Source organism: Camellia sinensis, chromosome 9, assembly GCF_055761805.1.
Source record: "Camellia sinensis isolate YWXY chromosome 9, ASM5576180v1, whole genome shotgun sequence".
In the NCBI taxonomy this organism is placed as follows: Eukaryota; Viridiplantae; Streptophyta; class Magnoliopsida; order Ericales; family Theaceae; genus Camellia; species Camellia sinensis.
The window spans coordinates 80,714,572-80,786,660 of record NC_138969.1 but is presented as its reverse complement, the minus strand read 5'-3'; the positions used below and the strand labels follow the sequence as shown (position 1 = coordinate 80,786,660).

The 72,089-nt window shown below is 34.4% G+C and overlaps 1 protein-coding gene across 5 annotated transcripts; it reads left to right on the top strand.

Moving 5' to 3' along the window:
* Positions 1-37,734: 37,734 nt before the first annotated feature.
* Positions 37,735-42,814, top strand: LOC114270792 (uncharacterized). Of its 5 annotated transcripts, none has more exons than XR_014340016.1 (6): positions 37,735-41,014; positions 41,155-41,313; positions 41,529-41,636; positions 41,735-41,847; positions 41,929-41,980; positions 42,464-42,814. XR_014340016.1 is itself a non-coding variant. In XM_082887174.1 (5 exons), exons 1-4 carry the CDS (start codon positions 40,705-40,707, stop codon positions 41,827-41,829), a joined length of 672 nt encoding a protein of 223 aa, XP_082743300.1. In that variant the 5' UTR covers positions 37,735-40,704; the 3' UTR covers positions 41,830-41,847; positions 42,464-42,814. The 5 variants fall into 5 exon arrangements, 2 of the variants coding, with proteins under 2 accessions (XP_082743300.1, XP_082743299.1); XR_014340015.1 differs by having other exon boundaries at positions 41,929-42,054; XR_014340017.1 differs by having other exon boundaries at positions 37,767-41,014; positions 41,533-41,636; positions 41,929-42,054.
* The last annotated feature ends 29,275 nt before the right edge of the window (positions 42,815-72,089 follow it).

Below are 72,089 nucleotides of genomic sequence, written 5' to 3'. Positions count from 1 at the left end.
GAGAAGATGAATACTTTGCTTAATTCTTCTTCTACACCGGATTTTCTTCTGTGGAAAGCCCAGTTTGAGTCCCTTTCTCCTCTGTTTAGAGAGCCTGCCATACCATCCTTAGTCACACCACCTACACTTGAGTTGAAACCACACCCGACCACACTTAAGTATGTATTTTTAGGGCCTCAAGATACTTTACCTGTCATCATAGCATCAGACTTAACTGCAGAGCAGGAAAGTCAATTAATGAGTGTTCTTGTGACACATCGGAGTGCTATAGGGTGGTCGATGGCTGATTTGAGAGGGATAGATCCCTTCGTGTGCATGCATTATATACATTTAGAGGAGGACACCAAACCTTCTCGTAAAATGCAATGGAGGCTTAATCCCAATATGAAAGAGGTGGTGAAAAATGAGGTGTTAAAATTGTTGGATGCGGGTATTATATACTCCATCTCGGATAACAAGTGGGTGAGTCCCACACAAGTGGTGCCCAAGAAATTAGGCATCACTATTATTGAGAATGAGATAGGAGAGTTAGTCCCCACACGAACCATTACTGGGTGGCGAGTGTGCATTGATTATCGGAGGCTGAATTCCATGACTATGAAGAATCATTTTCCTTTACCTTTTATTGATCAAATCCTAGAACGGTTAGCGGGGCAGGGTTTTTATTGTTTTCTTGATGGCTATTCGAGGTATAATCAAGTCCTAGTGTACTCTCGCTGACCAGGAAAAGACCACATTCACTTGCCCTTTTGGCACTTTTGCTTACAGGCGCATGCCCTTTGGGTTATGTAATACACTGGTGACTTTTCGACGGTGTATGATGACCATTTTCTCCGATATGGTGGAGAAATTCTTAGAGGTTTTCATGGATGATTTTTCGTTGTTTGGACCGTCTTTTGAGAAATGCCTTAGGAATTTGACTAGTGAGTTGAAAAGATGTACTGAGGTAAACTTTATTGTAAGTTGGGAGAATAACCATTTTATGGTTCGTGAGAGTATAGTGCTGGGACACATTATGTCCCCTCGAGGTATAGAGGTAGACAAAGCTAAAGTTGACCTCATTGCAAGCCTTCCTCCACCCACTTTTGTGCGTCAAGTACGTTCTTTCTTAGGGCATGCAGGTTTTTACCATAGGTTCATTAAAGACTTTAGTAAAATATCACGTCCTTTGTGTAGTTTACTTGCTAAGGACGCACTTTTTATCTTTGATGAGCCATGTTTGAAAGCCTTTGAAACACTAAGAGTGGCCCTTACTACCACCCCAATCATGAAATCGCTAGATTGATCGCTTCCCTTTAAAATCATTGTGATGCCTCAACTTATGCTGTCGAGGCTGTGTTGGGCCAAAGGGTAATAGGGCACCATATGCTATATACTTTGCTAGTCACACTCTCTCGGATGCACAATTGAATTACACTACCACCGAGAAAGAGTTGCTAGCTATGGTCTGTGCCTTAGATAAATTCTAGCCCTATCTCCTAGGTTCCAAGGTCATAGTCTTCACTGATCATGCCGCTTTGCGGTATTTACTTTCAAAGAAAGAGACCAAACCTAAGTTAATTAGATGGATTTTGTTGCTTCAGGAATTTGACCTAGAGATCCGAGATAAGAAATGGTCTGAGAATGTGGTGGCGGATCACCTCTCTCGAGTCCTTGTTGAGTATACTAGTGACCTTCTAACTTTACATGATTTGTTTCCAGACGAACAACTTCTTGTGGTGTCACGAGCGAGCCCCCCGTGGTTTGCACATATTGTGAATTACTTGGCCGTTGGGCAAATTCCTCAAAATTCGTCTAAGCAAGACAAAGACCGAATCTTTTCGCAGGTCAGGTATTATTTTTGGGAGGATCCGAAGTTATTTAAATATTGCTCCGACCAAGTGATCGGCGGTGTGTACTAGAGAGTGAGGTGCATAGCATTCTTACATTTTGTCATTTTTCTGCATGTGGTGGTCATTTTAGTGGGCATAAAATAACCGCCAAGGTTTTCCAAAGGGGGTTTTATTGGCCCATTATTTTTAAAGATGCTTATCAATTTTGTAAAACTTGTTTGCGCTGTTAGCAAATGGGTTCGATATCTCGGCATAACATGATGCCAATGTCCTCTATTCTTGTGGTAGAGATCTTTGATGTTTGAGGGATTGATTTTATGGGACCTTTCCCGTCGTCATTTGAATTTGAGTATATTCTCTTGGCAATGGATTATGTGTCTAAGTGGGTAGAGGCGATAGCTACCCAAACAAACGATCATAAAGTAGTAATCAAATTTTTGCATGAAAACATCTTTAGTTGTTTTGGGTTTCCTAGAGCCATAATAAGTGATCAGGGTACGCATTTTTGTAACCGGTTCTTTGAGTTGGTAGTTAAGAAATACTACATCACTCATAAAGTTGGCACTCCATACCACCCTCAAACTAGTGGCCAAGTGGAAGTCTCAAATAGGGAGGTGAAACACATAATAGAGAAAACGGTGAGGCCAGATATGAAATATTGGTCAAAACGTTTGATTGATGCATTATGGGCCTACCGCACTGCTTATAAGACACCCATTGGAATGTTACCATATAGGGCAGTGTTTGGTAGAGCTTGCCATCTCCCGATTGAACTTAAGCACCGAGCGTTGTGGGTCATAAAGAAGTTTAACTTTGATATGGCCGCAGTTGGGTTCAACCAAAAATTGTAACTCAATGAGTTGGAGGAAATTCAGAATGATTCATATGAGAGTTTGAGAATTTTTAAAGCTCGAACTAAGGAATTCCATGACAAGCACATGAATAGAAAATCCTTTGAACCCGGCCAAAAAGTGTGGATTTTTAACTCCAAATTAAGACTCTTTCCGAGTAAGCTTAGATCAAGATGAGATGGTCCCTTTGTGGTTGTAGAGGCATTTATTCATGGAGCCGCTGAGGTGCAAGATCCAAAGAATGGCCACAGTTTCCAGCTGAATGGCCAAAGACTGAAGCCATGTATAAAGGGGATTGGGAATGGGGATATGATTGAGTCCATTGCTTTGATGGACCCTTTTTACTATGATTGAGAGATTAATATCTTGTTCTTTTTTCCTTTCCTTTCTATTCTATTCTATTTTTCTTTATTCTTGTTGTGCCTTATTTGTGTCTAGGAGACTTTAAATCCTCTAAAGGTGTAATTCTTTTGGTGTTTGTCGTGCTCGAACGGCATCTGACGGTTTGGTATAGCCACCTAACTGTGTTTGTAGTGAGTTCCTAGGAGACCAACTTAGACGGTGGAAACTAGAGTTCGAATGGCAATGCCTAAAACACAAAGGTTTGAAATTTATGAAACTAGAGTCTGGTTTAAATACCCAGGGGTGTGGAGATTGCTTCAAAACCACCCCGACCTGAACTCTGTATTGCAGCCCCATAGGTCGAGTTAGCCTTAGGCGCCTCGATTCAGGATACCGAATCAACTTAGTCTGTCATCCTGTTGGAGAATAGGAAAAGTTACAAACACAATTAGGGAGAAAAGTAGTACCCGTGGTTTTTGCGTGAAGATTATACATTTATTGAACTTTTATTTCTTTTCATAGGCTATTCTTATTTTGATTGTGAAATAAAGGTACAAGTTGGGCTTAGGGAGTTTTAAAAAAAATAATAATAAATCCTGCACGTATGGCACTACCCATCGCACGTGCAGCAGAATTTTCAGTCCACAATTGGGTACTGCTTTAATTGCAGGTGTGCGGGGGAGGTGCGGCAACCGAGCCGCACGTACAGAATGTCATTACCAAAAAAAAAAAATTCCAAATTTCTTATCTGTTTTATTTATTTATATTTTATTTTATTCTTTTAGTTTATTTTCGTTTTTGAAAAAAAATAATAATTATTTTGATTTTCTAACCCTAGACCCTCTTTTGACCATCACTTTCCCAACTACACTCTCTCTCTACCTCTCATCATCTATCGCTCTCTCTCTCTCAACCCCACAACCCACAAACTTATCAACCCCCACCATCACCAACTTCTTCTTCCTTCTTCTTCTTTCAACTTTCACTCATTGCCACTTTCCCACCAGAGCATCACCATCCTCTCCGTCAGGCGATCTCTGGCGACCACCATTTTTTCCAGCGAATCTCTATTCTTTCTCCCTCTTTCTTCACTCTTTTAAGGTAAAATTTCCTTTTTGTTTAGATTTGTGGGTGTAGGAGTAGAGTTTTGTTCTTGTTTTTGTTCAAGTCATCATCTATTGTTCATCCTTCAAAAAAAAAAAAAAAATTCTAGGCAGCCAAGAAGATGACCACCACACGTGCTGCCATCCCTATCGCACGTGCGGCCCAAATTCGGAAAAAAAAAAAAAAATCCTCATGCTTAGCTTTTCTAATTTATTTTATTTCCTAGGTTGTCTATTTGTTTATTTAGTTGTTTAGTTGTTTTTGTTTTATTTATTTTTTTGTTTTTAGTTGTCTAACAAAGAATAATGAGATTAAAAAAAAAAAAAAAAAACCACACACCAAATAAAAAAATAATAATTTGTTTAGCTTATTTAATTCTTTATTTTATTAGTTAATCTATTGTGGCTTTTAATTTTAATTTTTTTTATTTATTATTTTTCTTGCTTACCATAGTTTAATTCATTCAAATAGTTTAGTTCACTTAGTTTTAATTATTTAGTCAATAATTACTTAAATAAAATAGTACTGTTGTTCAGTAGTTCGTTTAATATCAATGCCTTTAACTAGTTGTAGTATACTAATTTAGTTGTTGTTTCTTTTATTTTTTTTTTATTTTTTTTATTCGTATATTATTTCCATTTATTTATTATTCACAAAAAAAAATTCCTACTTGTATTTTTATTTATTTATTTATTTTTATTATTATTATTTTTTTTATGTATATTATTTATTTTATTTCTTTTATTATATGCCTCAAAAAAAAAAAAAGAATCATTATGAGAATTGCATGTGGTGCATCAGTGGGCAGACTTGTGCTTTAATATATTACTTTATTCTCATGTTGGTTCCACGGGTATGTGTGTATTTGCTTTTGGTGTGTGCAGGATATGAATAGACGAGCTATCCACCTAGGCCTCCAAAAAGTCCAGAGGTTCGTCCTTCTCGGTACCACCACCGCCATCATCACCACCATCCTTGCCACCACCACTGGTTGAGTTGCCACGGCCGGAGTGGGCTTCACGCCCGCTTCACAAGCTCACACAGTTCAACATTACATATTTTCAGCGTCGCCCGATCATTTCTTGGGCTGTTGAGTAGCTCCGCCTCCGACAACAATTAGGCCTTTGCACGGTTACGGCGCCTATTTATCCACGTCTGGTATGACTCTTCTACCAGAACATGTATGAGTCACTCATCGAGGTAGGATTGATGTCCACTATTGATGGCCATCTCGTCAGCATCATAGAATCCATGATTGACGACGTGCTAGGGTTTTTTTCCAAGACGGAACACCAGCCCTTCTCAGAAGTTTAAGACCGACAACCCATACACAGCCTTATCCATGAGTACTTCCCGGGGACCCACGGTGATGCAAGTTACACGTGCTTGCACCGGAGCAAGCTGCCTGGCCGCTTGTTATTCATTGATTCTGTGGTACATAACAATGCCCTTCCACTTGGGCATAAAGTTAAACGCCGCTTGAAGTTTGTTTAGGTCTTACATGGTTATCAGCATGGCCATCAAGTCCCGCTTGCGCACATCATCTGGATGCATATGCGCAAATTTCTACAGGAGACAGTTCGACCTCAACCTATGCAGAACCTGACTTGGCCCCTGCCATTTGCCAACTTGCTTACACTTTTCTTCGAGCTGAACGGCCTCCCCATTAATTCAACTGAGGAGATTGACAAAGCTTATTCGACTTTCGGGCAGCGGGAATGGCAGCATAGCATATCTCGTATCTCACAGCAAGTTGGTGCCCTGGTTGATCAGGCCTAGGACCCCGTCCATGACCAACCACCTCATCTTGCCTCCCCAAGGGGACCCACTATACATGACTCATGAGGAATACTTACAGCTTCAGCACTTAGTAGATCAGGTCCACAGTACTCTTCGTGATCACCACCAGATTCTCATAGGGTTGCGTATGGATTTTTAGGCGCATCGAGACTATTCTCAGGCGGCTTTCGACCAGCTCAACGCTCGCCAACTTGACATTCAGCAGTCAATTGCATCACTGCAAACTGAATTTTACACATATCAAAAGTCGAGCTAGCAGCATTTTGACCAGCTCGGTGCCCGGGTTCAGGATGAAGCATTTGAGACGCAATCTTTGATGCACGCCTTGTTTGCCCAGCATTTCCAGCCACCACCGCCACCAAATTCTCAGTAGTACCGGCCTATATTTTTCTTTGTCTATTTTATTTCTATTTTTCTTTTTAGTTATTTCTTCTTTCGTAAAAAAAAATAATAATAATACAAAAAAAAGAGTAAAGTGTGTGTGTGTGTGTGTGTGTTACTATTTACCTACCTGGATGTGCACCTACAATTTATGGTAATATTCTTTCATTACTATGTACTTAGCTTTTGCTTCTATTGAAGACAATGTCATATTCAAGTTGGGAGATGAGGGTATTTTCTTTCGTGCATTTCTATTTGGCTTATAATTCATACTTATACATGCTTCACTTGATTGCATTGCTTCACTTGATGTTGACTTGTTGCTAGTAGGGTGATGATATTTGCATATGTTAATTGGGGAGTATAGTAGACTTGTATGAAAAGGATTTATTGGGTAGATACTTACATGTGATGTTTGCACTAGAGAGTTGTTTGTGTTTGTGGTATTAGTACACTTGTCATGAGTATGCCTTGATTTACATAAACACACTTTCATAGTAGTGATCTCTCTATTCTAATCTCTGGTGTACATCATTGATAATTGTTAGGGTTACAGAAGAGAATAAATGAGTAGCCAAGATTCTTAAAAAAATAATACAAAAAAAAAAAAAAAAAAACTTGACTTGTTTGGGTTCGTAACCTCTTTAACTCGAGTTATTAAGCCCGTAGGGGTGCCTCTACACCTAGTGCCCTAAAACCATTTGGTTTGGGAGTCACTGGCCCAATACTTGCTACATGGGTTAATTAAAAAACTTAAGGGACCTAGATATTGCACAGTTAAAGAAAAGTAAGGAGAATGACTTGTTCGGATTTGTAGCCTTTTTAACTTGAGTTATTAAGCCCATAGGGGTGTCTCTACACCTAGTGCCCTAAAATTATCTGGTTTGGGAGTCATTGACCCAATGCTTGTTACATGGGTTGATTAGAAAGCTTAATGGATCAGGATATTGCACAGTCTTTCCAAAAAAAAAATGAGAATCTTGGTTGCAATAATTTAGTTTTTCTGTATATATTGGATATTGTTATGAGTTACACTGGGCTATTATGGTGGATAGTTAACTAGTATGGGGATTGCACTTTACAGTAAGGGTATTAATGATGTGTTTACTAGCATTCACAAATACATGAGACTTTACTTTTGTATTAACTAAATTGTGGTCTTTGGTCAATAGATTCCTTCATGCTTGTCTACTGTGCCGTCAATGACTCATCGTGTCTTAATATTGCACTGTATTGGCACATAAGTTAATTATTGAGTGGTGTAGTGTGATTGATTGTTGCTGAATAGATGTGAATATGTTAATGTTTGTGGGTATCATTTCTGGAAACCCTCACGAGACTTTACTCGTCCACTTGGGGTAACTTTGTGGTTTAAAGGCTTGTTGCATATGTTAAATGCAACCATTTTTCCACGAAAGAGGAAATAACTAGATTTTGTTTAATTTAATTTTATTTTTATTGCTTGCTTGAGGACTAGCAAGTTGTAAGTTGGGGGATGTGATTAAGGCCGAATTGTGAAATATTGAGACTGTTAATTAGGATCTCTTAACTTTACTTGCTTGTCAAGCTATATATTTTATGTCTGTTTAATGTCAATCAGGTTGTACATAGTCGGAGCATAAAATAGGCAAAAAATATAGAATTTGGAGAGAAAAGAGCTTCCACAAGTGCGTTAACTTTTCCCGCATGTGCGACTGTACCTCAGAAAATGAGCCCGATGTTTTGAACCTATTTGAAAGACAACAGAGGTATAAAAAGACAAGAAGGAGGCTGGATTAGGATTCGAAAATTATTCTAGAGAAAGGGAGGCTTTGAAAAGGTGATTTCTCCTCAAGCTGGAAGGACAACTTTCATGGAGGTTACTTCCTTATCCTCTTCTTCTTTCCACTCTTCCATAAGTGACTAGTCTTCTTTTCTAGGGTTTTGATGAAACCCTAGCCATGTAATTGGATTTTTCATAAGTTTTAATTGTGAATCGGTTTGATTTAATATATGGATAATTTAGAAGTTTTTAATAATTGTTCCTTTTATCTTTTTGAATATTTTACTTTCTGTGATTGTTTAATGCTTTCCATACATTATTTTTCTTTGTGTTTGTGTTCAAAGTACGAGACGAGTCATGCTGCGAGAGACGGGTCATGTTGCTACCATAGTTTGAGCAAACGTCTCGTGCTACTCGGGGATGATTCGTGCCTGTACGTTGAATGCGACAACCCTTTTGATCAATATTTCAAACTTGTAACTGTGAAATATTGGGTATTTCAAACCAGATTACAATTGATAGCAGAAGTTAAATCTCATTTATGTGGTTAATGGTGAATTCCTTGCCCTAGGATTTTTCTTGAAAATCAATCTCTCAAACCTTACGTTTAATTGTCAATTTAATTTCTCAATTTCTTATAATTCCTATTTAGTCATAAAATCTCTCAATCTTTTTAATCAAAATTAATTTAAGAATTTAGCGATTAAATTAGTTTAATTTCACAATTATCCTTATGGATCGATATCTAAACTTGCCATTATTTTAAAAAAATTTAATATAATTTAGTGTTTATATTTAGTATATATAAGGACCTATCATAATATGATTTAAATAAGCCAATAAATTATCAAATAAGTTTCTTCTCAAAAGAGATCAAAATATTTGAGTCAAAATCATTTTTAATTATACCATCACAAAAAACTTCTTCCAATAATATGTCAAATCTTGAGTTAAATTTGTCACTGTCAAATTTGTTAATTAAAATCACTAGATACCTTTTGGGAAATAAATCCAGTAGTCAAAAATTGATATGACGGTTGGTTGTACTAAGGTCAAGTTTGGCTAATTTAAAAAAGTACACTTATTTCATCTTTTTATTTTTTTTTGGGTTATATCAATCAACATCTCCTCTCTATTTTTTTTTACACATAATACAAAAAAAATTAAAAAATATACTTATTTAGTCTTCCCAAATTTGACCTAAATTAACCTGGACTGTTGTACTTGTATGCAAAAAAGCGCTTATTTTTTCACTATAATAAGCAAAAATGATTGGCAAAATTATTTTGACTTGTACCAATAGAGTTGCTCTAGCCACCACCTCCTATACAATTTTATTAGGAATGGCTAAACTGTTAGTTTTGTTTGGGCTCATGATGTCCACCACATATCCCACACATCACGAGATATATAAATATATATATATATATATATTTATTTATTTATTTATTTGATTGACATTGCATCTCGTGATTGTTTATTAATTTGGCTTCTTGAGCAATAAAGAAGGTATGGGTCAACCTACAAAATACTGGTTTTGTTTGTTACAATTTTCAAATATTATTTTTAAATATGTTTTATTATTATTATTATTAATTTTTTTTAATATTTTCATTAATTTTTTTATTATAAGTTTTTTAGATGCATCTAAAAAGTTAAAAAAATAACTAATATATATATCACTAAGAACAAATGAAAATTCGAACAAAAATAAACAGGATTCGTTTGGAATATGGGTTGACTTTTTGATTTTTTGACTATTTTAGTCTCGGGCTAAAAAGTCTTGTTTGAAATAGACTTTTTGACTTTTTTGACTTTTGTGAGAGAAAAAATGTAATGATTATGAGTTAGATGTGATGTTTTGTCTTATTGAGCTAAAAAGAATTTTGTTTTTGTGGCTAAAATAACCAAAAAAACCTCGGGCTTTTTCTTCCCAAACGAACCCACACAGATTTTTATTCGAATTTTTGTCTATTTTTAGTGTTTTTTTTTTATAAATATTTTAGCCAATTTGTATTACTTTTTAGATGCATCTAAAAAGTATTAAAATATAAAATAAAAAAAAATTCACTAAAAATAAACCAAAACTTATCCAAAACTAATTTTGACAAATCAAACTAAACAGACATATTTTTTTCTTTCAACCCAAAAAAAATAAAAATAAAAAAGTTATTAAACATTGTTACACTCACTTATAAAAATTAGGAGAAATTAAAACCAATTTTGGTTTTTTTTTTTATAAAGGGTTTGATACTTATAATAAAATAAATTCTGAATTTTTTATTTTATCAATTTAAACTTTATTTTTTTATTTGTTTTTAATCTAACCTATTTGTCTATTTTTGTTAAATAATAATGACAAAAAAATATTTTAGTCATTAAACGCAATATATATGAATATAAACTGTCTAAAATATATAATTTTTTTTATGAGAAAATTATTGAAAAGTCCAATCCAACAATTGTCTAAGGTATTGGGTCCAATGGACATATTTTTTATTGATGAGAGGTCCACTGAGAAAGTTTAGTGAGAAGTCTATTTATTATTTGGGTAATTAGACATCACTAATCCTCCTAGTACACACACATAATAATTTTTAAGATTTAAAAATATCTTAGTTCACACCTTAACTTTCCAATGCATTTTCGTCGTTTTAGATCTCCATCGTCGTTGTTGTTTCGCCGTTGGCTTGTCGGTGCATTGTCATCGTTTCAGATCTCTATTTTTGCCATCGTCTCCCGTTGTTTCGTCTGTTCATTATCGGTATTGAAGATTTGTCATTCTCACCCTTAATTCACACATTTGATTCTCACCTTGATATGTTTTTCCTATCTTCTTTTGATTTGGTTATCAATTCTGTACGAGCACAGAAATAATCTTCTACTATAATCCTGTTGATCAAGTTTGCATTCCTCCAAACGTCGTCGCTTTGCCACCTGAAAACACAAATGTGAGCTAACCGGCGGTTGTGTGCCGGAAATCCCTCCGAAGCCTAAGTCAGCCACTAGACAATAGACAATAAGCTCTGTGTATTCTAGAGTAAGAATTGGGATACTTGTACATAGGTCTGGTCATGAGCATTTATAGACTTTACTTGGCACAATCCTAGTAGGATTCTAACTCTCCTTATAAGAGTCCTTCTAGGAATCACACACCCTACTTGCTACCAACCAAGTGAGATGGTTTGCACAATCCTAGTAGGACTTTACTCTCCTTAGCAGAGTCCTCCTAGGAGTCACACTCCTACTCACTACCAACCAAGTGAGATGGTTTGCACAATCTTAGTAGGACTCTAACTCTCCTTAGCAGAGTTCTACTAGGAGTCTCATGCCCAAGAATAATGCTTACCCTTAGAACACCCTCATCACTGCAAGCCAAGTGAGATGGCCACTCCCTTTACCTCGGCTGACACATTTACCTCAGCCAACCCCTTTACCTCAGCTGACATTGCGGTCAACCAAGTTATTTCGGCTCTGTGCTCAACTAAATAATGGAATAGAAGCATCGACCAAGCAACACCTAGCTCGATTCTCCATCTTTCCAAACACCTCGGCCAATCCTTGGGCCTAGTATTAGGTAGCTCGGTCAATGCCTTTGCCCAGTTTGGTACTTAGATAAAAAGGGACCAAGTTACTCAACGTCCACACTCCGGCCTTTTAGTTCGGCCCACAACAGAAATCAAAGGATCGTGGCTCGGCCCAATTTTTCGTTATAAATTACCCTCTCCGATTCAACTTTCATAACTATTTTTATTTCGAATTTGACTCAATTCTAATTGTCTAAACATAATATCATCATACAAAAAAATAAAAAGTAAACACATTGAATATGTTCAAAATATTTATGTTGAACAAAATAAATACGTATATACTTTATATGTTAAACAATTTCAACTCGTTCAGACTTGTTATGTTAAACATATATATATATATATATATATTGTGTAAATGTTGAATACATCTAATTTTTGTAAAAAAGTAAAAATATATATATACCAAAAGCAAATTAAATTATTGAATTAAATTAAATTTGAGAAATGAAATTCTGAAGGAATTAAAATGTTCAATTTTTTATATATGAAAATTTATAATATGGTCAACCTAAATAATTTGAACAAAATTGTTTTGTTCGAATAAAAATAATCAAATACTGTGTAAAAGCTCAACTATAGTTATCTGAACATGTGATGAAAAAAGTCATCTTCCCAAAGATTATACGAACGAGATAAACAAAAAATCAAAAAGCAAAGTATTAAACTATCATTTTCATTGTTACATTGTTTGAAATCAACAATCTCAATGTCATTGTGAAAATTTTCAAAACCAATTGATTTCAATATTCTTAAATCCTAAATCTTCAAAACTAATTTATTTTGGATGTTTTGTATGTCTATAGTTGATGATGGTGTGTGAAGAGTGTTGTGTTTTTATATATAAAATCTTTGAATGGGTAGAATACACCCTTATATTGTCGTTAATGGTTTTTTTCATTTAAGGATATTATTAAAATATAAATTTAATTTGTTAACGGTGTGTACTGAGAAAATTAGTGATGTGTGAATAGAAGTTCCCTTATTATTTTGGAGGACATTTTGTTTTTAATTTTATCCCTTAATTTATCTATCTAATTTTTTTGACTATCTGTTCAAATATTTTATCTGTTTATTTTTTTTACTATATGTTCAAAAAAAAATTATCTGTTTAATTTTTTAACTATTTGTCAAATTTATATCTATCTGTTGGAATATCTATCTATTGAAATTCCGTATTTGTTGAAATATCTGTCCAAATTTTATTATCCGTTCATATCTGTTTAAATCTATTTGTTCAAATATTTTATCAGTTTAATTTTTTTATCTGTTCAAATTTTGAACATATTTTATTATATGAAAGAGAGGGGAGAGAGGTCCTATCTTATTTTTTTAAAAAAAATAATTTGTTGTAATCTGAAATCTGTTTCGTCATCGTCCATAACAACAATAACAACAACACATATCAACACCAATCAAACTCATTCACAACACTTGTAAAATTTAGGACTAGAGTCGGTTACTAATTAGAGCAGTTCATCTGTAATTTAGTTTAGCAGTTAGACATTTGTTCTTGTTCTTGTTCTTGTTTGAAAGCTTGTAACAAGTAACAATTGCAGCACTTGTTTGTTTCTATCAATCGATACACTCTAAAGAAATCCTTTAATCTGTTAAAGTATAGAACTTAACCACTTTGTTTGATTACTTTTTCTATTTTTGTGGAATTTTGGTTTTATCTATCAGTTGGTATCAATTGATCTTACCCAAACCATAATTTTACTAGCAGATACTAATGACCTGTTATTACCATTGTATTAAAAAAATTTCCACAAACAAAAATAAACCCAAACTCATTTGTCACTCTTTCTTTCTTGGATGCAAATGTTCATTTTTGACTCGGGTGGTTTGATTTTGGAGAAAAAAAAATATATAATAGTAAAGTTTTATTGCTCTATCATATTATTTTTGTACTTATATATTATTTGGTTATAGTATTTGTTTTATTTGTATATGTGGGGATATATTTTCTAAGTACCAACACGTGGCTAAGGTGACGCCGACGTGTCAGCCAAGGTGCCATGTGTTCTGGACATGACGCCGAGGTTATCTTGGCAAGGCCGAGGTTACCTCCGAAGATATCAGAATCCGAGATAAGCAAATAAGGCGCAAGGGTCCTAGAATAAAGAGGAGACTTAGCCAAGATAAGGATAAAGCTCTTAGGAAGTTTATCTTTATCTCTTAAGGAGTCCAAAGTAAGTATTGAACAGGAATCCATAGAAGTCAAGCTTCTATAGGGATTAGGATTGAAGTAACTATAAAAGAGAGGCATCCCCATGGGTCTAAGGTACGCAATTTATATTCTGTCTAGTGAGTTAAGCACTATTGATTATCTTTGAGAGATATACTGACTTGATCGTCGGAGTGCCCCTGGGTGGACGAACCACCGCCGAAATCTTCTCTTTCTGTTTCAGGTTAGCCAGGTGTCATCTATTTTGCCAGTGTTCTCCAACTGAATACTGAGTTGGGCAGTGTGATAGGAAAATCACTCATACAATTTGGCGCCGTCTATGGGAAAGAAAGTAGAATAGATGGCCAGTAACGGACAGAAGGAAAAGATTGGAGACAACACTCCTACTGGGAGTGGGAGACCTATTGACCTTGATGGCGAAGGAGACAGGTCCAACACAGAAACTCATGAGCAAGCTCACGGAGTAAAAGACGTCGGCCAGACTGGCGACGTACCAAAGAAGCCTGATCAAAGTAGGTACTACAACGAGGACGACCTCTAGGTTTGGAAGGATAAGTGCCTACGGAGGGACGAAGAGGTAAAAGAGATGGCAAACAAATTGGCAGACCTACAGTCGGTCGTCAATTTCATTATGCGAAATAATGTCATGCAGCCACCGTTTCCGCTGCAGGACACACCAATTCCAGCGGCCAATGCCCAGAAGGGAGGGCAGAAAACAATCCCCGTAGCTCCTCAGCACAATGGGAGCGAAAGATACTCTCACCGACCTTCTCGGGAAGTCGGACGAAGAGAGTCGAGAAGAGAAGAATCACGGAGGATGTATCACACAAAGGAGGTAGACCCCAAAGGACATCGGCATGTTCAGGGGCAGGCACTGTGCTTCGACACAACTCATGGAGAAGGGTCGAAAAGAACTCACCACGAAGCTGAAAGTAGCGCACCAAAAAGACTGAAAGTAGGAGATAGCCGAGCTCCTGGGCGGACGAATGAGGACTTAAGAGATTACCTCAAGAGGAAGAAACAGAATGCCGAGGCCGAGGTAACCTCCCCAGATAAGCCGAGGACACCTTTCTCGATGGAATTGGACAGGTTTGAGGCACCAAAGAGATTCAGTATGCCGAGGTTTCAAATATACAATGGTAAGTCAGACCCCAACTTCCATGTTGGACTATATTTGAACTCAATGGCATTGTATAGTGGAAACGAGCCATTGCTCTGTAAAGTGTTCCCCTCATCCTTTGGGGAGATTGCATCAGATTGGTTCCACAAATTACCGAAGGGAAGCGTGAAGACTTGGGAAGGCCTGGTCGAGATGTTTGTGGCCAGGTTCGTGACAAACAAGCTGCAACCATTAAGAGTGGACGCATTGATGGCTCTGAAGATCAACAAGGATGAAGGACTTAGGGCCTATGCAAAAAGATATTATGAGGTGTTCAATCGAATACCCAAATGTAATCAAGAGGTGGCGATCGTATCTTTCAAGAACGGCCTGAAAGACAACTGTCCACTACGAAAGTCTTTGGCAAAGACATTGCCAAAAAGTATAGAAGAGCTCATGGCGAGAATCGAGAAGTATGCCAGAGCCGAAGAAGACACGTCGGGAGCTAAGGAGATAAAATAAGAGAAAGGAAATGGCTCGCCGAAGTAAGGCCGAGGTAATAATGGATCGAGCAAACAAGAGGCAGAACTGAGGGTCACACAGGCAGTAACAACTGTGTTCCGAATCCCAATTCACAAAGTCCTGGATCAAATTCGGAACCAGCCCTATTTCAGAACGCTAGAGAGGACTCCAGGAGAGTTCATGGGAAGAAACATTGGCAGGCGTTGTGCGTACCACAACGAAGATGGGCATACAACTCAGGGTTGTAGAGCCCTGAAAGCACATTTGGAAGACATGATGAGACAAGGACATCTGAGAGACCTTGTCGATGAGACCAGGACAAGGAAAGAATGGGCAAGGTTGCCTCAAGCACCAGTAGCCCCACCTCTCCCAGCACAGCAGTCGTAGGCAAGAGGACCTCGGGTAATCAACGAAATCCACTCGAAGGTCAACGAAAACAAAATCCGAGGAGAGACCCAAAAGGTAAAACACCTACAACATATCTACCAAGTCGGGAAGAAAAGACATCGGGAAGAAGAGTGCCAGGGACCAATGATAACCTTTACTGAAGCCGACCTAGAGATGGTCCAGTATCCGCACAATGATGCCTTGGTAGTATCCCTCCAGGTTGGGGAGTGCCAAGTGAAACGCATCCTGATTGACCAAGGCAGCTCTTGTGACTTCATGTACGTCCGATGTTACAAAGAGCTCGGCCTTCACCCAGATGATATGAAACAATCTAATGGCCCAATGGTTGGGTTCAATGGAACGCCGACATGGCCACTGGGAACAATAAGCTTGGAGGTGCAGGCTAGCACCAGGAAGATCAAGATAGAATTCACCATCATCGACACACCCTCCCCTTACAACATCATCTTGGGAAGGCCATGGTTGCATGCAATGGGGGCAGTTCCCTCAACATTGCATCAACTATTGCGATTCCCAACAGAGCATGGGATAGAGGAAGTCAGAGGCGATCAGCTGCAGGCGAAGAATTGCTCCATGGCAGCAATGAAATCTACCTGCAGCTTACGAGAGCCAGAAAAGGCAGAAATTGAAGATGAGGACGTGGAAGTCCTAGAAGACATCGGTAAGGAGCCAACTGAGAAGAGCGAAGAGGCACTGAAGAAAATCCTCGTCTAGGATGGGAATGAAGAATGCTTCTTTCTTCTCGGCTCGGGCTTAGCCGAGGAAGAGGAAAAAAAGTTGGAAGCTTTTTTGAGAACAAATATTGAGGTGTTCGCTTGGACACCTTACGAAATGCTAGGCATTGACCCCGAAGCCACTTGCCATAACCTGAACGTCGACAGGTCAGCCAAACCTGTAATTCAACAAGCGAGAAGACCAACGTTGGCACATGTCGAAGCAGTAGAGGAAAAAGTAGACCGACTTCTGGAGGCCAGGGCCATTAGAGAAGTTCACTACCCGATATGGCTATCCAACACAGTGGTGGTAAAGAAGAAGAACGGTAAATGGAGGGTCTGCGTAGACTTTACCAGCCTTAACAAAGCCTGTCCCAAAGACAGCTTTCCTCTACCTAAGATTGAGCAGCTAGTAGATGCCACTTCAGGATATGGAAGAATGAGCTTCCTAGATGCCTACAGGGGGTACCACCAGATAGCCATGTACCCTCTAGATGAAGAGAAAACCGCGTTCATCACCCTAAAAGGTCTGTACTGTTACAGAGTAATGCCTTTCGAGTTGAAAAACGCAGAAGCAACCTACCAAAGGCTGGTAACCAAAATGTTCAAACACTTGATCGGCCGAATAGTAGAAGTCTACATCGACGACATGGTTGTTAAGACCAAGGAGCCTGAGGATCATCTCGCCGATCTAAAAGTAGTCTTTGAAATCCTTAAAACATATCCGCTCCGACTCAATGCATCAAAATGTACATTTGGAGTTGGATCTGGTAAGTTTCTAGGATACCTGGTGACCAGAAGGGGCATCGAGGCCAGCCCAGATCAAATCAAGGCCATCCTAGAGTTGAAGAGTCCGATGTTGGCAAAACAGGTGCAGATGCTAACTGGAAGGGCCGCGGCCCTAAACAGATTCATCAACAGAAGCTCAGATAAGTGCAGACCTTTCTTCAACTTGGTGAAGAGAGCCACAGACTTCCTGTGGACCGAAGAATACGAAGTCGCTTTGACTGACCTAAAAAAGTACTTGACCACAGCTCTAGTTCTTTCAAATCCAGAACTTGGGGAGGAGCTGTTCCTGTACTTAGCCGTTTCAGAACATACGATAAGTGCAGTACTAATCCGAGAAGAAAAATGGGAGCAAAGGGTTGTTTACTATGTAAGCAAAACCCTAGCTGATGCAGAAACAAGGTATCTACCCTTAGAGAAATTGGCACTAGCTTTAGTAATGGCTTCAAAGAAGTTGAACCATTACTTCCAGGCCCATAAAATTGTGGTGCTAACAGAGCACCCCTTGAAGTCCTTACTGCAACAAGGAGACCTGACAGGAAGAATAGCCAGGTGGGCAGTCACCCTAGGCCAGTATGACCTGGAGTACAGGCCAAGGACAGCAATTAAAGGCCAGGTTCTGGCCGACTTCGTGGCCGAGTTCACACCAGAATCCATTGAACATTGGGCTCCGTTGAGCCAGGATGAACGATGTCCAACCAAGCAAGGAGAAGCTCAGTCAAAGGTGAAAGAACAAAGAAAAAAGGAAAAACTCAGACCCTGCAGCATTTACATTGGCGACTCCTTTCGACTTTTCATTGATGGGAGTTCAAACCGACAGGGAGCGGGGGCAGGAGTAGTGCTTATATCCCCAGATGGGCAGGTACTAGAACAATCAATTCGTTTGGGGTTCAAGGCCTCAAACAATGAAGCAGAGTATGAAGCACTCATTTCAGGACTAAAGCTGGCAGCAGCAGTGCAAGCAGATGAGGTAATAGTTTTTTGTGATTCACAACTAATAGTTAACCAGACAACAGGCGAGTTTGCAGCCCAAGATGAACAAATGTCGGCCTACGCAAAGGAGGTCATCAGGCTGTCAGCCTTGTTTCAGAATTGCCGACTACTTCAGGTAAGCCGAGATGATAACAGCCACGCTGATGCATTGGCCAACCTAGCTAGTACAGTACAACCTGGAAAAGCAAGGACAATAATGATTGATTACTTGTCGGGCCCGAGCGTCGAGCCACTATCCACAAAGCATGAAGCAATATGCGTGGACATGGGACCAAGCTAGATGGACACAATTGTTGCATTCCTGAAAGAGGGAAAGCTGCCAGACGACCACAAGGAGGCACACAAGATCATATTGAAGTCGGCAAGATTCAGTGTAACAGCAGAGGGACACCTCTACAGAAGATCCTTCACTAGACCCCTTTTATGGTGCGTACACCCTTTGTAGGTTGAAGAGTTTTTTATATGAAATCCATGAAGGAATTTGTGGAAGCCACGCTAAGGGCAGATCACTAGCTCACAGGGCCATTACCCAGGGGTATTAGTGGCCTTACATACAAAAAGATGCAGAAGCCTACGTGAAGAAGTGTGAACAAGGCCAAAGGTTTGCACTTTTGATACACCAGCCAGCTGCTGACTTGAACCCTGTATCCAGTCCTTGGCCATTTGCCCAATGAGGCATGGATCTCATTGGGCAATTACCTCAAGCAACTGGACAAAGAAAGTACTTGCTAGTAACAACGGACTACTTCACTAAATGGATAGAAGCTGAACCTCTTGCCAAGATTCAAGATGTGGATGTGAAGAACTTCATTTGGAAAAACATTATCACCAGGTTTGGGATTCCAAGAGCAATTGTTACAGACAATGGAACTCAATTTGATAGTAAACTAATCAAGAACTTCTGTGCAAAGTTCAAGATCAAGAACAACTTTTCAATCCCAAGCTTTCCACAAAGAAATGGACAAGCAAAAGCATCCAACAAAGTAATTTTGGATGGGATAAAGAAGAGGCTACAGGCAGCAAAAGGAAAGTGGGTAGACAAACTACCCAATGTACTCTGGGCATATCGGACTACGCCAAGAAGATCAACAGGGGAATCCCCCTTTGCCATGGCTTATGGCACAGAAGCAGTCATTCCACTGGAGGTCGGTATCCTTGGGATCAGAACCCAGGGGGTAGAGAACGGGACTAATGGTGTACTCTTAGCCCGAGATCTAGATCTTCTAGAAGAATGAAGGGAGAAAGCTGCAATTCAGCTTACAGCATACCAGTAACAGCTTGCCAGAGCTTATAACAAGAAGGTTAACCCAAGGGAATTTCAGATTGGTGACCTCGTCTTAAGAAAAGTCGTCGGCAACAAGAAGGATCCCAGAGAGGGCAAACTTAGCCCAAATTGGGAAGAACCCTACAGAATCATCTCGGTGCTGGGCAATGGGGCATATTGGCTTGAAGATAATGAGGGCAAAGAGTTGCCAAGACCCTGGAACACTTGTAACCTGGAGTTTTTCTATCATTGAGATTTGACTTATTTTTTACCAACGTCATAAATAAAATTTTAGCAAGATTCTTCAACACTTGTGACTGATAAAGATACATAATGTTGTTTCTAGAATGCATAAATAATGAAAACCCAAGTGGAACTCAGGTTCACATTAGGGGACAGAGAGAAGACAAAGATGTTTAACACTTGTTGAAAATTGTGGACAATTTACAAGTTGAAGTTAAACCGAAATCATTGTTTAATACTTGTTGAAATTTGTGGACAATTTACAAGTTAAAGTTAAACCGAAATCATTGTTTAACACTTGTTGAAATTTGTGGACAATTTACAAGTTGAAGTTAAACTGAAATCATTGTTTAATACTTGTTGAAATTTGTGGACAATTTACAAGTTGAAGTTAAACCGAAATCATTGTTTAACACTTGTTGAAATTTGTGGAAAATTTACAAGTTGAGTTAAACCAGTATGATGTTCAACACTTATTAAAAGTTTACAAGTTAAGTTAAACCAAGAAGTTTGTCTATCCGAGGTGTGTCACCCCGAGAAGATTGCACAAAGAAAGAAGAGTATGTTAAAGACATGCAGAATATTCTAAGTATAGAATCACGCAAAAGTAGTCAAAAGAAGACAAAGGTACAAGCACTCAATGAAGGAAAGTTGTATTAGCATTCAACAAAAAGAGGGCACATCGGCCATACGGAGGGCTTACATTGTTTCAAAAATAAAGAAAAACAAAGTACAAAAGAAAAGACATCGAAATTAAGATTCCTCAGCATCAGCAATAGGCTGGGTTTGGACATCGGAAGGCTGTTGGGAAGCCACCTCGGCCGCCTTTTCTGCCGCAAGCTCAGCATCAATTTCTTGCAAAGTTTCGTCAAGGCTCTTATCGGCAATGGTGACGTCGGCTGATGCCTTCTCAGGAGCAGCGTCTCTGGGAACCTTATCACCTTCCTCATCTTGAGTCAAGTCTAAGACTTGCTCATTCTGAGGAGGGGACTTGACCCCAGCAGCATCTTTTGGCTTCCTCACCAAAATCTCCTCTTCAGATTCAGAGTCACTGTCAGATTGAGCTAGAGTTGGAGTTAGGGCTGGAGGGAATGGAAGAGGAATGAGGTCGGCATTTCTGAAGGGCGAGTCCTCAGGGACATTAAGCTTCTTTAGAAGAGACATCCAACCAAGGGCGAAACCCTTGTTGCATGCCTGCTTCACGTGAATTTCATAAGCCTCCGTGACGTCGACCATACCTTGAGCATATGCCTTCTCGTCGGCGTCTTTGATTTCAGCCTCTTTGGTGGCCAAGGCTTCTTGAAGCTCTTTTTCGGCTTGGGCCATCTTCTCCTCGGCCTCTTTTCTTTGGGACTCAGAAACCTTTCTGATGGCTTTGGCAGATTCAGCCTTCTCTTCGGCGTCAGTTTGGGCTTTGATTGCAGCCTCGGCTTGGTCCTCTAACTTTTTCATCTTTGATTGTAAACTCTTGTTCGCTTTTTGAAGAGCAGAGAACTCCCTCTTCATCTCGGCCAACTTCTCTCGATTTTCAAAAGATTGAATAGAGAAAGAATGGGCATGCTGGATAGCCTGAAAAAACACAAAACAAAAGTTATTCGAAAATTTCTAAGTATGAGAAAGAAGGAAAAAAGTGTCGGATGAAAGACACTTACTTGAACAGAACGTTGAAGCATCAGAGCGTAGTTTTCATACTCGCTCATCTCGGCGTTTCGATCAAGATCGCCGAGGAGGAGCAGAGCAGTACTGAGGGCTACGCCGATGTTGATGTCATCAGCACTGTCGTTAGCCATGACTGGCTTATCTTTCAGAGTAATTTTTGGAGCCCAGGGGGCATCATTCTTTTAAGACCCCGAGGTGGTCGTAGAAGATGACCTCGACTTTTTTGATTTTGGGGATTCAGATGGCTGGGCTTCAGAGCGCTTCTTCCCAGCAGAGGGTTGAGATTTGTCACTCTCAGCCAACTTAGAGATCGACAAAGTATCCACAGATTCAGTCTGAGTTACCTTAGCCTTTGGTTGAGCCTTTTTTATCCTTTTTGGCTTTGGATGTTGGGTTGGAACTGGCTGAGCGTCAACATCGGTTGGAATGCTAGCCAGGAGATCTTTGGCAACTGGTTTTGGACGGCCCATCTCGGCAGAAGAAACTGTTCGACGTTGACGACGGCATTTTGATATTGGAATCAAGTATGGAGCCGAGGTTGATGACTGATCAGCTGGATCGGAAGTTGACCCTTGATCTGTCCGAGATGTGGACGCATTCTGTGGAGTTGTGGCAGAAGGTGGAGAAAGGCTTTTCTTCTTTCTCTTAGGGACGTCGGGCAGAGCTGACTTATAAGTTGGGATAAAGTTGATAAGCAAAGGCGCCTTCCGTTTGTGAACCGGAAGGTTCAGTAGCTTCTTCAAATCCTTGCTGGGGAGGAAGGATTGGCGAAAGTTCTTTGGAGGCTGAGGAAGAGCTGCAGAGATAGAACAGCACAGACATTAGAACAGAATATTGAAAACTTTGTGCAAGAAGATAAGAAAATTTATGAAGGGTGGCCCTTACCAGCTCATTCCCCGAAAACTGTTCGACTTAAGGGATAAAGATGGAGGTCATCGTTTGGCTGAAACTCTCAATTGCCCGAGACGATGAAGTAATCATCTCCAGCTCCTTTGTTGGAGTCTGGGAGGTCGGCTACGATTTTATATTCAGTGGATCTCGGCTTGAGGTAGTAGACATAGTCCGTGTCTTTTCTAAGGCAACACATGGTATAACAGTACTGGAAATCGGCAAGCATAATCCTGGCATTCTCTTGTTTGACTAAAGCTATGGTACCAGTAATAACTCGGTAAGAATTGATGGCGAGTTGCATTGGGTTCAACTTATAGAAATGAAGGATTTGATGGAAAAAAAGGGTCAAGTGGAAACCGGAGTGCACACTCAATAAAGGCAACCACAGGGAAGGGCATGGAGTTATCTGTAGGCATGATGGAGTCATCATCCCCAACTAACCTCAGATTGACATCTTCTGGGATTTCAAACTCTTGCCTAAAAAATTCTAGCTTGGAGGGGGTGTCTACCCGATGTTTCCACATACCCATGATATCAGGATAACTAAAGGTATTGGATTTTAGAAAGAAGATGTTTCAAAAAGTGTTATCGGGGCCTCGGCAAAAAACCTAGGTTTGAGCTGGTGCAGAAATTTGTAAGGGATGTTTCAGTTTTTCCTAAGAGTGGATGGATTTGCAGACAAATCCTAAACCTAAATCTAAGAAAACAAAGATTGAAGGCACAGATCTGGAAAAGACACAAAAAATATAAAACAAGAACGCAGTTTTAGAATCAAGAACAGAGATGGTCTACCAAGAGCATAAAGAATACAAGAAGTATAGGGCCAAGAACAGTGGCAAAAATACAGGGAAGTAGTGAAACAGTGCGTGTGTTTAAGATATGGGCAAGGGCAAAATCATGGGAAAAACATATTCTGATGTATGATTCACAAATTAGAAGTTTGAACAAATGTAGTAATGGCAGTAAGTAATAGAAAGCATCAAAGAATTGAAAACGAAAGGAACAGTAAACTCACCGAAGAAAAGAAGCCGGTGCAAGGATCGCCAAAGTCAGACGCTGGTTACAGAAGTAACAGAACGACAGAAGCTTTACCAGAAGGAGGAATGAAGGCAGTTGCAGAGCTTGAGGTCTGGAACAATGGCGTATTCAAGAGCTAGAGAGAGAAAAAGCAATGGAATCGAATGAAAAGTGAAAAAAATGAAAAAGGGAAACAAGTTTTGTCAAAAACTTGAAACGGCGGCAAAAGAGGGCAATTAATGCGCCTGGGACAACGTGAGTGTCAGACGGCGCACGTATGTATGAGACGATTACGAAGCACGTGCCAAGTACGATCCAATAACGATAAAACGCGTGAATGAAACGGTTGAAAAATGATGTTTGAAACGGTTGAAACAGTTCATTGGAATTCTTGATCTTTAAGAAGACATGTCGTCCTGAGATAATGATCTCGGATTAAACCGATGTACTAGCATGAGGTACTGATATAGGTTCCATCACCTCAGAATGCCGAGGTAATAGAACCCACAGGACAGTTGTGTGGATATATTTTCTAAGTATCAACACGTGGCTAAGGTGACGCCGACGTGTCAGCCGAGGTGTCATGTGTTCTGGACATGACGCCGAGGTTATTTTGGCAAGGTCGAGGTTACCTCCGAAGATATCGGAATCCGAGATAAGCGAATAAGGCACAAGAGTCTTAGAATAAAGAGGAGACTTAGCCAAGATAAGGATAAAACTCTTAGGAAGTTTATCTTTATCTCTTAAGGAGTCCAAAGTAAGTACTGAACAGGAATCCAGAGAAGTCAGGCTTCTATTGGGATTAGGATTGAAGCAACTATAAAAGAGAGGCATCCCCATGGGTCTAAGGTACGCAATTTATATTCTGTCTAGTGAGTTAAGCACTATTGATTATCTTTGAGAGATATACTGACTTGATCGTCGGAGTGCCCCCGGGTGGACGAACCACCGCCGGAATCTTCTCTTTCTGTTTCAGGTTAGCCAGGTGTCATCTATTCTGCCAGTGTTCTCCGACTGAATACTGAATTGGGCAGTGTGATAGGAAAATCACTCACACAGTAAAGATTCTTATTTTAAATGGTTAGTATTTGTTTTAAATTTTTTTTTTTGGCAAAATTAAAAGTTTTAAAAAATGTTATACAAACATAACAAAATTGATGTCACTACTAGAAAAGGGATTATGGGACACGTAGTTTTTTGTGACGGATTGATTTTCCGTTGCGAAAAGTGAACATTTGCAATGGATTAAAAAAATCCTCTCAAATGTATATTTGTTAAGATAGAAAGTCATTGTGGCTAATAAATGGGCTAAAAGCATTATCATTAGCGACGGTAACAAATTATTGTTGTAAAAACTCTATCATTTGTGATGGATAGTAACCGTGGCAAATTTTTTTTAAAATTAAAATGGTGTAGTTTTAAGTTTTTGAGACGGCATTATTTTTGTTGCAAATAATAAAAGCTGTAACTCCCAAATTCATTAATCTCTTTCCTCCTCCTATCTGATTCATTCTCAATCTCTCTCTTTCTTCAATCCGTGTTACCTCACTCCGACGTTGTCATCTTTCCACCAGTGTTGCTTCACTTCGATGCCGTCATGGATGATCAATTCAAAGCTGGTGTGTTGGAAATGGTTGGAAAATTCTGAGTAAAACCAGAATTTTTTCCTAACTTTGGTCTATTATTTAGGTGGGACCCGAGTGTCAAAATTGGCTGGTCAAAGTGGTAACGTGTTCTATGCCGCGTTGTGATTCACGTGGTATATTTGATTGCTCAAAACCATTATCGAGTGAATAGGAAATTGAAGCCAAAGTGTGCTCCATGGAAATGGAGTTTTGGTGGAAATTCCTTAAGGTTGAAAAATGGCTTGTCCCACATTGATTTGGTGAAAAGTTTTGAATGTGTTTATAAGGCATAGATTGGAACTTGGGGTGTGCCCCTCAAAGGGTACCCAAGTTTTGTAGAGAGGGAGGTTATGGGCAAAATGTGTTTGACCCATTGGACCCAAAAATCACCACACACGCGCGCGCTGCCACCGTCTGGTCGGGCGGCCTGGGCTTGGGCGCGTGGTGTGTGGTTGGGTTGGGTTTGTTCGGCCTAATACTAATCTTTTTGGGCCAGAAATATTTGGATTTAATTTTATTTTATGAAATAAAATCTGTCCGACTGTCCAGAATTCAAATTAATTCTAGAATTAATCTGTTCCGGTTTTTCTCTACACCCAAACAGGTCCCTTCCGTTTTTTTTTTTGTTTGAATTTTGAACCCAATAGATTTAAATCTATTTAATTCAAAACCAAACAGGTTTCATACCTATTCAAAACAAGTTAGCACCGTTTAATTCAAAATCAATAGCCACCACTACATCTATAAATAGGCAGCCCTCATTTGATGTTTTACATTCACTAAATTCGTCCAAAATAATTTTGCATCTATTCTCTTCATATTGCTGAATTTAATTTTTGTGAAAAAGAGTGTATACACTAAGTGTGTTCGTTGAACAAATAAATTGTAGTGTTGCATTTATTTGTAGTTGATCATTTCATCCTGGGAGATAAACGTCCATATTCTGAAAGCACTGTGGAGAGGACAAATCTGTCTTAAGGAGACAGTGTTGAACACTAGACTTGATCAGAATAATATTCAAGATATTAATCAAGTAAGTTATTTATTTATTTTCTGTTTTATTATTTATTTAAATCAGATTTTAATTTTATTTTTGTAACAAAATAAAATATGTTTTTATTTATTTAATTCTATTTCTAGTTTGATTTTTGTAATCAAACTTTCTCTCTCCTTTCCTATTTTTCTTTTATATTCTGTTTGTCGTTTAGTACCCAAACAGAATTAATTAATTTAATTACAGTGAAGATTGTCCAACAATCTTAAGACATAATTATTTTTGGTATTTTCATTGTATTTAATTTTCTGTGATTTCATAAAGACATATTCTGATTGAAAAAATAAATAGTGGTTTATGCTATTTGACAGATAGTAGTAATATATTGTCTTTTTTCTTTGACAACTAGTAGTAATATACTGGTGTCATTAACAATTGCAGAATATTAATTTGTGTTATAGAAAATTATTGTGGTATTTTATTTTTCTAGTTTTAGTAACAAGGAAAATAAAATTATTTTGTGTAATAATTTATTTTCTAGTTTTAGTAAGTAGAAAATTAATTTGTGTTTTAATTTTTTCTGATTTTTGTAATCAGAGATTATGGCTACTGCTACTGAAACTGCAACTGGAAGTGGTACTTCAATTGTTACACTAACATCGGTTCCTATCCAGAACCATGTTCAAGTACCAATCAATCATGGAGAAAAATCGAAAAAATTTAATAGTACTGAGTTTAAGAGATGGTAGCAGAAGATACTGTTCTATCTTACAACTCTTAATTTGGCTCGGTTTCTCCATGAAGAGGCTCTAGCACTTAAAGAGGGTGAAAGTGATTGGCAAGTTGTTGCCGTTGTAGATGCTTGGAAACATTCAGATTTCTAGTGCAGAAACTACATCCTCAATGGCCTTGACAACATGCTGTATAATGTTTACAGTCCTCTGAAGTCAGCAAAAGAATTATAGGATTCTTTGGAGAAGAAATACAAGACAGAGGATGTTGGCACGAAGAAATTTGTTGTCGGTAAATGTCTGGATTTCGTTATAGTAGACTCTCAAACAGTAATTTATCAAGTTTAAAGTTTTCAATTAATTTTACATGATATTCATTCCGAGGGTATGTCTCTAAGCGAGTCTTTCCAAGTCGCTGCTTTAGTGGAAAAGTTACCACCGGCTTGGAAAGATTTCAAAAATTATTTAAAACATAAACGCAAAGAGATGACCATGGATGAACTTATTGTAAGACTGAGAATTGAGGAAAATAACAGAAAGGCTGAAAAGAGAAATGGGAAAAATCCCATTGAGTCCAAGGCTAATGTGGCTGAACAAGTTCATAAACCATATAACAAAAAGAGGAAGTTTACTAGAGATAGCCCTAAACAAGGCGACAATAATGGCAATAAGAAGTTCAAAGGAAAATGCTATAACTGTGGCAAGACTGGACATCGAGCTTCTGACTGCCGCCGCTCTAAGAAGGATCATGGGAGTACGAGCAAGAAGACTACCAATCAGACCAATGTAACTGAACTAGATTACATCTCTGACTAAATGAATGACATCAACCTCTCTACTGTGGTGTTTGAGGCTAATTTGGTTGGAAATCCCAAGGAGTGGTGGGTTGACACTGGAGCAACTCGTCATATTTGTGCGGACAAGAAGATGTTCACTACCTACAATGAGGCTGAAAATGGTGAACAACTTTCATGGGAAATTGTTCTATTTCTACTATGGCTGGACAAGGAAAAGTGATCTTGAAGATGACATCAGGGAAAGAACTGACCCTCAACAACGTACTGCATGTACCTGACATCCAGAAGAATTTAGTTTCTGGTTCTTTGTTAAGTAAAAATGATTTTAGGCTTGTTTTTGAGTCTGAAAATTTGTATTAACAAAGAGTGGTATGTATGTTAGTAAAGGATACATGAGTAATGGTCTCTTTAAATTGAATATAATGACAGTTATACCGAAAGTTGCCATGAATAAGAATAACACATCTTTTGCTTATATTCTTGAGTCGAATTTACGGCATGGTAGATTAGGACATGTGAATTTTGATACTTTGCGTAGATTAATTGGTTTAGATTATATACCAAAGTTTGAAATTAATCATAATCATAAATGTGAAGTTTGTGTAGAAGCAAAACTAACTAAGGCTCTATTTAAATCGGTTGAAAGGAAAACTGAACCTCTAGAATTAATTCATATTGATGTATGTGATTTAAAATTTGTTCAAACTAGAGGAGGCAAAAAGTATTTCATAACATTTATCGATGATTGCACAAAATATTGTTATGTTTATTTACTTAGAAGTAAAGATGAAACCTTAAAAATGTTTAAACTCTACAAAACAGAAGTTGAAAATCAACTTGGTAAAACCATTAAAATGGTTAGAAGTGATAGAGGTGGTGAATATGATGCACCATTAAATGAATTTTGTGCACAATATGACATTATTTATCAAACTACAGCACCTTGTTCTCCACAGCAAAATGGAATTGCTGAAAGGAAGAATAGAACCCTAAAAGAAATGATGAATGCCATGTTACTAAGTTCAGGTTTACCACAGAACTTGTGGGGGGAAGCAATGTTGTCTGCTAATTCTGTTCTTAACAGAATACCCCACAAGAAAACCAACAGCACTCCTTATGAATTGTGGAAAGGTTGACCACCTTCCTACAAATATTTAAAAGTGTGAGGGTATTTGGCAAAAGTTGAAGTTCATGTTCCTAAAAAGACTAAGATTGGAACAAAAATAGTAGATTGTGTGTTTATTGGTTATGCTCAGAATAGTAGTGCATATCAGTTTTTGACTTATAAATCAGAAATACCTGATATAAATGTGAACACTATTATAGAGTCAAGGAATGCTGTGTTTTTTGAACATGTCTTTCCTTATAAGAAAGGACAGGAGTTAAGTTCACAGAAAAGAACTTATGATTGTACACAAAGTCAAGGGACTAATGACAATCAAACACAAGAGACTAGTAATGGTCTCGACCAATATGATTTAACTGATGATGAACCAAGACGAAATAAGAGAGCGAAACATCAAAATCCTTGGTTCAGATTTTCTGACATACCTGTTAGAAAATGAACCTTAAAGCTTTAAGGAAGCAATGACAGGTCCTGAAGCACCATTGTGAAAAGAGGCTATTAATAATGAAATTGAATCCATTATGTAAAATCATACTTGGAAATTGGTGGATCTTCCACCAGGTTCTAAACCTCTTGGATATAAGTGGATATTCAAGAGAAAAATGAAAGCAGATGGTTCAATAGACAAGTATAAAGCAAGACTTGTAGTAAAAGGTTACTGGCGAAAGGAAGGTCTAGACTATTTTGACACATATTCCCCTGTGACTAGAATAACATCTATTTGCATGCTTATTGCTATAGTAGCGTTGTTTAATTTAGAGATACATCAAATGGATGTTAAGATAGCTTTCTTAAACGGTGATCTAAATGAAGAGATCTATATGGAGCAACCCGAAGGGTTTGTAATGCCAGGGAAAGAAAAGAAAGTTTTTCGGCTTGTAAAATCTCTTCATGGATTAAAACAAGCACCTAAGCAATGACATGAAAAAATTGATCATGCAATGCTTACTAACGGGTTTAAGATAAACGAATGTGACAAATGTGTCTATGTTAAAAACACTGACCAAGGATATGTCATAGTTTGTCTTTATGTAGATGACATGCTTATCATTGGAAGTAGTCAAAACATGATCAAATCAACTAAGCAAATGCTTAACAAAAGATTTGATATGAAAGATATGGGGGTCACAGATGTTATATTAGGAATGAAAATTACTAAAACATCTGACGGATATGCATTATCTCAATCACATTATATTGAGAAAATTCTCGGTAAATTTATCAAGGATGATATGAATTTAATTAGAACACCTGTAGATGTCAATCTTTATTTATCAAAAAATAAAGGTGATGCGGTGACTCAGTTAAAATACTCCCAAATCATTGGAAGCCTAATGTACCTAATGAATTGTACTCGTCCTGACATAGCTTATGCAGTTAGTAAATTGAGTAGGTACACTAGTAACCTCGAAGAAGACCATTGGAAAGAGATCATTCAGGTTTTCTTAGATATCTAAGATTTACTCATGATCATGGTTTGAACTTTACTCGATATCCAGCAGTACTTGAAGGTTATTGTGATGCCAATTGGATATCGGACACTAAAGATTCAAAATCCACTAGTGGATATGTTTTTTCTCTGGGAGGCACTACTGTTTCTTGGAAATCCACGAAACAAACATGTATCGCACGATCCACAATGGAATCTGAATTCATTGCTTTAGACAAAGCAGGTGAAGAAGCAGAATGGCTTCGTCACTTCTTAAAAGGCATTTCAATGTGGCCAAAACCTGTGCCAGCTATTTGCATTCATTGTGATTGTCAATCTGCAATAGGCAGGGCACATAATCATATGTATAACGGTAAGTCACAACATATTCGCCGTCGACATAATACCGTAAGGAAATTGTTGTCAAATAGAATAATCTCAATAGATTATATAAAATCTAAAGAGAATATTGCGGATCCATTAACAAAAGGTTTGAGAAAAGAGCTAATGTATAGTTCATCGAAGGGGATGAGATTAAAGCCTATTACATAAGCGTCATCATAATGGTAACACTACTTATATGACTGGAGATCCAAAGAACTAAGTTCAAAGGGACAACTAAGTTATGTGTGGCTCGCCAGAAATCACCAAGGGATTAAAATTCCGTACCCATTCTATGGTGAGAGTGATATGTGCAACATATGTTGTATGCAGGAGTGTAATGATAAGCTTTGCTTTTAATGATTACTTATATCTTGATTGAGGCATAAAATCAAGACGAGTATAAGGAGATACTCACAATAAGAATCACCTATAAGAATCACCTATATAAGTGTCGAACTCGGGCCGGCTCTATGAGAATGAAAAAGGCTAAATTCTCTAGAAACACTCATGAAAACCAAGAGCGTTCAAGGCCAAAATGAACACAACAGTGAGAACCACGATGTGTTAGAAGATATTTTGTATGAAATCTATTGTCTTGGCTTACACAAACGGATGAACAATTCAAGGCATCGCATCTATTGGTTAGCTAGTAAGTCCAATAGGTTATCACTAGGGAAGGTTCAAGGCCGAAAGCTACTTATCCTGATGCAAGATATTTTCGACTTATACTCTTTCGATAAAGTCTGCATATTGTTGCATTTCCGTTGTCATCAAATTCCATTCATGTGGGGGATTGTTGGAAATAGTTGGAAAATTGTAGATAAAACCAGAATTTTTCCTAACTTTGGTCTATTATTTAAGTGGGACCCGATCGTCAAAATTGGCGGGTCAAAGTGGTAACGCGTTCTATGCCGCGTTGTGATTCACGTGGTATATTTGGTTGCTCAAAACCATTATCGAGTGAATGGGAAATTGAAGTCAAAGTGTGCTCCATGGAAATGCAGTTTTGGTGGAAATTCCTTAAGATTGAAAAATGGCTTGTCCCACATTGATTTGGTAGAAAGTTTTGAATGGGTTTATAAGGCATGGGATTGGAAAATTGGGTGTGCCCCCCAAAGGATATCCAAGTTTTGTAGAGATGGAGGTTATGGACAAAATGGGCTTGAACCATTGGACCCCAAAATCACCACACACGGCGCGCCGCCATCGTTTGGTCGGGCGGGCTGGGTTGGGCTGGGCCTGGGCTTGGGCGCGTGGTGTGTGGTTGGGTTGGACTTGTTCGGCCCAATACTAATTTTTTTGGGCCAGAAACATTTGGATTTAATTTTATTTTTTGAAATAAAATAGGTCCAATTGTTCAGAATTCAAATTAATTCCGGAATTAATCTGTTCCGATTTTTCTCTACACCCAAACAGGTCCCTTCTGTTTTTATCTGTTTGAATTTTGAACCCAACAGATTTAAATTTGTTTAATTCAAAACCAAACAGGTTTCATACCTGTTCAAAACAGGTTAGCACTTGTTTAATTCAAAATCAATAGCCACCACTACATCTATAAATAGGCAGCCCTCATTTGATGTTTTACATTTACTCAATTCGTCCACAATAATTCTGCAACTATTCTCTTCATATTGCTGCATTTAATTTTTGTGAGAAAGAGTATATACACTAAGTGTGTTCGTTGAACAAATAAATTGTAGTGCTGCATTTATTTGTAGTTGATCATTTCATCCTAGGAGATAGACGTCTATATTCTGAAAGCACCGTTGAGAGGATGAATCTGTCTTAAGGAGACAGTGTCAAAAATTGGACTTGATCAGAATAATATTCAAGATATTAATCAAGTAAGTTATTTATTTATTTTCTGTTTTATTATTTATTTAAATCAGATTTTAATTTTGTTTTTGTAACAAAATAAAATCTATTTTTATTTATTTAATTCTATTTCTAGTTTGATTTTTGTAATCAAACTTTCTCTCTCCTTTCCTATTTTTCTTTTATATTCTGTTTGTCGTTTAGTACCCAAACAAAATTAATTAATTTAATTACAGTGAAGATTGTCCAACATTTCGGAATCCTAGATCCTTGTTGTTGAAACCCTAAATAACTCATGTCCAACACTGAAACTCCCAAACTAACTCATGCCTGTTACAACTTGAGAAATTATGATATAATTTAAATTTATCATTGTCAAATGGACTTCTAAAAATTTGAAATATGTACATGCTTGTGCATATTTATTAAAAATTTTGAACTTGGGTGAAATATATATATATTTATGTTTAAAACTATTAATTATTTTATTATAATAAATAAGAAATATGCACATGCTTGTGCATATTTATTAAAAATTTTGAACTTGGGTAAACAAAATTATATATTTATGTTTAAGACTATTAAATGGATACTTAGAAATATTTACGTATAAAAAAATAGAAAAATGTTGCATAGCCATAATTTAGACCTTTAAATAACGGGTTGGGGGATCCATAGGACTTATCACTTAATAAACCAAACAATTCATTTTATAAGATCTTTTGTGTAGAAAAATATAGGTTAATTCAATACTCGTAGCCTATTTTATTTATCACATTTGTCTTTTACAAAAAATAGATATCAAGTGTATTTTTTAAAACAAACCATCTATTTTTTGGTACAAACGTAATAAATTAAATAGGTTACGATTATAGTATCGACTTAATTTTTTATTTTATTTTATTTTTTTTTGTGAGTGACAAAATAAAGGACTATACAAAATAAATAATTTGAGTCATCAAAACGGAACCACTACTGAGCCCATGGTCCCAAACAACACCCTAAATTTGAGTGGAGACAATCCATACCCTTAAATTATTACGTTTAGGAGTTTAAATTATAAGTGTCTAACATTTCTAATATGTAAATGGGTTTGGTTATGGTGTGCAACTTACACCTTACACCTTATACCTTACACTTACACCTTACACTTACACCTTTTGTAAAAAATTAAACCTTACACTTACACCTTTTTTTGAGGTTGCACACCATGTGCAACCCACTTACACCTTACACCTTACACTTACACCTTACACTTACACCTTATACTATACTTACACCTTACACTTACACTTTTTGTGTAAGTGGCACATGGTGTGCACTTGCACACTTAAGAAAACTCCTATGTAAATATATGAGAGGAAATATCATTTACCCCCTTAAACTATCACTCAAAAATCAATTCGACCCTTATACGTTTCAATCACATTAATTTTACATTAAACTATTCAATTTTGGATTAATTTCACCCCATGTTAGTTGTCATATAAAATCAGATAGAATTTGCTAATGTGGCACGAAGGAGTTGTTTGGGTACCACCAAAATAAATTGTTTATTAGTTAATTTGCTACAAGTTATCATATCACCTATTTACTTTTTTGTACTTATTTTTATAAAAAATTGATAAGCCACTAAATAAGTCACACTAAAACCGCTCCTCAATTTCATTTAAAACTTCATTTTACATCTCAAATTATATCTCAAAAATCAATTAGACCCCAAAATATTTTTTAAAAATAAATTTAAAATTTTAATAATATACTTTGCAAAAAAACATAAATAATTAAAAAATATAAAAATTCTCATTTAGAATTGTCTCTTTAAGTCTCAAATTATCTATAGTCAATCCTGGAAAAACTAATTGAGCCGAAACTTCCTTGGCTACTCTATGTGTGTGTGCGCGCTCAATTGTACTAGTGTATTTCTCAAATTAATTTCAATAGAATTGAGTGACTAATAGTAATTTCAAAATTGAGTGGATAAAAATTTAGACCACACTTATTATGAGAGTAACATTTTTTTTTGATATTTGAAAAATTATATTGAACGATAAAAATAAATATGTCGAGATGTGCCTATCAAATCGAGATTAATACCTATTCGGTCATATCATCTAGGGGTGCTCATGGGCCCGATCAATATACTAAAACTGACCCAACCTGACCAAAATGCACCCGCTTTTAATGGTTTTGATAGTATAGAGGATACAGATGGAGAATTTTTAAATCTGTCTATGTTCAAACGAATGGCAAGTAAGAGGCTACCTAACCCAACTTGATCCGTCAACCCCCCCCCCCCATTAAGAAAATGATATTATGTTTTTCTTCCTTGTATGATAAAAAAAGGATATTTTATTTAGTAATAATATTAGTTACTCGAAATATGAATGTTTGGCCTTTATTTTAATTATAAAAAATGATGAATAAAAATTTGTGTACTCAAATAAGGCCAAAAGTAGTAAAAAAATTACTCTAAAATAATAACCACAGAAAAAAGAGGGGCAGAAAATAGTAAAATCTAAATTGCTAAATCGATTCGTATCCACTCGTCAACCCGGATGACTAACATCCTCTAACATAGCGGATGGAAATGAATTGATTTTTTTCAATTCGTCTCAATTTTGACGGATGGCGAATAGGAGGCCACCAACCCAATCCGATCCGTAAGCACCCCCGGCATTGATTGAATGAAAATTTAACACAAAAGTTAGCAATTACTCTCTAAAGAATACTCAACAGAACTAACACTCAATTTTTTTTTATTTAAAATTTATTTTTCTCACTTTCCTAGATGAAAAATTATTATTAAATATTTAATTTTTTTTCTATATTAAGAGTCTAACTGATTTTTTAGGGATAGATTGAGAGGCAAAATGATGTTTTAAATAAAATTTAGTGTCACGTCAGAAACTATTATAGTTGACGACAGGGTGAAATTTATCCAAAATTAAATAATTTAAGTATAACATTAATATAATTAAAAATATAGGGGTTGAATTAATTTTTAGGTGACAATTTGGGAGTAAAATGATATTTCTTTATATCTTATGTGCTATTAATAAGGTTCTTTATGAAATCATCATTCACTTTAATGCCAAGTGTTCATTTTGTCATTAAAAAAAAAGAAAAAAAGAAAGGAAAAAAGAAAAAAGAAAAAAAGAAAAGAAAAAAGAACATTAGACAAATAATGGGTATGAGACTCAAACTATGGGCAAATAATATAATGAAGAAAATGCTGATCAGGTGAATAAAACACAATATATATGATAAATATTTTATTATATTTTTATTTATTTAAATTGCGAACGCATTGTGCGAACCACTAGTGTGTGTGTATAAATATATATACTAGTTTACATAGGCCTGTATTATTACAATATGTTTAAGTTTTGTATTTTAATAATTTTTAAAAATTTAAATATTATTATATGAAATTGAATAGAATAAATTATTAGATATATGAGAGAATTATGTGATATGATATGTATGATTTTTTGATTTGTTATACACTTAATGATGTCTACTCCAATTCTATACCATATCATTTTGAGTGAATTTATGAGTCCTTAACATTTCTTTAGAATTTATAAATAAATAAAAAATTATGCTGTGTAATTTTTCTCAACAGATAAATATAAAAAAAAATACTAAGATAATTCTCCCATCTAAAAAAAAATTACTAAGATAAGTCACTGAACTAATAAAGAAGTAGAAAATATATATATATATATATATATATATATACACATGACTAATTTTATTAATACATAAATCATACTCGCACAACAAATGATCAATTTAATTAATAAGTAAATCATTAAATAAATTAACAATTTTTAATGATATGAAAAAAAAATTCAATTAACCATTTTGTTAATAAATAAATCATTAAGTCAATTAATAATTTTTAATGATATGAGAAATATTTTACAATAAACAATTTTGATAATTTATTATTGCATATTATCAATAGGTTTTTTGGGCGAATTACATTAATGGTCCCTATAGTTTGGAACTCGTGTCACTTTGGTCTTGAAAAATGAAATGTCCTCATTTTTCAATTGCGACACATTTGACCATGAATTTTGAATTTTGTTCCAAATAAAGATAATGGAAGATACTATTGTTCAATTTTAAGGGTAAAGTCATCAATTTAATAAAATATACACTAATTTGACAAAAATAAATGTCAAAAAAATATTTTTAAATTTTTAAAAATAATTTCTACTACCAAAGATAAAATTATGTAAAACTGATAAATCTTTTAGACATTTATTTTATTTTTTGTACCAAATTAAGTTTTATTATATGTTCGGATGATAATCATGTAATGGGTAGTTGTTAGGCTTTTAATATGTAATCGATATATTTAATATATGAAATGTTTTTAGTTTTGAATTTTTAAATTTAATGGATTGATTTAATAATGATATCAAAGTTGTCGTCATATTTGACTTTTGAAAAAATAGAAGCTAGTTTAATGAAAATAAAAATAACCACCCATTATATGATTATCATCCAAACACATAATAAAAATTAATTTGGTAGAAAATAAAATAAATAAATGTCTAAAAAAATTTATCAATTTTACATAATTTTATCTTTAGTGGGTAGAAATAATTTTTAAAAATTCAAAAATATTTTTTTGACATTTATTTTTGTCAAATTAGTTTATATTTTATCAAATTGATGACTTTGCTCTTGAAATTAAGTAATGGTATATTCAATTGTCTTTATTTGGAATAAGATTTAAAATTCAAAATCAAATGCGTTATAATTGAAAAGTTAAGAACCAAAATAACTCAGAGACCAAACTATAGGGATTTTCCTTGATTATTGTGTTAAATTAAAATTTATAACAAATGATAGTTGTAATTTCTACTATTATAGGACCGATTCATATTTTAAACAAATTTTATAGGTGTATTTGCAATTTGTTAAAAAATAAAAAAATTATATTTCATAATTGACTAAGAATATTTGCGTAATTACAAAAAAAAAACTTATTTCATAATTGGCTAAGAATGTTTGCGTAATTACGAAAAGAGAAATGCTTTTTGGGGGGTTCCATGACCCTCAATTTGATCTTGACCCTTGATGTGTGTAGGGTCCACTCATGTATATGTGAGTCCCACATTATGAGGGGTTGGAATGAGAGTTTGGGTTGTGAGGTCATATATGTGTAGGGATCTCTATTACAATTGTTACGAAAAAACTTATTACATAATTGAATACGAATATTTGCATAATTATAAAAAAAAACTTTCAACCAATATATAGGTCACCAGTAGTACATTATTCAAAATGAAAGGATAAAATCAAAAAGAAAAAAGAAAAGCAATTCTTATATATATATATATATATATATATAGACATGACAACAGTTACGTCTCTCGTGGATCGTTTTGGTCGGCCGCTGGGTCTCCGGCCACCAATTCCATAAAAAAGCACAGGCAAGTCTCCGTTCCCCTAAACCCTACGATCCATTCATCAAAACTAGTTTCTTTCTCCTCTACTTCTTCACCTGAATCTCATCAGTCATGTATGTGTGTGTGGCGTATTAGGTTTACATTTTCACTCTACTTAAACACACGCTGCATTTATATATATATGGTTTGGCGATAAATTTGATTGAAGGTCGTTGGAATTGGCTGTAAATTAAGTTCATTATATTATATCATTCTTATGGTTCTACTTTTTATATTTGCATCATAATAATAAACATTTAAAATTGTGATATGTTATTTACGTTCTTTGTTCCATAAAATTGTTTGGTTTTTAAATGCATTATATTTCATTCTCAAAAAAAAAAAAAAAAAATTTAATACCTGGAACCTACGCTAGTGTCTGATTCACTGGAGTGAAGGTGGATTTGAATAGAATGAAATGGTTCTCTTACAATGATGAATGATAATTTCATTTAGAATGTATTTTTTATAAATATTTTATTTTGTGTTTGAGTTATTAAAATGAAATTAGAATGGAATATTTTATTTCTATCAAATGTTTATTCTCACGTTTGGTTCGCTAATAAAAATGATGAAAAATTCATTATAAATTGAATAGAATTATCATTCACCATTGTAAGAAATAATCATTCTACATGGAAGTCGATGAATGATCATTCCATTCTACTTTCATTTTAGTAAACTAAATGAACCAAACGTGAGAATGATCATTCTATTTTAATTTATTCCAGTGCGCACTTATCTTTTCTGATGCCAATACCTGCATTCTTGCATCTGAGTTGTTCTATGCCTATTTATTGGGTTTGCATCATTCATCTATTCATGTTGGTGATCAAATGCGGTTGAATTCTGACTAAAATTTGTTAAAAAAGAAGAAAAAAAATTCAGTTTGGGAATTTTTTTTTTCACCTCGAATTTTCAAAATTGATGTTTTATGGTCAATGGTTTGGAAGTGTCAGGTTCATTTCAGTGTCTTTTTTGGACTAATTCCAACCAAGGTGACAACAAAAAGTTAAAATTGATTTCATCATTTAAATATATAGTTACTTTACCTTGCAGTTTTTGTTTTTGATGGTGGGTAAGCATAATGCTTGGAACTAATGCAAGATTTACAATGGCATCAATTAGGAGAGTGATTCAATGCATACTACTAAACTAACCAGCAACCTTAGCTGCAGATCATTGTAGTGAAGCTAATTATTGGGAATGGTTCAATTAGGTGCTGTCATAAAATGGATGTGTGGTTAAATCAACCTACAAATATTTGTGATTTCATTTGTAGAATCAATGGCAGCTGTTGTGGTTGTATGCCATTGTTGGTAAAGCTAATTGCAGGGTATGGTTCTATTAAGTGGTGTGAAGTGTGTTTATCAATTTGAATCGTTACAGAAAGGAAGTATCTCGGATGGATCCTTCATATTATGAGTGGAAAATCTGAGGCTGCAATATTAATATATTTTCTTATTTCCTCCTTGTAGGTTCGTATTAGTTTGAGTTTTCCAAATTTTTGAAGGGGATTTGGGATCCCTATGCATAGATATTAATCTCCATGAGGGTTGGAAACTAGTCAAATGTCATTTTAATGCTTTTTGAAGTTTTCTTGAAACTTGTGTATCTGAGACTTACCTTTCAGCCAGTTATTGTGGAAACACGATATGCTGATCTCATATTTTTTCACATTTGGTAGAATTACGTATTGTTAGATTGGGAGGAGTTCAAATGTTGGTTGAAGATGAATACCCAAACCTGAACTAAGCTCATTTATAACATATGAACTGATTGAGAACATTCCGAAACACATATTATTGAGGTACATCCTCTGTTTCTCATACTATTGAGTTTATGACACAAAAATTCCATTGAAGTACCAAAGTTTTTCAAGTTAGTATAGTTACTGATAGTAACGTTAAGCCAATGTCCTTTCAATGTGAAATGTCTTGAAAGATTCAAGATACATGCTTGGATGTACATGAGTAACTAAAAGGGTCATTTATGTATCTTGTATTTTTTCAGTCCCTTAGCAAGATTATGTGGTTCTCTTTTAAATGGAAATATTAGTTGCATGCTTGTGTTCCCAAGTGATTGGGTTAAGGCTTTTAAGAGCTTAGTAGTATAAGGCTTTGAGTACAGTGGGTACTGAAAAAAACCAAGTTGGTTTTCTGTGGTATTGGAACCGACATGTTGATAGTGTAACATGGTGAAATTATCACAATTGCTAGAAACAAAATAAAATTTGTTTTCATATAAAGTTACTGATTAATCTCTGAAATCAACAACTTCAATGTTTTTGTATCGTACTCTCTCCCTTCTTTATTTTTTATTTTGTGTATTTTATTTGTTTTGGAGGAATGGGGATGGGAGACTCATGTCTTAAGATCCAACCAAGATAAGAAATATGCATCGTACTCATTCAATTTTATGGGGAAAAAATTCTCATATTCGCATAAAGTATTGTTTGCTAAACCTCCATCTAGTAGTGTCAAACTGGGAAGGCATCCTCTATCCTATTTTCTTTTCTTTGGGAAATTTTCAAGGGAGGGGGTTGTCATTTTGAACCTGTAAGAATTTCTTTGGAGTGTAATTGTGTTCAAGTTTACATTTGAATCTTTTTTCTATATGCTAGTTGCAATTCCCAACCCCACATTATGATCTAGCAATTTTTTCAGCTCGTAGAAATTGCTGAGGTCAAATATGTCATGAGTGCAGGATGAAGCTGTTTCTCGTTTAGGCATGTCACATCACTGTATCTTTGCCACATTTTTAATTGATGCTCGGAGTATTGGATTTTGCAATTCACAAAGGAAATATATGATTGATTGTTGCTTGATTTCAAAAGAATTAGCTGAATTTTGAAATTCATGAATCTGTTGAATGTTCATGATTAGATCAAATGGAAACTAAGCAGTTAGCGGAAAGACCAGAATGGCACATTATGGAGAGGGAGCAAGACAGAGAACGGCGTCGTATGCGAGACAGACTACGAAGACAATCTATGAGTGCCAAAGAAAGGGAAAATCATCTTGCTAGACGTCGTAAAAATTATCAAATACGGAGACAGAGAGCTGAAAATGCCAAGTTGGAGTCACACAATGAACAAACAAGTATTCCTAGAAGTCAACTAAACCATGGCAATGAAAATCAATCACCAATTGCTGTATATGGACATAGCATCCGATGTGCATTGGAGACAAAGCCCGTCGGTAAGTTTTTATTTTACTTGGTATGCATTTTTTCTCCTCGGGAACCACTCAGAACTTCATCAATATTAGTGTCTAGAAGATTTGAATGAACATATCTTTTGATTATGTCTTTACAATTTCTTCGTCACTGCAAATAACAGGGTCCGAGGCTGGCGCTCACAAATCTCCCAAGTTTCCTAGACAATTACGCTTAAATCGTGTCAGACATCTTGCAAGATTATTAAATTCCCCCATGAGTGAGCTTATTGGTGACAGTCACCAAATTGGATTTATTACAAAGGAAATTGTAACTACCAACTGTAAGTTTAGTTCTTCTAAAGTTTTATTTTTAATTTTTTTATTGAAAAAACAAAATTGATGATATATAGTTATGGACAAACAGTTCAACGGAAAATCTTTTTTAAACTTGAGATTTAAATGGTAATTGTGATTTTTGGATAGACATTAGTTTATTCATAATATTTTCTCCTTTATTTTTACACTATAAGTTTGCAAGTTCGAGACTGTGGTTCAGGTAGATCTATAAAAGGACTGCGTTTAACTCATTTGAAACGTCTTGCACGAGCATTAAATTCTACAAACAAAGAGGCTGCAGATCAAAACCATTTAACTGAAACACAAGGTAAGAACAAGATTTGTTAATCTTTTAAAAACCATTTGAGTGGTTTTTTTTTTTTTTTCCCTATAATTTTATATCTAAATGCTGAAGCTTTAATTCAGTAAAACAGTCTCTGCCACAGCGGGAGTTTCAGCAGATTAATAGCGATGTTTTGAAAAATGTGCAAGTAAACAATGCAAATGGTGAAGACCAATGAGTTTATGCTATTCCAATCGTAAGTACTGATTTTGATTTAGTTGAACATACTTGTGACACGTTGTTGATTTCACGATGACATTTTGGTGTTATATTTCAGGATGAATCCATCCTCAGCATTATTGAAGAGACAACTTTAAAGAACACATACAGTAATTGACATTTACTACCATTACTTAATATTGGGTTGAAAAGCGGAGCTTAGAATTGGTTTTTCTATTTCAAGGTTTTTCGATTTCCATTCTCCACTCCCATATGTAACTGATTTAAATGTTAAAGGTCTAATAACATCTTTGAATTTAATTTCTCTTTTTTTGGTTTTTTAATAATCCTTTTTAAGCAGAAAAAGTTATCATCACTTTTCTTTGGTCCATGGTCTGTCATTTTGATGAACTTCAAACTCTTCTTCATTTTACATTTTCGATAAATGATAGTATATATATATATATATATATCTATTTTGGTGGAAAATTTAGGCTTCAGTTTTGAATCCTTGCTTCAATTTATGCTTGTCAAGTAGCTCCTTGTGTTCAATTTTGACTCTCTTGTTGCTAATTTTATTTTACTATTATTATTTTTTCCTTTCCTTCCTTACTTCCAACATTCTGACAAGACTCACTGGATTTAATTTGCAGCTTGGCTTTTAAACGCTGATACTTGTCCCTGATTATATGACCCGGTGGTTAAAATTGATTGCTTCATTGGTTTCAATTCAAAACTGTAGGGTGAAGACTCACAATTGCGATGGAAAAAACAAAAAGAAAAGAAGTTAATAACATTTAGGAGATGCAGAAAACGTTTTGGAAGAGGCTTGGCGCGCATACTTTGACATCATAGTGTAGAAAGCTTTATACTAAACCAAATTTGTCACAAAATAGTCCGGAGGGGAATATAAAGTTGTCAAGACCGTTGATGTTGGGTATAGCTAAGTGAATTTTTGATATTTTTGGATGCATTGCCAATAGAAATGAGAAATTTTTTGATTATATTCTGGTGGTTGTTTATTTCTGCTGAATACTCTTCTTTCTGTGCTCATCAAAGTTGCCATCTTCCATTGTTATGATGCATAATGGATGATATAGAATGGCTTCCATGGTATCATTCTGTGGCACGTTTGAACTCAACGATCTGATGATTTTATCGAGCAGATGCAGCTGCAGAAACTCAATTTACCTTTGATAGAGATCTACATTTTGAATTTTGCCTAGATGATCTAGGGAATACAGAATTTTGATCATGTATAAGCTAACAATCTTTTTAAAGGGATATATTATTCACGGTTTTAGAATACTGCGTGGCATAAGTCAGGTGTTGTTTCCCATAACTAAGGAACTAATATTATGTATGGAGTGTTTTAGGAAGATGATTAAAAGTTATTTTTTGACTTTTTTCTGAGAGAGTGAAGTGGGTTAAAAGTTGGAAAGTGATTTTTAACCCACTTCCCAAAATAGGCATCATCATTTGGGAAGTGATGTGAAACATTACATGGCCTAATGGTGCACTCATTAAACTATCATTTTCTTTGTAAAAAGAAGAAAAACACATCAATTTCTAATACCAACAACGCGGTAAATTTAGACATGAAATGCATAAGAGAGTGATAGGTGAAGGAAAAATTTAAGAGTGCAGGAAAAACACACATCTTCTGCAATAAGAAGTATTTAAAAGTTCAAGACATACCAGTACATCTAATTATGTCAATACAATATCTGAAAGTTAAACAAATATACGTATGTATTTGTGGAAAATTCATTATTTATATGAAGACACAAATTCCTGTACATAGATGCTGAACTTCGATGATGACCCTTAGATAACCTCCTCTCACGTTGTGTTTGGTTAGAAGATTTAGAAAGAGATTTAAAAAGAGAAAGAGAAAAGGTAGATAAAATGTGAATAAAATATAGAGATATTTACCAATAAATCCCATCTCACAAACAACTATTCCAATTAGTTCCAAGTTTTTTCTATTGATCTGTTAAGTCCAATTAGTAGAGAGTTTTTTTTCCATGTGGTCCTATTTTTTATTTTGGTAGTGTTTTGGTGGACAGCTATACCCTTTTATTAATGTGACAGGTATGATGTGATACTCTAATGTAACAAGTATTAATGTGACACTCCAACGATGTGACATTTCAAAAAAAACTAAAAACTCTTTAGTGTACTTTTCTTAAACGTGACAACGTGGCGGGTATGATGTGATAATCTAAAAAATATATACTCTAATGTGGCAGGTATTAATGTGACATTCCAACGATGTGACACATCAAAAAAATTAAAAACTCATTAGTGTACTTTTCTTAAATGTGGCGGGTATGATGTGATAATCTAAAAAATATATATTCTAATGTGGCAGGTATTAATGTGACACTCCAACGATGTGACACTTCAAAAAAATTAAAAACACATTAGGGTACTTTTCTTAAATGTGACAACGTGGCGGGTATGATGTGACACTCTAAAAAAATAAAACTCTTTAGCGTACTTTTTCCTAATGTGACAACATGATGGGTATGATGTGACACTTCAAAAAAAATAAAAATTCCTTAGTATATTTTTCTCAAACGTGACAACATGATAGGTATGATGTGACACTCTAAAAAAATAAAAAATAAAAACTCACTTAGTGTGTTTGGTTTGAGTTTTTTTGGATTAAATTTTTTGAAAACTGAGTTTTTTGGTTTTCGTATTCTTTTGTTTTTAGTGAATATTTTTTAAATCTTAAATATTTTTTTTACTTTTTTAGATGCAACTTAGTTAGATTTATCTAAAAAGTAAAAAATTTGTGAAAAAATATTTTAAAAAATTAATAAATATATAGAAATACAAAAAATGTACTGAATTCTTGTATTTTTTTGTATTTTTGGTATTTAGTGAATTTTTAAAAGACTTTTTTTACAATTTTTTTACTTTGTAGGTGTATTTATGTTAGGTGTGTCTAAAAAGTAAAAAAATTGCTTAAAATATGAAAAAAATTCAGTAAAAACAAAAAAACACGAAAAATAAGAAAGTAGAATTTTTTGAAAAGTGTTTTCTGAAAAATGAAAACAAGAAAGTTATTAATATACTTTTCTCAAACGTGATAACGTAGCGGGTATGATGTGACATTTTAAAAAATTAAAAACTCATTAGTATACTTTTTTTCAAACGTAATATGTGACACTTGACATTCCAACTTAGCGGGTATGATGTGACACTTTAAAAAAATTAAAAACTCTTTATTGTACTTTTTCTAAATGTGACACTCTAACGTGACGAGTCAGGTAATGAGTGGGGAGAGTGGTCTGTGTGTCACGTGCAATGCATCAACCCACAAAGCAAAATGTATAAAATGCCTTAGTGTACTTTTGTGTTGTGTGTCACCCAACCATGCACATAACATGGCAAGTTTTAAGCATACACCAAATAAAAACCTTACATAAAATAGTTCATGATTAACCCAATGGCACTTGTGTCTTTTTCACAATAGAGAGGACCAAATAGATCACAAGACAAGAACTGGGACTAAATGAAACACAAGATCAAAATTTAGGATTTATGGGTAACTTTTCCTAAAATGTATTTACATTTTATCTAATTTCACATACTTTTTTTCTTTCCCTTTTCAAATTCTTTCTCATATTCCTCAACTAAATATATTTACCGACTCATTAGGGATGTGAGTTCTACACCAAGCACCTTGCAAGCGTATTAGTTTGTGAGCAGTAAGACAGTCAGGGCATATTCTTATTGTATCACTTAGGTTGGCCCTTGGGCTTATTACATGAAATATGTACCACTTATGAAGCTGACTTCTTGAAAAGATGACAAGTGCCTGTTGGAACAATTTTCTGTATAAATGAAATAAATCAAACAAAATAAATAAATAACGTACCGAATTTATTTATTGAACCGAATTAGAAGAAAATTCAAAGACCAAGTCGAGTGTGTGACACTCTGTCCTTAAGACAGATTCGCCCCGCTACGGTGCTTATGGTTGAGTGGAGTCTATCTCCCAGGATACAATGATCTTCACAAACTTGTTGAAGCACTTCAAACAAATTTGTTCGGCGAACCAAACCTGTGTTCTAACTCTCTGAATATTTATTCTAAAATTAAAATGAAGAATAATGCATAAAATAAAATCTGGACAGCAAAAGAGACCATTTCAGATTGAATTTCGGGATCCTTTAACTTTGCTAGAATGTAGTATTTATAGGCAACTACAATTGACCCGAACAGGTGCATTAAGGGAAATGAATAGGTGCAAAACCAGACAGATTCAAAAATTGAATTCAAACAGATTTAGTGACTGTTACAAACTATAACTGCAGCACAGTTTCGAACAGGTTTGAACCTGTTACAACAGATATAAAAACTGTTTCAAAACTGTTTGGGCAGTTAAGAATTTTGAAACTATCTAACAGATTAAAACTGTTTGGAATTTTCGGACTGAATGGACAGAAAAATAATTCAATTATTTGGCACAACTTTGAATTTAATTTCATTTAAAATTCAAATAAATTTTGTCCAAAAAATTAATATTAGAACTGAGCCACACCCGCGCCCGGGTGGCGGCGGCGCGTGTGTGGTGGTTTGGGCTAAGGTTAACTTTGTCCATAACTCCTCCCTTCTACAAACTTGGGGTGCCCCTTGGGGCCCAACCCAAGTATTGTAGGCTAGAGCTTATATTTAAAGATAAACTCTCTTAAAGTTTCAATGTGGGACAATCTTTTCCAAAGAAACCCACATTTACTTCTTTAAATTTCTTATTCCACGAATCCGAAAACGACGTCATGTCTCCATTCACTCATAAATAGTTTTGACGAACTGTCTTCACCGTGTGACTTGCCACGCGACAAGGAACACTTCACCTCTTTGAACCCGCCCCAAAAGACGTTCGGGACCCACTCAATTTTAGACTCAAAATCAACCCAAAATAAACTTATATAAACCATTTTTTCAACAGTGACCAGTCCGTGTTAATGACCAATCGAAGCTCTATCAGACTTGAAACGAAAGCAGAACCCTAGCAACACGTGTCTGGTGTTAGCCTAAGGCGCTCCAAAAACCAATTTAAACAAAATGGGTACGTGATGACCCCATGTCGTGCTTAGATGTGATCCAATATTTTCTAGTCTTCTCAGGCCTCCACATGTACTTCTAACAGTAGTACATTTATAACGGCTTTTATCAGTTTGCACCGGCTAGGTTCAGCGGTTAACCTTCAGCCTTTATTACTTTGTAAAACCGGAAAATGAGTGAATTAATGATGTGGTAGTGGGGTTCACCAGGAATGATTTGATGTTTTAGCCTTGGTGTTGTATTTTTTTTTCTTTTTTTATTGAATGCCACGTCATTAGTGGTCTTTTTAGTGCTCCAAAATTAGTGGTCTCTATCATTGTTGTTCTAAAACCCCCAAGTCAGATAAGGTTGATAGATTTTGATCATGATATATATATACATATATATTAATAACGTGTATTTATTTATTTATTATTATTATTATTCTTTTTAAATTTCAATCTATCCTATATGCCAATTTACCAAATGATAAGAAATTTTAAAACCCACACACAGAAAGTTAATTCCCAATCAAGTTATTAAAATCGGGATCTTACATTGTATCGGTAAATGTGTTTACAAAATTGAATCATAGAATCGGATCGAGAATTGTAAGATCCTATCAAAAAAAATAAATTACGTAATAATTTAATTAACATAAACATTCTTAGAAAGTATATACAAAATAAACTTATATTCTATTTAAAAAAAATAAAGATATTATGAAAAATATAACACTTTATGTAAAATGTACATATAATGCATGAAAAAGAAGGTGAAGAAAAAGAATTCTATAATAAAATACTTTACAATCTACAATAAATGCATAAAAAGTGAAGAAAAAATATTTAACAAAATTGGATATAAAAATAGATTAACAACTCAAAAGAATGACTTAACCAAATGATAAGGTTTGTCATTAGTATCCCTGGTGGAGTGAATTTGAGTCACAAAAATAGTCTCTCCAAAAATTAGGGTAAAGTTGCAATCATCTTACCCTCCTTAGACTTCGATAAAGCTAAGTTTGTTTTTCCTACTAGTTAATTTTCTTATATTCACGCAATATTTAAAATGCTTGTTTCCTAGTTTGTTTCTCTTAATTTATTTGATTCAATACTACTTAATTTTTATCATTTATTTTGACCATATAATTTGGCATTTAGACAATAAACATAAAATTTATAATAAAATATGTTATATAATACAAAATAAAGCTTGTAAACTGGATCGAATTCGGATCGAGATTCTACAATCGTATAAGATTCCATTACCAATATAAAAAAAATCATACATATAAGGAATTTTTTGCACGATCCAGATTAATTGTACCCAAACGGATCGTAAGATTGTAGAATCATAAGTTCTAGATTGAGATTCTGATAATCATGTTTCCAATTAGCTTATGAATGTTGAAAAGAATATCAAAATTGAAAAATTTAGAAGGGATACATAGAATAATGCTTGAAAGCTCGAAAATGAGCCCCCTAATCCCCCTAATGCCCAAAACGACGTCGTTTTGGGCATTAGACTTTTTTTTTTTTTCCTGCCATTTTCGTTCGACCTGCAAGGGAGGGGGAGGAGAGGGAGAAGGAGAGGGAGAGGGAGAGAAAGAGGTCGCCGTCGCCGTCGTCTCCGATCCGTTGCAGAACCGTCGCCGATCGCCGCACCTCCGCCTCCATCGCCGATCGCCATGCCTCTGCTCGTCGCCTCTGCCATCGCCAATCGCCGCACCCCCCGCCTCCGCCTCCAGCCCATTTTTTAGGCCCCCTACAGTCCCCCTCCCCCTCCTTCTTCTTCTTCCTTCTGCTGAAAAAAAATAAAATAAAATAGAATTCGGGGCATTCGGGGGAACTCAGATTCAAGCTCCCTAGCACGACCCGGATACATACTGTAGTAATGAATAGTGAAGAAATTATTTTCGTAGATTTTATAATAGTGAAAGGTTAATGTTCTTTGTTTATTAAATTATTACCAAGTGACTCCCCATTAAAGATAACAAAAATGCTTTAGACCACTAATTAGTGGTGGCTCTAATGATGTGGCAGTGGGTCCTATTCACTGCCACATGTGTTTTGTGTCTTTTTTTTTTTTTTTTCCTTTTTTTTCAATTGCCACCTCACTAGTGATGGTATTAGTGATGGTAAATTAATGATATATAGCATTGCTCTAAATATAAACTCTGGCTACACAGCTGACTGGTCAACACCCTCAGCGATACTCACGAGTCACGATGGTCTGTTTGATAGAATTTATAAAACTGTTATAATTTTTCGATTTAAAAAATTTGTGTCATACGTGGTCGATATAAGTTAAATAAATTGAAAAAAATCTAATTATAGAAAAGTAGTGGAATAAGTATTTTTATCCACTACTTTTAATTATCAAACTTTTGCGTAGTAAAAAATTGTATTAAATAGACTCAATGAATCTTTCACTGTGGGGTCCTCTCACTCTCTGTCTGGAATTAGGCGCACAACCGTTACTGCTGAAGGGTCAATAAGACCCATTTCAATAATTTAAACATTCATTTTTTTAAAGTATATCGAGTAGAATATATTTATAAAAATTTAAGTTGATCAGATATTGATAATCCTTTTATGAAATTGTATTTGCGTTTAGTTTTATATTTCAAATTACATTGGTTATTCATTTTTTTAGATGCAAATGCAATCCAATGAAAGACCATTGATATCCAATCAATTTAATTTTTTTTTCCAGGTATACTTTACTCTATGTACCTTAAAAAGTGAATGATTCGAATCATTGAAATAACAACAATGCTACAGACCACTAAATTTCTACCACTAACACCACCACTAATGATGTGGCAAGTAAAAAAAAAAAAAAACTAAGACACAAAACACATGTGGCAGTGGGTGGGACCCACTGCCACATTCCTAGTGCAACCACTAATTAGTGGTCTGCATCATTTTTCTTGAAATAAATGCCATTAACCGTATAACAGTGATTGGTATGCCCTACGCAACAGCCACCTTACTCCCAAATGGATTGAGAGAAACATCGGAAAATGAAGGAGACTTGATGCTTAGTAATGGTGGAGGATCAAAGTGATGCTTGGGTTCGACCAAGGGTGGAGATCATTTTTCTTGAAATAAATGCCATTAACCGTATAACAGTGATTGGTATGCCCTACGCAACAGCCACCTTACTCCCAAATGGATTGAGAGAAACATCGAAAAATGAAGGAGACTTGATGCTTAGTAATGGTGGAGGATCAAAGTGATGCTTGGGTTCGACCAAGGGTGGAGATAGAGAGGAGCCAAGGGGATCACGTGCCCCCTGGGTTTTGGGCTTCTTTTTGTTGTTGTTGTTTTTTTCATTTTTTTTTTACCAAATATAAAGAAAATATTTTTTTTAAATCATAAAAATATTATTTAGAGTAAAATATCAATGACATTTTTAAAATTAGGAGAACAATAATGTTTGTTTTGATTGAAAATTAAAAGATTACGATAAATCATATTATTATTTATGAGAAAATTATAAAAAAAATTTAATGTAATGGTGATGTCTATTATTATTGGCATGCAAGTATAATTAATCTTACTATGAAGATATATAATTATTAGATTGTTAATTACATTTGACATTTGAGGTTCACCCTCCATGCGTTTCTTTATTATTGGTTGATGATATCACATGTTAATGATGACGTCGTATTACTATTATGTTGAATTTTTACTCAAATTTTGTATAAAAAAAATTATTTTATCATTATGGAATTTATTTTAAGACTTATATTCATAACTTTTTTGAATTGTCCATGATAATTTAGTTATAAATAAATCATTTTTTTGATCTTTCTCAAAGTCAATAATAAAAATTTATGTGAAATATTTTTGTAAAAAATTTCAATATTATAATTAATAAGTATTCCCTCTAATTTAATTTTTTAAATCCGCCTGAGTTTAACAATCGATGTCGAACAAAACATTTGGGGCAGACACAAAAGTTGGGCAAATCCATAATTGTCACAATACCAATCTTTTAATTTTATTATTATTATTATTATTATTAAAAAATTCTACTACAGTCTTGGCTGCAGGGGAATGGAAAAGGAACCCTAGACAGGACCCTATTCAGTGGGCAAACTAGGTTGCTTTGGGTTTGCTTTGGAGACATAAGAATCCTTGCTCTGCAGACATTTTTATCTTGCATTGCATGTGATTTGTTATTGTAGTGCATGTATGTGCTTGAAATTAAATTTGCCTAAAGTAGTAGTATCCACCATTAAGTTATTCAACAAATTGAATAACTTTTTACCTAGATCTCTGTTTTGCATAAAATTTATATTTTCAAAATTTTCTTATTAAGATCTATCAAATAAGATTCATGATGAATATGAAATTATAAAAGAAAAATAATAAAATTTTCACTAAGTTGTTATCTTTAAGCAAACAAATTTCTCTAACTTTCAATGACTAAAAGTTAGAGAAATTTTAAAATTGCTTATTCTCTCAGAAAAATTTCATATTGCTAGAGAAATTTTAGAAATTGGACAATTGAGAAGTCGGTAAAATTTCTCTGACTTTTAGTCAGACGAAAATTTAATTGTTTTTTTCTTTTCAATATTTCATATTCATCATAGATCTTATTAGATAGATCTCAATGAGATGATTTCAAAATACTGAGTTTCAAATCAAAATTTATTAAATTTTAAAGTTTTGAAACACATTCCAAAATACAACTTGTCTATAGTAAAGAGAGAAATCACTGGAATTTCATGGTATCAATTGTTTAAATGCCATTCTTCACATTTATGTTGAAATTTGTCCTTATCTTCATGCAATTTCAAATCTTAAGAATTTTAACTATCAAACAAATTGTGGTTGTCCTTAAACTCTTACATAAATATGTAGAGGAATCCCTCCCTAATTTTCACTTAAAAGAATATATATATATATATATATATATATATAGGGGTCATCTATAGGGCAAATCGAGCTTGCCCAGCCTGCAACTATTGTATCCATGTACCATATATTAATGGATTTCTTGAATTTTGACCAGTCAACTGGCTACAACAGGTCAGACTTATTTAAAAAAATTAAAACCATGTCCTACCCCAAAGCTCATATCTTACGGGTCAAAATCAAACTAAACCAGGTTACACATTTTTTTATTAGACTTGTATTATTAAGTTATACACATTTATTTTTTCTTTTTTAATAATTCATATGATCAAATTAAATAACACTATTAAAACAATCAAATCAAAGTATAAATTCACCAAATTAACAAATTGTAACAATGTTATATGTAAAATGTTGAGAGTTAGGAAGATATTACCGGTCACTATCAAATTCAATTTTAACAAACTATATTTTGTGTATTTTTTAAAATTACAATTTATAAAGATAATATGAGCTGTCAAATGTTATTTTCAAATTTAATTTCTTATGTCAAAAAGTGCACTCTAAAATATGTGGTACAAAAGGACATGCTAATACAAAAAGTTCCAAACTATCCTTTTTATAATAGAAAAGTGATTGGGAGCTCTAAATAATAGAGCACTAATAGCTCTAATGAGGTGGAAATATCAACAAAAAAAAAAAAAAAACAACAACAACAACAACAACAAAAGAGAGACCAATCACATCATGGGAGAGCCAACTCAGTAGGGCTCCCTCTAGTGTTCCCTTTTTAGTGCTCCCAAGAATTTTTGTTTATAATATACCTATTCTTGGGGTTTTGTTTTTTACAAACACTATCTCTCTTTCTCTCTCTCCGCCTCCTCACGTTTCCTTCTTCTCCTGTCTCTACAAGATCTCTCTCTCTCTCTCTCCCCAATCGACATGAGCCCCGTTTCGTTTTCGATGGCATGGTTGGTCAAACCACCACCCGCAACACTGCTGGCGTTGTCATCCAAGTGGTCAAAAACGGCACCATCCTCCTTACTTGGTCAAGTCATCACGCATGCTGCAAATCTGTAGATCGATGAGCTTGTCTTTGAGAAGACCTAGGGTTTGAGTACCATTGAGATTGTAATTCAAAAGGCCAATATTTTAGAGCAATAAGTGAAAATTTGGACATTTGGGGTATAAAAATGGAGCATCTCTAGTCAGTTATTGAAAGTTTCATCGACAAGTCGAGAGAGCTATCGTAAGATATAACCTACTTTTGTTAGTATATTGGATAACTTTTCATTGAGCATCTTTTGATATTCGAGAAATCTTAGTTGTTTAGGAAAACCAGCTATAAAGCCGCTCACAGTTTCTAAATCTCTATGTTTCCTTTTTCGCTCTGTGGGTTTCGAATTGCAGAGGAGTCTCAAAATTCGAGTAAAATGTGAATGGCAGTGGCACATCAGCACAGAGAGGGTAAGAAAAATTGAACAGATAAACAACCTCTACTATTTGTACAGATAAAAAATTTGACAGATAGAGGGAAAAAACTGAACAGATAGATATAAATTTAAATAGATAGTCAAAAAATTAAACAGATAAAAAAAAGTCAATAGATAGATTAAGGAGCATAATTGAAAACAAAATGTCGTTCAAAACAATAAAATATACTTCTCACCATAATATTTTACAAATGATAGATTTCTTACCAAAGAAAAATACTCATGGGATATAATACCTTATACCTTCTCTGAATTGGACTTTCAATAATTTTTTCTTGCATAAATTACAAACACACCCCTGAGGTTTACTTAAATTACAAATTACCCCTTGTGATTTTAGAAATTACATTATGGCCCCTAAGGTTTCTAATTTCATAATAAATAAGTCCTTTTATTAATAAATCATCAAGTTAATTAACAGTTTTTAATAATGTTAAAATTTTATTTCAATTAATAATTCAGATAATTTTATTATTGTATAAATGAACAATTAGAAATTTCACTTTTTCAATTAATTTTGTTAAATAAAAAATGCTGACAGGGAAGTATTTGTAATTTTTCAAACCATAGGGGACAATTCGTATTTTAAGCAAATCTCAGAGGATGTATTTGTAATTTATCCTTTTTTTCTTTTTCTTTTTTTATTATTTTTAAATGGAACAGTATTGATTTTAATGGATTAAAATTGAATTTAATTGCGTTATTTTTTTGCATAATATTAAATTGTTTTTGGAGGAAATGTCGTTTTGTCTCCCAAATTGTCGCGTATTTTTCAATTTGACATCTAGACTTCAATTAATATCAATTTTATACCCAAACTTTCAAAATTTTGATCAATTTGGCTCATGTCGTCACATTCTGTCTACAATTGGATGGAATGTGCTAACGTGGCACTAAAATTTATTTGGAATTCCATTTTACCTCCCAAACTATGCCTTAAAAATCAATTTGCCCCTCAAATATAAAAATTTAAAATTTAAATATTTAATAAATAATTTTTTATCTCAACAATGAAAAAATTATTATTTTTTTTTAATAATTGGGAGGTAAATTGATTTTTAGGGTATAGTTTGGGGGGTAAAATGAAATTTTAAATGAACTTTGATGCCACGTCAACACAACCCGTTCAATTGTAGATGAAATGTGACAGCAGGGGCAGATTGATCAAAAGTTTGAAAGTTTGCATGTAAAATTGATATTAATCAAAGTCTGGGGATCAAAATGATATTTTCTCTTTTTTTTGGACAAGATAGTTTGAGTCAGACTGATGGGATGGTCGGGTTGGATTTACTTATGCAAACTTGTACGGATCGAGTTTGTAGGTTGGCTTAGGTCTTAAACATTTTTCCAAAGTCCTAAATAATCATTTATGGAATGGGACATGCTGGGTAGTCAAGCGGGCTAATACTGATTTTTTTTACTTGCGAACCATTTGATAACCCCTAATATATATATATATATATATATATATATGTATATTGATAGTAAAAAAATATTAATTATTTGGGGATTTATTCAAAATGCGATGCAAGTTGCGTATTAATATTTAAGGGAGATGCTCCTCTTTAGTTGTGTATTTTAATCTGAGGGTATTATTAGGTCTCTATGGGTTTACTATCGAATATGCTGATGTGATATCAAAATTTATTTGAAATTTTATTTTACCCTCTAAACTATACTTTAAAAATCAATTTGCCCCTCAAATATAAAAATTTTAAATTTAAATATTTAATAAATAATTTTTTTTTTCTCAATAATGAAAAAATTAATTTTTTTTTATAATTAGGGTAAATTGATTTTTAAGGTATAGTTGGGGGAGTAAAATGAAATTTCAAATGAACTTTGATGTCATGTTAGCACAATCTGTCCAATTGTAGACGGAATATGACGGCATGGACCAAATTGATCAAAATTTTGAAAGTTTGGGTGTGAATTTGATATTAATCGAAGTTTGGTGGTCAAAATGATATTTTTTCTTTTTTTTGGACGAGATAGTTTGAGTCGGGTTGATGAGATGATTGGGTTGAATTTACTTATGCAAGCTTGTACGGGCCGAGTTTATGGGGTTATTAAAGGGTTACAACTCCACTATGTAGCTCGAAACCATATGGCTCGAGTGGCCCGAAACTTTGTCTTCTTCTTTCATCTCTTCTTTCCTTTCTCATTTTCCAAAAAAATCCTTCACTTTCTCTGAAGAACAAAATCCACAAAGACCCTGACACACTCTCACGTTTTCCTAAACAAACACACACTATGTTTTAGAGAGAAAGGGGCTCACACTCACTAATGGCAGCACAAACACATGCTGATGATGATCAAGAAATTTAAGAAACCCAACAACAACACCCACAACAACTACACACCTCCACAATCACCATTGAACTTCACAATAACCAACAAGATCATAAAAAGCTTCTATCTTCCTCTCTGGGTCTGAGCTTCGCAGTCTTTCTCAGTCTCATTCCAAAACGACTCACACACACTCTCTCTCTACCTTTCTCTCTCCTCCACTTCTTGTCTTCTTCTTTTATCTCTTTTTTTCCCTTCTCATCTTCACCAAAATCTTTCACTTTTTTTGAAGAACAAAACCCACAAATCTCTCATCAATGGAAACCAAAACCAAAACCACTCACACTCTCTCTCTACCTTTCTCGGATTGGAGGGTCTTCGTTGGTGACTTAACGAAACCCTCTCACCAATCCAAACCCATCTTCAAATTCAATTCCACTTTATCAAACAACTAGAGTTTTCACCAAAGCTTCGAGTTACGAGTTCGAAATCAAGAAAATTGATGCTAACACTTACAGAATAGCTTCCATAGAAGGTGGGTCATCATCTTTTCCAAAGAATGCCCATGAACACTAAAGCTACAAATCAACAAAACCTAGCAAGAATTTTCCTCCGCTGTTCCCCCTCTCTTTGTTTTCTTTTTCTCTTTTCCTTTTCTCTTTCTGTCTCCTGTTCTCAAACCAGTTTTAGAGAAAAGAAAAAAAAAAATCCAAAACGACATCGTTTTGAAATTTCGAGCCACTCGAGCCTTGGAGATTTTGAGCTACGAAGCTTTATTCAAAGGCTTATGGGCAGGGTTGGATGAATTGGGTAGTACTGAATTTTTTACTTGTGGGCCATTTAATAACCCCCAATAAATATATATATATATATTGATAGTAAAAACATATTAATTATTTGGGGAATTATTCACAATGCGATGCAAGTTGCGTATTAATATTAAGGGGAGATGCTCCTCTTTAGTTGGGTATTTTAATTTGAGAGTATTATTAGGTCTTTGTAGGTTTATTACGGAGTTTACATTAATAATTCAAATTGTTAATATGTAGAGTTCGTCGAGCACTTCATAATTGTATAAAATTACGTTGATTAGATATTGATAGTCACAAGATTTTGAAAAGTGGTTGCGATCGCTGTAACGGTGGCGGTGGTGCGGTTGCGGTTGCAAGTTGTAAAGGCCGTAACGTAACGATTGCGGTAACCGGAACAGTAAATTTTTTTATTTTTCTCACAATTTGAAAAAAACTTACCAATACGCACATTTTTTTCCATGATCATATTTATTGGGTTTTAAAATAAATAACGATCAATTTTTATAAATTTTTAAGTTTGATCCAATATATTTCATATTTTTAAATCACTATAAAATGAGTTTTTACATTTTATTTTAATAATTAATGACTTTATATTATATAAAAAATCAATTACTAACTATTATATATAAGATAAACAATGACAAAAATAAGAGAATAAATAAAAACATAAATATATATACATATATATATTAATCAAGCTAAATAGATAATGACCACAATTTTTTATTATTATTATTATTATTATTATTATTATTATTTTCAAACAATACATAGATAGACACACACAAATAAAATGGTTGAGTGATAGCAGCTGAATAGAATAGCATATGTTTTACAGCTTCAACAAATCAATAACATGTTCTTCATTTTCCCTATTCTCTCTCTCTATCTCTTGTTCCTCCATCTTCCCTCTTCATCTTCCATCTTCTCTCTCTATCTCTCTTCCTCAATTTTCAATTTTTTTTTTTTGTGTTTTTTCGAAAGAAGCAATTAGGAACCGTTACGTAACGGTGTGTAACAGGCCGTTACGGCCGTTACGGCACCGTTACGACCGCTATAGCAGCCGTTACAGCCGATACACCTGTGAATCTCAATCACATTGCAAAAGCGACCGTAACAGGTGGCGGTAACTACCACAACCGTTACGTAACGGTTGTGGCTGCTTTTTAAAACCTCGGATAGTTACTTGATCAGATCACATTTGTATGACAATTTATTTTAAAAATTATACTTATCGTTGATAAAAATATGATATGATCAAGTGACTATCGATATCTGATCAATGTGATTTTTTATGAGGATGAAGTATTCGACGAACCTTACATATTGAATGGCTCGGTTATCAATGTAGGCTTCGGGATAAGCTCGCAAAGACCCAACAATACTCTCTATTCTGCTTTAAACCACAGAGAAGCTATGTTCAACAATGTAAAATTCAAATTATACCAGGATGGCGGAAATCATAGGACCCCAACTTCTATCCTTATATGTATATGTAGTGTGCTATTAAATTTATAAAATATAAATTTTGATTTTGAATTAAAAATATATGTTGTATTTGTGGATCAAGTAATAGGAGTATTATTTTCTAAACTTAAAATCTTAAATTCAAACCTTATACACTTTACTTTATAATTTTTTTTTTTCGTTTTTTGATATAAAAACATTCACTTGACTAAAAGAGAGAGTAAGTTTCAATAAATTAAAGTGAGTTGTTCATATATATATATATATATATAATACTATAAATAGATATATATAAATATAGATTTGTCGTTAGATATATTGCAACACATGTGGGCCGTCCCGCTCAGCGGGCCTGAGATGTGCCATTTGGGTACACATTATATCCTGCTACGTTGACGTGCGTTCTGAACTAATATATTAATCACTATTTTATGAAAAAAAATAAATATATATATATATATAAATATATTAGCATTTTCTACTCGTACAAATGCGTGGCTTATATAAATAATTAAAATAAAATATTATTTTTATTTTTATTTTTGTAATAAAGTAGAATTTTATTATTTTGTGAATTAATTTCTTAAGTGGTTATCGGATTATTAGTGAATTTTTAAAAAATGATGAAAGGTATTCTTGGCACATAGAACAAATAATATATTTAATTACAAAAAATTCTGTCAATATATTATTCTCATAATAAATTATGAATAAAAATTTTGTATGAATAATTATCTTGGAACTTCCCAAAATAGGCAAATATTTGATTATGACACTAAGTGGTGTGTTTATAATGGTTATCTTCTATCTTTTATTCATTTATTCTATAAATAAAGTAAAGGGTGAGCATGATGTTCTAAAATCGTTATTTTTCTTTGAAAAATGCTTGGAAGCACTAAAAGGGAATCACTAAAGGGAGTACTAATGATGTGACAGTGGGCCCTGCCCACTTTCTATGCCTTGTTTTTATTTTTTTATTATTTTTTTTGTCATTTCCAATGTATTAGTGCTATTAATGATGTATTTTTCCTCTCTAAAAAAAAATGATGTATTTTTTAGTGGTCTAAATCATTGTTGTTTTTCTTTATACTGGCTTCCATTTATAATTATCTTCCTTCTATAACTGTTTTCATTAAAAAATTCAAAATTATAAATAAAATTGTGTTTAGTGTCTATTTTTATTTTTTTTAAAAATATTTATAAATAATTTACAAAATTTCAGGTGGGGTCCTGGCCTTTGCAAAAGTTTTAGGGAACACTTACATGTATGTAAGATTTGGTTTTTTATTTGTCATTGCTGTGTGTTGCCCCCAATCAAGAATGACTTGGGGTGCTTCTTTTTCAACTCAAAAAATCATGTAGTAGGTTTAATTTTTTTATATATTTTTTATTAAATTATCTAAAATTATAATTTATTCTCAATATTATATATATATATATATATTTTATAAATTAACTTTCAAAATAAAATCATAACTTGTGATATATCAAAATAATAAACAATTCGATTCAAAAAAGACTTCCTCCTTCTCTTCCTTTCTTCTCAACCACGGTACTCTCTCACACTCGTCATTGGCTAATACTAAAGAAGAAGGAGGATGACATTATTTCATTCCTATGAGTAGCTAAATTCTTCATGTTTTTTCGTGGATTACATTTTTTTGTTGTTTTAAATTGTAGGCTTTTCAAAAATGCAATAGTTGATTTTAATTTATGATATTTGTTGAAGTCATTCAGCCCTAGTATGCCGAACATATTACGTTTGTTCGGCTCTGACAAGCCAAACGATGTTGATGTAAAACAAGCAGAATGTGTATTTTTAAGCAAAAAACACAAAAATCAAGAATTATACTTTGATATTTCTGTGAATACTTACCTCCTATTTGATAGATTGTTTAAAAAAACAAAAAAAAAACATTTGATTATCATACTCATCCATTGTTTGATTTTGTTCAAATTTTTTTCTATTTGCAAGTAACACCACAATAAGAAATAATGATGTTGATAATAATGGTGAGTTTTGGTGAGGTGTATTGGGGTTTTGGAGTGAGGAAAAAGATGAAAAGAAAATAATTAAAACTTTAGGAAAAAGATGAATAGTTTTGAATATGAAAAATATGTAAAAGTAATTAGCGTGTATCATGAGAAGAAAAAAAAAATTATGGTATAATGTGTATTGTTTTTATTAGTAAATTTACATTGAGGTATAAGAGCATCATTATTAAGCTCATTAGAGCTTTTTCTTGTCTATTTTGTAGCACAAAACTATAGAAATACACTCCATCAAACTCAATTATTGGCTAACTACTTTAGTTAAATATCAAATCACTAGTTACATGTAGTTAGGAGAAGATGACTCAATAAAAGAAATAAAGAATAGAGAGTTTGTTAGAGAATGTATTTGAAAAGATGGTTAGCTAAAATAGAAAAATAGACTTTTAATTAAAATTTCACTAAAAATTTGACCATTTTGAAGGAGATACTTTAATAGAAATTAAAATTACAAAATTTTAATTGAACTTACTAAATTACTATTTGGGTGCAAATAGAATCACCCATGACTTGGTTGCCTCTTCTCATTCCAGAAAGTTTTATTGATGAGGTTCATGGGCTGTTTGATGGTCCAATAGCTGGTGACTAGATTGATTTTGGGCTTGTGAAGGGTTCTCTAAACTAATGCTATGCTTGATATTTGGTTTGATCAATTTTATTTATTATTGATATATAACATTAATATTTAATGTTATGTTTGAATTATTGGAGTGAGCTGGAATAGTGTTAGTTTATTATTGTATAGTATTATTGTATAGTTTATTATTGTATCATGTTAGTGTGCTATATGTTAGTTTATTATTAGTGATAGTCATAATGAATGTTCCCCAATTGTCATAATGAATGTTCCCCAATTGTTTTCTTCTTTCGGTGCTAATTGGCACCCTATGTAACTTTTCCTCTCTATAAAAGAGAGTGTAAATCTCTTTGTAAAATACACATTCACTAAACAATTCTGTGGCTCTTTCTCTCTCTCTCAATCCTCTGTCACTCTCTCAAATTATTGTTTCATGGTATCAGAGCCCAGTGTTACATTTCTGGCAATTTTCGATTTTGGTGTTTAGTCCCGTACACAGTGGCATACATCAAATCGCTCGGAATTTTCTCACGATTCCAACGGCACCTAGCCCGTTCTCAGAACACCCTCCACGTGCCCACACGCGCCGCCTTTACCTTCTGCGCGTCACCAGCTCCGCCACCACTCTCACACGCGCCCGCACGCGCCATCTGTTGCTACTCACCTCCGCCACGCGCCTCCACGCGCCCACACAACCGCGGCTGACGTCAGCCCTGCCACTCCCGTACGCCGCGCCTGTTATTGTGCGCCTTTCGTGCGCCGCTTCACTACATTGCACCCGCGTGCGCCAAAACGGCTATTGTGCGCCGCGCCTGCGCCTGTTCCCTCATGTTTGTCAGTCATGTTGGTACTGTCTCCACCTCTTCTTTATCTATACCTCAAGTTTATCATATTCCTGCCCTCACCTTAAACCTTATTTCTATTGGTCAATTATGTGAACTTGGTCTAACTGTCACCTTTTCTGCTACTGATTGTTTGGTACAGGACCCTCAGACGGGGCAGACTATTGGGATCGGCCGTAAGCGTGGACGTCTCTATGAACTCATTCACCTACATGTTCCTCCCTCTCCTCAGATCGCTGCTCCTACATCGACTTCCTCATTATCTCCCTTTCATCTTTGGCATTGTCGCTTAGGGCATATTTCTGTTAATCGCTTAAAATCTTTGGTTTCTAGTGGACAGTTGGGTCATGTAATTCCCGATCATTTCGATTGTATACCCTGTCACTTGCCAAACAACCTGCTTTATCATTTAATAAAAGTACTTCTGTTTCCCTTGCACCTTTTGATCTTATACATTCGGATATTTGGGGACCCTCCCCTACCACTACCATGGGGGGCTCCGTGCTCTCATTCTCTCTTCTTCCTGTCCTGAAAACTTTTGGAGGGAAGCTGCCCTCACTGCTGTTTACACTATCAACTGTGCTCCTACCCCTGTCCTCCATAATCAAACTCCCTTTGAGCGTCTACATGGCACTCCCCCTCCTTCCGCCAATCTCCGGGTTTTTGGCTCTGCCTGCTTTGTTCTTCTTCAATCTCACGAACACACCAAACTTGAACCTCGTTCTCGTCTTTGTTGCTTTCTTGGGTATGGAATTGAACATAAAGGTTTTCGTTGTTGGGATCCTCTCTCTAAACGTCTTCATATCTCTCGCCATGTCGTTTTCTGGGAACACCAAATGTTTTCCTCACTCTCCTCATTTCACTTACCCGTACTTTCCACTCCTGTACTATTTACTAATCCTTCCATCGATCTTTTCTCTGCTGATTTTGATACAGGTTCCTCATTCATCGAGACACCCTTGCTCACTCCTGATCCCGTCCAGCCTGCTCCCTCTGACGGTCTACCTCTTATTGCCACACCTCCTTCTCCACCGGTTCTTCCTCCCACCGATCCTCCTACGGGTCGACCACGCCGGGTAACTCAACTTCCTCTCCATCTTCGTGATTATATTGTTGGATCTGCTGCCTTCTCTACTTATGAACCTACCTCCTATCGTGAGGCTTGTACTAATCCTCTTTGGCAGCAAGCTATGACTGATGAACTCCAGGCCTTAGACAAAGCTCATACTTGGGATCTTGTTGATCTTCCTCCTGGCAAGACTGCAATTGGCTGCAAATGGGTTTACAAAATCAAAACACATTCTGATGGCTCTATTGAACGCTACAAAGCTCATCTTGTTGCCAAGGGTTTCAACTAGGAATATGGTATTGATTATGAGGAGACATTCTCTCTTGTTGCTCGGCTTACCTCTGTTCGTAGTTTACTTGCTGTTGCTGCTGCTCGCCACTGGGGGCTCTTTCAGATGGATGTCAAAAATGCTTTCCTCAATGGTCATCTTCTTGAGGAGGTCTACATGCAACCTCCACCTGGGTCCACTTTTCAACCTCATCAGGTTTGCAAACTACAACGTGCTCTCTATGGCCTCAAGCAGGCGCCTCGTGCTTGGTTTGCTACGTTCAGTTCTGCCATTCATGACTTCGGGTTCACTTCTAGCTCCTATGACTCTGCTCTTTTTATACGGTCTACTTCTCATGGTACCACTCTTCTTCTTTTATATGTGGATGATATGATTATCACTGGTAATGATGAAACTGGTATTCTCCACCTCAAACAGTTTCTCCACCGACAGTTTGAAATGAAGGACCTTGGTACTCTTAATTACTTCTTAGGCCTTGAAGTCTCTCATGATTCTACTGGTTCCTATTTGTCCCAGGCCAAATATACATCCGATCTTCTGGCTCGTGCTGGTCTTACTGATTGCAAAACTACCTCTACTCCAGTTGATCCTCAGATTCGTCTCACTCCTCTCGATGGGACTCTTCTCTCTGATGCTACTCTTTATCGCCAGCTCGTCGGCAGTCTTGTCTATCTCACAGTCACTCGTCCTGACATTGCCTATGCCGTTCACATTGTTAGTCAGTATATGTCGGCTCCCCGCACTCCCCACTATACTGCTTTACTCCGCATCCTTCGCTACCTCAAAGGCACTCTGTTCCATGGCCTTCACTTTTCTGCTTCCTCCTCTCTTGATCTGCGTGCCTTTTCCGATGCTGATTGGGCTGGGGATCCTACGGATCGACGCTCTACCACGAGTTTCTGCTTCTTCTTAGGGGATTCTCTTCTTGCTTGGCGTAGCAAAAAACAATCCCTCACTGCCCGCTCTAGCACCGAAGCTGAATATCGAGCTCTTGCTGATACTACTCAGGAACTTCTCTGGCTTCGCTGGCTACTTGCTGATATGGGTGTTTCTGCTTCTGGTCCTACTCCTCTCTATTGTGACAATCAGAGTGCCATTCAGATTGCTCACAATGATGTTTTTCATGATCGCACCAAACATATTGAGATTGATTGTCATTTCATTCGCCAGCATGTTACCTATGGTACTGTTCATCTTCTCCCTATTGCTTCAGTCGATCAACCCGCTGATATCTTCACTAAAGCTCATCCTCCTGGCCGCTTCCATGATCTTGTTTCCAAACTCAACTTGGTTGATGCTTTCCCTCCTTGAGTTTGCGGGGGGATGTTAGTTTATTATTGTATAGTATTATTGTATAGTTTATTATTGTATCATGTTAGTGTGCTATATGTTAGTTTATTATTAGTGATAGTCATAATGAATGTTCCCCAATTGTCATAATGAATGTTCCCCAATTGTTTTCCTCTTTCGGTGCTAATTGGCACCCTATGTAACTTTTCCTCTCTATAAAAGAGAGTGTAAATCTCTTTGTAAAATACACATTCACTGAACAATTCTGTGGCTCTTTCTCTCTCTCTCAATCCTCTATCACTCTCTCAAATTAGTGTTTCAAATAGAATGACCATTTCATTAGAATAATTATTTTTATGTATGATTCACTAAAAAATTATAAAAAATATGTTGCAGACAAAATCATCAATCGTCATTCCATAAGAAGATTACAGAATGATCATTCCATTAAAATATATTTTTATTCTAGTGAACCAAATACTAGCTAAGAATTATAGAATATACCCATCAAATGATAAAAGTAAATTGTTAACATAACATTTTTTTCTTTTTTCTTTTTTCTTTTTTTGGTGTGTGTATTTATCCAAGTCTCTAGACTGAAAAAACTTTGTATATTTTAGGCTAGGTTGGTATTATTCCTTCTTAAGAGATAATGTCCTAATGAGATGTGTTTTGAATTTCACTGCAAGAGCCAAAAAATGAAGTTATAAGCAGTTGTGTTCACACTTTCAATGGTATAATTGAGACTTATACATAATTGCCTAGATACAATTAAATAGAATTGATCAGATTTCCCCCTTCCCCAATATTAATAGTATTGCCTACTAAAGTCTTGTGCCTAACATTCATAAGGATATCCCACTATAGGACATTGAGTAATGCTTAAATAATTATTTAAATAGTTTATCAACCTATCATAATTCTCGTTCCTTTTAAGCTCAAGTTTAGTCTACTTCGGCCCTTCTAATGCCGAACTTTTAGCTTTGGCTGTCTACGACCACCAACTTCGACTGTCAACAATCACTTTTGACCATTATCTCTGACTATTGGCAACAATCTTTCATCAATGACAACCAATCTCTTGTCAGAAATCACTTTCGACAATTGACAAACACCTTTGATCATCATTTGTGATCGTCGATAACCACCCTCAATCATCACCTCCTACTAACCACTCTCTTCTTATTTTGAAACAGGTTTTTTAAATTTTCGTGTGTACAATGTACTTTTTTTTCGTTTTTATTACAAATTAACATCAATATGTATTATTTTTTTAATAAATAAAAATAATAAAGTATAAACATAGCGAAACGAGACCTTAAAAAGAAACTAAGGTATAAATGTTAGGCTTTATTCACTCCGTCTTATTTTTTTCTCAACATTTCTTACTTGACTATGTTTGTTTTTCAAAATCAGCAAATACATTATTATAAATAAAAAGAAGAGTTAATTACACTTTTTATGCTTATAGTTTGACCTAAATTTTAATTTAGTCATTATACTTTTGATTTGAACAATTTAGTTCTTACACGTTAAGTATAGTTTCAATTTAATTATTCTATTTAAATTAAAAGTTAAAATTGATAATTTTGAGACACTTGTTAATTTTCTAAGGCGTAGGCGTAAACAAAATTAATAAAAACTTAGACTAAAGAATTAAATATTGAAACTAAATTTAAAGTATAAGAATCAAATTATTCAAATTAAAACTATAAAGAATAAAATAAAATTTGAATAAAATTATAAGGGTGCAAAAGTATAATTGACCCCAAAACAAAAGGAATCTAGGAAGCTCAATCATGAATAATTGTTCTCAACCTGACAACCATGCTTGCAGCATACTACCCATATGTCCATGTGCCGTGCTTCCATTTTTGTCTGGTTTCCCAAAAGTTTCCAGTATGTCCTAAAAAAATTAACTCTCTTTAATTATCAAGTGAACAGTGATATTAATGGAGGCGCTTTAACTGTCCGATTAACCTATTAATGCAACAACATAAACAAGTTGACTTCTGATGTGAGAAAAGTTCTACCAAATGGACGGTTGGGAGGTGCGTTTTAATTAATTAAATTATTTTTTAATTTTAAAAATCACGAGGCTAGTACTAGTAGTGATGGAATCAAGGGGTCTCTCTATAAGGTCATGCATGTGCACCATATGAATTATATCTGTTTTTACCTATTCCTTTATAGAGATGAGTAGGCAGAGGCACACAAGCAATCCCTTCTGTCTTTCACACATCTCCCACTTTATTTTTATTTTTTTATTGTACTTACAAAAGTTATGTATATGTAAAGAGTGGTGTTACGTGCATTAATTAATTTACTAATTAGTATATCAATATTAATTATGATTTTATTATTGACCCAACTCATTATATAAATTACAAATATAAAAAATATCTTAAATTAAGCCACATCATCAATTGATACATTAGTTAGTACACTAATTAGTACATATAGTATTACTCATATGTAGAAGTGTTTTTTGTAATAGGGAGCAGCTTCCCTCTAGTTCTGGATTGGACTGGAGGATGCTGTTAGACCTGTGAGGGCCCACCACAGGTCCCGTTTCGATAATCTGAACCGTTCAATGTGTAGAACTCGTCAAATACTATATGCCTGTAAAAAATCACGTTGATCGGATATCGATAGCTATCTTATCGGATTAATTTTCTGTCATTCACCGTTCATTTTTTTATACAAAATTGGTTTGATCACATAGTTATCGATATCTGATCAAATTGATTTTTTCAAAACATATAATACTCGACAAGTTCTATACATTGACGATTCGTATTATTAAAACGGGACCCGTAGTGGGCCCTTATGAGCCCAACAGCACCTTCCAGTCTGATCTAGGACTGGAGGGAAGCTACTCCCTTTGTAATAATATTAATGGTAATTGTGGAGAAGTGGATTTGGAATGCTCCTTTATCCAAGCAGATCTTGTAGCAGTTCTTTGATAGTCACCTGAAATACAAGAACAACTCTGGTTGAGAATGTCGAAATTAGCACTCCGACGATCTAGTTAACCTCCTAAAAAAGTGTAATAATCTTAGTTTTTGTATGTTGATAGTTTTGATCATACCTCATTTTAGAGTTCCCTTCTCTCCTTTTATAAAGCTTCTCCTTCATGCTCTTATTTTCTACTACGCATTTCCTGCTAGGGCCCACTTCCTCATTGAACTTTATGGGGATAAATTAGCAACTCAATGAGTCAATACCGACTTATATGAACAACTCGGCTCGACTACCCACAATCGAGACTCATTACTCGGCGTTCATTCCTTCCAATGACTTCTATGTGGCTCCAATTTAGCCCAATAAGCTTGCCCAATGGGCCGATCTTGGATTGGACACAATTGGATTGAATTATGTTTTCGGGCCGTGTATACTTCTTTGGGCCACTATTTTTTGGCTCCCATAGTAATCTTATATATCCAAACAATGTTCACTATTTCTCTTTTTTGCAGTTTTGCCTATCAACTTGAAAATGATTAGTAAATGGGTCCAACCTCACTCTCAGGCAGGATCAAGTATAGTAACATGTTTTGACACACCACACCATCTGTTTCATCCCTAGCCTCCACATGAAGCAAACAAGTTGTCATTGTTATGGGTTTGCAAATATAAAATAAAAAAAAAATTATTTAAACAAATGAAGCATCAAAGGTCATTCTTATTATTTGTGGAGTCTTTAAAATTATATTTGGATTATAAATTTGTAAAAGGATTTGTACTGAGAAAATAAAAGAGATTGAAAATATAGGGAAAGAAAAATGAATTCCTTCATTTTCCTTTCATTATCATAATTCTCCCAACAAATTTAAGATCCAAACACAGCCTAAGAAATTATTAATACATTGAGACAAGTCTATATATATATTTTATTCATAAAAATAATAAAAATTATGTTATGAAAATCAACAATTTAATGTAGATAGAAGATCTTTTACCCAAAAAAAAAGAAGAAGCTAGATGTAGGAAAAAAAAACTTAAAATTTAAAATCTAAGCCTGATGATGCATAGGGACAATTTGCCAAATGAAAGAAACACTGCATAGATTTTTATTTTATTTTTTTATATTTGGAAATCAATGTCAGAATATTTTTAATACAAATTCTGGTTATATATATATATATATATATAAGACAAAAATAACTTAAATAAGTTTAAAAAAATTAATTATCTAAAAATTAGAGATGGATGTGTTTAACTTTTGCTTCTAAATATCAATTTTTCAATTTAAAAAAAAAATTTGTATCAACTGGCTCTATAATATATATATATATATATATGTTGGCAATGCCTTTGCATTGATTCCTACCTTGTCCCTATTGATCTGTTCCTGAAAGCAACAATGGTGCATACATTATTAATTCATAAATATAATGACAATTCCACCCGTGGTCTCTATATTTTATCTCTGTCTTATTTTGGTTTTTTTGCTTTCATTTAGCTTAATTTTGACTTTTAATTTTAGATTTTGTTTTAATTTGGCCCAATTGATAATATTAATAGTGTTTTAAGAAAAATTATCACTAAATTGGTTGAAATTAATTGATTGAGTTGAGTAAGTTTATAATTTTTCTCTTAAAAATATAATACATGACACTTATATGCGTATTTTTCATAAAAAAAATACTAAGAATTGTAATCAATTAGACAAAATTGAGACAAAATTATAAATTCAAGGTCAAAATCAAGCCAATCAAAATTGTAGAAATTAAAATAATATAAGAACTAAAGTACATGGACTACCGTCATAATTTCTTCTAAATATAATTAAGGTATGGAGTCCAAGGAAGTAAGGAGAAGTTATTGGTTGGTTTTAGGGCACTGTCACCTGGTGTCCCATATGTATTCTGATTGGTTAGAGAGTGAGATTCATGATTTTATATTGAGTGATTGGAGAATATGAAAAAACATGAAAATTTGTGATTAGTCAGAGACATAACCACATGATACCCATGAAACAACCAATAATTTTTTGAAAGTCAGATCAAGTTAGTTAACATGAATGAAGGTAACTCCTTCTCCAGTCAAAATTGATGGTTATTTTTCCTCAGACAAATTTTTTTTAGTAGTCTAATTGATTAGAAGGAATGATCTCCACATGTTCGATTCAAATTTGATTTTCACCAGCCCCTCTTATTTACTTGGATGTGATTAAAGATTATCACTTGATTCTCGAGTTTACACTCTGGTGGGACTAAAGACTCTTGCTAGAACATGATTCTCAGTTTTTTTTTTAAAAAAAATTATTAAAAATAAATAAATATCTTCTTCAATCATACACATTGCTGTCAGAAAAAAATTTCAAACCTTTTACATATAGTAGTGGTATTGTTAAAAAAGCAGAAAATGAAATAAATTTGTGAACTTATTTGTCATATATAGAGTTTGATCAATCATGCTGTAGACCCCACCACTCTCATATACACGTGGGGTCAAAGAGAGGATGAAAATGAAAAAAAAATAAATAAATAAATAAAAAATAATTTGGGCCAATCAGCACTCACTGGGAGTGGGGGTCTCTCCCATTTTCCGAGTTTGATACTAACAACTACATAGAATTATTTTTATACTCTCCTTTTAGTCTCTCATATTTTTTTCACACACAAATTTTTTTTTTACAAATAATATGTCATCGGATGTGTTTTACAGGTTTTTAGCTTCTTGCGTGAATCCATACAACAAACGAGGGTATGTAAGATCTACCAAAATTTGAAATAAGTCATGTGATTTTGAAAATAACATCTCTAATTTCATAATAAATGGTCAATTTTATTAATAAATTATCAAATGAATTAACAAATTTTAATAATATCAAAAATATATTTTAATTAATAATTTAGGTAATTTTATTATTATATAGGAAAGTAATTAGAAATTTATTTTTTTAGTTAATTTTGTAAAATAAAAAATTATGACAAGGGGGGGTATTCATAATTTTTCAAACTATAAGGAACAATTCGTATTTTAAGTAAATTTTAGATAATGTATTTGTAATTTATTCTAAAAAATAATAAGATTCACGATTATTTATCTTGAATACAATAATTTTTATAAGGGAAAAAACATATCAGTGAAAAGTTAAAAAAATAATTTCAAATACATGAAAAAGTTTATAAAATTAATTTTTTATATTGTAAGATTTATCATTGATATGTAAATAATTTTTTAAGGTTACACTTAAATGAAATTTCCCTATTTTTATATGTATGCAGAACACTTGTTTTGTGAATTCACATAATATATTTATTAGAAGTGGTGGTATACCTAATCGAACGCATATGAGAATTTTGTTTTAGAAAAATAAGATTGTAAATTGTATGATTAAATTTAAAATTTAAAAATTAAAATGAATTTAGAAAAAAGAAGTTTAAAAAAAAAAAACCCTATTAATTTGAGATATAACTAACTGTCTATTTAATTACTATAGAGATATTTGAGAAAATTTAAAAAATAAAAAGTCAACACTAACTCCAACCTTCTCTTTGTAATAGCATAGAAAGATAGAAGATAGATAAATAATAGAATCAGTGATATATAATAAGGGAAATTTACCTCATAATAAAACTTTGAAAACTGTTTCATCCACATAATTTTCTCCCACACAATCTCCATAAATGATGTGGCAAGATATAATGCAAGTTTTATACCAATTGGAGTGTGGGTCAACTTTAAAATTTTGGTTGCCACCTCATTTGTGGAGATTGTAAGAAAAAAAATATATAGATGTAGCACTGCTGTAAAACTTTAATGCATTAAGGACAAGTACAATTTTTTTTTCTTAAAACGTTCAACACATACCATTATTATCAAAATATCCTTAGTGAGTAATTTAATATTTTAAACTTTAAAATGATATAACTTTTAATTTAGACGTTGGTTTTTAATAAAATTAGTATTTTTAGAATCTCTTCATCAAGATCTATCAAAAACAATATTTAAGTTGACTAAGAAATTCGTTAAAAAAATAAATAAATAAAATAGAAATTGACGTAAAAGTAACATTTTACCCTATTTAATAGTAAAATGTTACTAACTACCAGAGTAACACTTTACTGTATTCTTGAATATGGCATCAGTAATAAAAAAAGAAATAGTATGAACTGAAGAAGTTTTATGAGTTATTTACAAGTTTACAAACAAATCAACAACAATCAACAAATAACAATTCAAATTACCAACTGGAAAAGGGAAAAACAAAAAATCAAAGCAAACCAAGAGAAACAAATTCAGCTCACAATTCATAAAAGCATTCCCTGGGAAGAAGCTAGATATCCCCCATCTGCTGTAAATGGTGGAGGAAATCGTCAACCATTGAATTTGGTCTAAAGAATAGTCTTCACTTTGATGCTTTCAGCGATGGCTAATCAGTTTGGAATAGTATTCTCAAAGATATAAATTTATTCATTATGATCCAGATTTGATCATTGAATGATGGCTAACAATGATCATTGAGCAAAACTTCAATGTCAATCGGTAATAGATTTGATTCAAACCTCTAATATATCCAAAAAAAAAAGAAAAAAAAAATTAATTTCTCATTCATGAAGAACACACTTTTTGTTCAAAGAGTTTAGGAAGTAAAACATTTTAGATTGTACCTTACATACTAACGTGTTGAACTTAAAGAGGTTTTGGCTAAATTTTCCATACAACTGTCTTTATTTTATTTATTTTTTATATTGTCTCTTACAAGTGTGAATATCATTTGTAAGATTATTTTTTTTACCATCACTAACGCTTCGTTTGTTGAATGGAAAACTTTTTTAAGAATATATTTTTCTATATTTGATGGTGATGATGGTGGTGTTGAAGGAATGAAGGTGGAGATAGAGGTGATGGCATGACAGTGGGGCGACGGCGACGATGATGGCAACGGCGATGGTGGCAGTGGCCATGGTGATGGTGGTGTGGTGGCGAAGGTGAGAGTGGTTGTGGTAGTGGTAGTGTAGTGACATTGGTAAAATTTTGGTCCGAAAAATGTTATCTGTCTTTTAAAGGGTTGTTTAGGGTGTCCTAAATAAGTATACTTTTTGTCTTTTTGAATTAAAAAGTTGAGAAATAAAGATGGATGTTTAGGTTAATTTTTTGTCTTTTAACGAAAACGTGTAATAAAAAATTGTATAAATAAAGTGTATAGTGG

Bases quoted from the DNA above. Each gene is read 5' to 3' on its own strand.
- LOC114270792 (XM_082887174.1), top strand. From the start codon at position 40,705: ATGGAAACTAAGCAGTTAGCGGAAAGACCAGAATGGCACATTATGGAG. The intron at 41,015-41,154 runs GTAAGTTTTTAT...TGCAAATAACAG, and splicing joins ATTGGAGACAAAGCCCGTCG to GGTCCGAGGCTGGCGCTCAC. The intron at 41,637-41,734 runs GTAAGAACAAGA...GCTTTAATTCAG, and splicing joins CCATTTAACTGAAACACAAG to TAAAACAGTCTCTGCCACAG.